Here is a 70,633-nt window from a genome sequence, read left to right as displayed (position 1 = left end):
AGGACAAGCAGAGCTTATCCATCTAAACCATAGATTTAAGGGCAGGTTTTTGAAAGGAAATGTAAGTGTACTGAAAGTCTTTCTACTAATATGAGCAGTTGGAGAGGAATTGCCTTAATATACTCTGTTTCCACTTCAAAGAAGAAGCTAGGCTCTTAAGCCTTTGTAGTATTTCTTGTACTGCAAGTGTAACATAGGAAGTAGAATTAATCTGTAGGATAGAATGCCAAATTTCTCTGCAACTTTGCTTTCAAACTACATTGATATTGATTGTTGTATGAAATTCATAGAAAAGTGTATTTCATATGTTTAGAATGTACTAACTCTCTAGTTCTGCTCACTTTTTGTATCCCTGGACAGCCTGTAGGTCGTGGCAAATATATCTTTGACATTGGATGTGAGCAGCATGGTGAATACATACAATCAGAGCAGGTAAAAGAAATAGTGAAAATTATACTGAACATCAGACAACTCAGTAAATCTAATCTATAAAATGCTTGACAGACACTGATGTTAAAGTAGTTCTAACCAACCAGAAAAGACTAGAAACTTGTGGATTAATGAGATCTCATTCTGCTTTTTGCTTTAGCTTCTCTACTCTGAAAGCTTTGACAAGTGCAAGGGGTCATTTTTGCATTAAGAGTCCTTTTGGCTTAAAATTTGGAAGAATTAGGGCCTTTCTAAAACGTTTGAAGTTTCAAAGCACAGAATAACGTCAATGTATTTGTCTGGACATTTAGCCAGTATTCCATTTTGTTCTCAATACCAGAAAACAAAGGAAAACAAAGAAAAAATATATGTCTGAATTCCTTGATGCTGTGCATAGCAATGGTAATTTCTAGCAGATTTGTGTTTTGTCTCATTGTTTGCCCTGGTTCTATTAGGGGAGCAGGAAGCAGCTGGAGTCAGGGCCTGGTTTTCCTTCTCCTTCATGCAGGAATGTTTTGAAATTATTCTGATTAATGTGGTGCAAAACAGCTATAGAAATAAGACAAATATCATAACATTACTGGTTTGATTTCAAGAAAGTGCTGAGTTTGAGCTTAGATTTTGCTACCTCTGTTGTCCAAACCATTCCTTCCCATTACACATCCTGAAATTTTGCCAATGCAACAATATTTATTGAGACAAAGGCAAAATAAAATCCTGACATTAGGGATAGATTTGCAGAACATGGAGGCTGTTTATCTCTTTTGGCTAAGTGCAAAAGATCCTCAAATTAAGTATCAGGTTCATATGAGTATCCAAAGTGATGTGTATTTAGTATCTTTGGTTCCATTGGGAATTGTTGGATATGCTGATTTTGGAATATTAGGCCATTCATATTGGAGTTTAAACATGAATTTAAGAACACACTTAAGTTCTTAAGAAGGCACTGGGCTTCTCAAAATCATTACTCTCAGGAACATGAACGTCTTCTCATGTACATGCTGTAGTGGCTGTGTAAAGCAAAGGACACTGCTCTTGCTAAAGTAAGATTAAATGTTGCCTCTGCTTTAGTTGAAGTAATTGCAGAAGAAGACTCATTCAAAAAACATAAATCAGCTATTATTACAGATAATGATTCCATTACTAAGAGTCCTTCATATTTGGGTAGAATCATAGAATCAGTCAGCTTGGAAGGGACCACAAGGATCATCTAGTTCCAACCCCTCTGCCGTGGGCAGCAACACTCTATCCTAGATCAGGCAAAAAGAAAATAAAGACTTGTTTTTTAAAGGGAGAGACAAAAGTCTACTCTGAAGAAAGCAAGCTGGCAAGAACTGATCATTAGTAATAGCCAACTGACCTCATCAATGTTTGAAATACAGTTCTCTTCCAAGACTTGCAGCTGCTGAAGTTCTTCCACCTGCAAAAACTGTAAAAGGCTCTTTTGAGCCCAGATAAAGAGGTTTTAGTGCATGAAACCATTACTTTAGTTACTTACCTAATATATGTAAAATGAGATGTTGGATTTCATGAGTTGCCTTCTAGGATAAAGGAGAGGAAGAAGAGGATGAACCCTCATTACTTGCTGAACCAAAGTGGAAAGCTTCAGAAATTACCAAATTAACATTCTGGACCCCCCATGGGGAAAACCCACCTTCTCCCAGGGAAGCCTCCCTGGTAACAGCAGCAGCAGCTGCTGCAGCAGAAGCAGTGGAAGAAAGAGCAGAAGCAGCAGTAACTGAAGAGGAGGAAAACCCACCGATTGCAGGTTTGTTCTACTGTGCAGCTGGAAAAGCCATGCTTTAACTATCCCTGGAAATGGTGTTTTCCAGGTTTAATAGCAAATGGTGTGGGAGGTTTGTTGTGTTTTTTTGCCTGTTTTGTTTTATTTTTGTTTTGTTGGGGTTTTATTTGTTTGGTTTATTTGGTTTTCTTTGGGTTGTTTTTCTGTTTGTGGTTGGGAGATTTTTGTGGTTTTTTTCCCCCTATAATTTACCACATATTGAGTGTTAGGAACTTTCAAGTCTGATCATAAACTACACAATATATGTATGTGTCTTTTTTTAACTCATGTAGCATAACGAGATACAAATGTCTTGGCAAGCCTGCTAATCATTTTAGACTATATCATTGTATAACAATACAAACTTGATTATAAACAGCTAGAGAAGATTTGGGGCATTTCTCAGACCGCAAACTTAAGTAAGACTGCAAACAGTACTGCATGAAAAAGAACCAGGCTGAGTGCAAATTTGTCAAATTGATTCTCTGTGGTATTTCTGATATCTCATATTTCAGCCTCTGATGAGTCTGCTGAGGGGAAGGATGAAGCATCTTCTCTTCATGAGGTATCCAGTGAAACTCTTAACCCAGGAAGGGATATAGAAGGGGCAGAGAAGGAAAGCAAAGAAGAAGAAGAAAATGAAGATCAGGAGCATCAAGGTGAGGAATGGAGTATGCACAATTAAAACAACAACAACAACAACAATAATAATAATAATAATTATATTTTAAATGCTGCCTGTCAATCAGCTGAAGTCCTGCTGCTACTGAGAGGTCCATTCATCAAACCAAAGAGACCATGGGGATATCTACCTTTCATAGGGGGAGCAGTCCTCTATAGATGCAAAGTGGTTTTGATAGTCAAGTTCCTGTACTGTAAGACAAGGAATTAGAAGTGACACTTGTGTGCAGCATTATCTATGCACGTACAGCTGACAGCCCTTGCAGAGCTGAGCTTGTATGTGATTGCATTTGCAAATATCTCTTTGTCATAAAAGTGTGAGAGAAGTTTTCAGACCCTGGGAGATACAGGGGCTTTTGAGCACTCTATTTTTCTCTCATAAATGGAGCTTTTATTCCCTCAGCTGAAGTTAAAGAGCAGGCAAAACCAACCTGAAGAAACAGATTTCAAATATTGTTATGCCTTGTGGTTTGAATAGTCTCTGATTTGTTTGTTTGCCCTACAAACCAAAGAGTTTGGGATTCAGGTGCTCAGGTTTCCGTCTTCACTTCAGAAGTCTCTTTTGACTGCCAGATTACCAAGAGGCAACAACAGGATGCATCTAGATTTCCTCATCTTTCACAGTATCACAGTTATCACAGTATCATCAGGGTTGGAAGAGACCTCACAGATCATCAAGTCCAACCCTTTACCACAGAGCTCAAGGCTAGACCATGGCACCAAGTGCCACGTCCAATCTTGCCTTGAACAGCCCCAGGGACGGCGACTCCACCACCTCCCCGGGCAGCCCATTCCAGTGTCCAATGACTCTCTCAGTGAAGAACTTTCTCCTCACCTCGAGCCTAAATCTCCCCTGGCGCAGCCTGAGGCTGTGTCCTCTCGTTCTGGCACTGGCCACCTGAGAGAAGAGATCAACCTCCTTCTGGCCACAACCACCCTTCAGGTAGTTGTAGACGGCAATAAGGTCACCCCTGAGCCTCCTCTTCTCCAGGCTAACCAATCCCAGCTCCCTCAGCCTCTCCTCGTAGGAAGAGAATGTGAATAGCTTTCACCCAGATGTGTTGTTTGTGTTTATTGTTAACATAGACAAGCTTGCATACTGATGTACAAAACATGAGGTAAAGGTATCCATTTGTAATCAGTCCATTTTACAATCAATCAAAGCGAAGCACTGTCTATAGGGATCAGATAAGGCTATTAAGCCATAGAAAAATGCCTGGAGGTATACTCTAAACATTTAGGTTAGCTCTTGGAATTGATGTAGTTTATTTGCTCTGAAGGTGTTCTCCTTCTTCAGCCAAACTAGCCAGCTAGCTGATCTGATTGTGTAGGACTGGTGTTTTACAGGATCCCTGGGACTGGATCATATCTAACTGAAATTTCAGCAGGTCTCCTGCACAGCTCAGCTTTAGATTTGGCAAACGTTCATTGATCACAGAATTATAGAACCATAGAATGGTCTGGAATGGAATGGACCTCCAAAGGTCATCTAGTTCAACCTCACCCCACAGTCAGCTGGGACATCCTTAACTAGATCAGGTTGCCCAGACCCCCATCAAGCCTCACCTTGAATATCTCCAGGGAAGGGGCCTCAACCCCCTTACTGGCAATCTGTTCCAGTGTTCTACCACCCTCATAGTAAAGAACTTGTTCCTAACATCCAGTCTAAATCTGCTCTTCTCTAATTTGAAGCCACTGTCCCTTGTCCTGTCACCACAGACCTTTGAAAACAGTCCCTTTCCAGTCTTCTTGTAGGCCTCCTTCAAGAACTGGAAGGCTGCTATTAGGCCTCTCTGGAGCCTCCTCTTCTCCAGGTTGAACACCCCCAGCTCTCTTAGCCTGTCCTTGTAGCAGAAGTGTTCCAAGCCCCTGATCATTTCTGTGACCCTCCTCTGGACCTGCTCCATTAGGTCCATGTCCTTCCTATATTGAGGGCTCCAGAGCTGGACACAGTACTCCAGGTGAGGTCTCACCAGAGCAGAGTAAAGTGGCAGAATCACCTCTCTGGACCTGCTGGCAATGCTGCTTTTTGATTCAGCCCAGGATGTGATTTGCCTTCTGGGCTGCAGGCACGCACTGACTCTTCATGTCCAGCTTCTCATCCATCAGCACCCCCAAGTCCTTTTCTGCAGGGCTGCTTTCTATCACCTCATCTGCAGTCTGTATTGATAGTGAGAATTGTTCTGGCCCAGGTGCAGAACTCTGCACTTGGTCTTGTTGAACCTCAGGCATGGCTTGTCTCAAAGCCTCTTGGACTCAACCACTTTGAACGTAATTCTCATCACTTTTTTGGCCTACCACAGTGAAACAATTTCAGTTGTTAACTGTGTTGAGGGTTTTTTTACAGAACAAGTGGATTAAAATACCTGTCAGAGACAGCCTAGGCATAGAGACTGATGCATGACAACATTGGAATGCGAGAGATGTTGTCAAAGTTCCTTCCAGCTCTGTTTCTATTATCAAAGAGTTGGATGATTTTATACAGGTTTTGGCAATAGGATTAATGAGAAAACATACTGTTCCCCTTCTCTTTAGCAAGAGTAATTTATAGTGGGATGAAATTATGTGAAGAAAATACGCATACTGTGAAGAGCAGATGTAACAAAATCTGTTTTCTTGCAACCTTATATTCTCTGTCCCATTGCCATTTTTTTTTTGACACCAGAATTCCATCCCTGTTGCTCCACATTTCTTAAGATATCATCTAAGTAGGAGATGTTCTTTAGCTATTAGAGCTTTACATATGGGCTGGCTGGCAGTCACAATGCATGCACCAAGTCTGTCTGGCAGCTGACAAACTGTGGAACAGTTAAATTCCAGTATTGGCTGTGAAAGGCAGTGGGGAAGTGCTGGGATACAAGGATTACTTACACTAAAATGCATCTCTATGTACTGTCTTCACCTCCACAGAAGCTACTAACTTAGAAGATTAGGAGGACGAATCAATGGAAGCAGAGTAGTTGGATACAACTGAAAAGAAAGAGCCTAAAAGGAGATTTCACAGTAAATCATTTATTATGGTAAACCTGCAATAGATGTATTCATTAAAAAGTGAGTTAAGATACTTTGGATAAAACATTTCTGTCACTACTCTGTCTGGAATATTTATTTCTGGAGCTTTCATGATTTCAGAGTGTACAGACTCACAGCAGCTTTCTTTACTCCATGCAGCAGATAGTCAGCTGCCAAATTCAGTGCATTCTGCCTTGGTGAAGTTGGGTCCTCACAAATTTGCATAAGCAAACTCAATTTCCTGCCGCTACTGCTAGTTCTTCTTTTGCTTGAGCCCTACACCAAGACTTAGGGTCCTGCTTATGAAGACAAAGGCAGCACTGCACTTCTCAGGTCTCTCTGTATCCCTGTCACTAGTCCACCAATTATAGGCCTACATTTTTCCAGCTTATATTTTCATTGCTCATGTAGCTGTAGAAGCTCTTCCCATTAAGTCTCCCTGTACCAATGTGAATTGGATTTTGCATTCCTACCACACTGGCACAGTGGTTTTAAACTCTTTGCAGTCTGTTTTTGCTTCTACTTCTGTATGCTGATACTTCCCCTCCCTGCCTTGTACTGCAGCCAAGTTTCTTGTTTACCATGTAGCCTTCCTTAAGCTGGTTAAAGGAGACTGTCAACTGATCAGGGTGAGGAAGTGGATCTCTAACAAACGGCCTTAACACCCTTGCTGATCCATAAGCTCTCAACCAGCATATTGTCCATAGTATAGAAACGCTCTGTGTGTTCTGGTGTGGGGACCCTGCTGATAGCCTATTTATGCTCAGCAGTGAGAGGTCTGCATGCCAGCTTCTGCAAGTCCTTGGACACAGAATGCCTGGACCTCTACACACCTCACTCAGGGGAGGAACCTGCCACCTGCAGCTCCATGAGAAACACAGACGTAATATGTCTCTGCCCAAGTCCTGTCTAGGCTGTCACCACTGACGTACCAAGGGTACTTTCTTCAGCTATAGTTCATCAACATTGGTTTTGCACTCCCACATTGACTGGAGGAGAACTTCTGCCTTTCTCCAGCACCCCCACAAACTGCCAAGAGCTCTGCTTGCTGTATTCCTATCTCCCAGCTGAACAAGAATCCCTACTTGACAAACATAAAACAGTCCAACACTCCCTAATCAGCAGACAGTTAACTACTGAACATGCAGCTCCTTTTAAATCAGCAAGAAGCCATCAAGAGAGAGCAGCTGCAGAAACCCCCTGGAAACTACCAGAATCAAATGGTATTTTATAAATAAGTTAAAAGCACAAAGCAAAGCAAAGCTGCACAAAGCAAGGCAAAGCTGCACAAAGGGTGAATAAATCTGCTCTGAAGCATCACTTTCCTGACATGTGAGCAATACCTTAACTATTATCAAATATATCTGACTACAATTGACTGTCTCATGCTGTGTGAATATTGATGGGCCTGAAGACTGAGGTAGAGAGAAAGTTATACTGAAATTTTAGTTTAGGAAGAAAAGAGGAAAAACCATTTTAGCAAGTTCCTCTTCTTGACAACTCACAGTTCCAGCAGAGATATGCCCAGTAGTTGGCAATGGAGTAACAGAAAGTAGAGGTAAGGAAATTAGTTGTATAGAGTTTATTACTGCTTCCTGCATTTTTTAACCCTGTCAGAAATCTGTGCTAGTTTGAAGCTAGCTAGAATGTTTTGGTGAGAAGAATTATGTTACAGGCTGTGAAAAGGAAACAATGGTGATGTCTGCTTCACTCATAGGCTTGCTGAGATGTGTAAGCACAAGAACATAAATATAGATAACAGAGTCGCTCTCTGTCTCTTGGGACTGCATGAACTTCTCTCTAACCTAACCTGCTGCCTGACTAATCCATCTGCTTTCTAACACCCCTGGCTGACACTCCAAGCTACCTCGAGCATAAGGCAAAGTCTGGGGTAAGGTAGAGGGGTGGGGAGAAGGTGGAAGTGTGGTTGAGAGCCCCTCCTGGGGACTCTGGTTTCTGGGAGGGGAGCTGTGTTTCTGTATTACTTTTAAAGTTGTCTATTTCTGTATACATTGCAAATATCTGCTTGTACATTGTGCTAAGCTGTCAATATAAAGCTTCATTCAATTTTCCAGAGCCGCTGAGTCTAGTCTGGGTGATTTTCCAAAGTGTGTGGGTGGGGGGAGTGGGTAACACCCAAAGCATCACAAAATCTCATAGTGAGAAAACTCCCATGCAGCCTTTCCTCTCTTGTCTAACGTAATTTTCTTTGCAATTTCTTGTCACGCCGACTGTGACTTTAGTGAGCATTTTGAGACGTGGTTGTGTTTTTGTTTTGTTTTAGTCTGTTTGCTTGCCTTTGGGGAAGTGCAGCAATTCAATTATTCATGTAGCTCAATCAAAGCAAAACCGGCTTGCTAACGCTGAGGGCTCTGCCGTTGCCTAATCTTCCTGAAGATTATGTATTTTACTGTAAGTTTGAGAAACATCCACACAGTATAGACCTCAACTCATTTCCATTTTGAAGTAATTCCCAGTTCAAGATGAGCTAATTCTTGGATGCTTTAAGGCATTGGCTGCCGCAGGGGAGCAGCCAATGCCGCACGCTTTATTGGAACGCGAGTGCCCTCCAGTGGTGAACCTGAAACAGACACATCCCGCCTGGAATGCCATCAGGAACTGCTAAGAACATCTGGAAGTCTCAGAAGTGCTCCCAAGAAGATTGCTCACTTCTTTCGGAAACCACCAATGCTTTTGCTGGAGGAGACTGCATTTTCTAGAAATAGCTTAAGGATAAGCTGGAAACTAGTTAGTAGTAGCTCCTTCACTCCTGTCTTAGAGAAGGAGGAACCTATGCTAAAACTGTGCAAGCACCGCTCAGCAGTAGCCAAAACACTGAGGTGTTATCAACACTCTTCCAACTACCACTACAACACAGATCACGACAAAAGATGCTATGGGGAGAACTAACTCCAGCTCAGACGAACCTAATACAACGTGAAAAATGGTGCAGTGTGTATCTGTGCTTCACATGTCTTAGAAAACCATCAGGAGATCCCATTGCATTCCCCCACAGAAAGGACTTCTTGCACAGTCCACAATGAAGCTGGTCACAAGAGTTCATTGCAGCTAAAGGAGGTATCTGGTTTTAAGTTCTTCTTACACCAAGAAGGTCCTGGAATGCATTTCATTTCCACCTGAAAATACAAAATTTTTACATACCTTCAGAGAGAGGTCCCTTTTGCATTCACAGAAGATAAGGCAACAAAGGCTTGTTTGACCTGTTACATAAACTAAGCCTTCCCTTCTTTCACCCACTTGATGCTAAGGAAATTTAGTCCATTTTCCAGAGCACTGTGATTTCTGTGTGCAAGGTGTAGGAAACAACCCTTCTGCGAGTCATCACTTCCTGCAAGTTTGAGGGACTGTAGGAGGGAAGTGTTCCACCATCAGGACTTTTTCTCTCCTAAGGAGTCTCCATATGTAGTGGAACCAGAGTGAGTATCATTGTTCTTTTCTACGTGGATTGTGCTGGAGGAGCTCCAGCAGCAACTGTGTTCAGTTTTGGGCTCCCAATTTTAAGAGGGACAGGCATCTGCTGAAGAGGGTCCAGCAGAGGGCTGCGAGGATGACTGGGGGACAGGAGGGCATGGCTGATGAGGAGAGGCTGAGGGACCTGGGGCTTTTTAGTCTGGAGAAAAGAAGACATAGAGGGGATTTGATACAAGTGTATAAGTATCTGAAGGCTGGCCAGGAGCTGGGGGAACAGGCTCTGCTCACTTGCTCCCTAGGCCCAGCAAAGAGGTTATCTGTAATTTGCTCCCTTGTGCTGAGAGCATCTCTCCAGGTGTGGCAAAGACACAAAGATCTCTGCACGAAGCACTGATGAGCCATATGGGCAAGTGAAGTGTGAAACTGCAGTGCAGATGCAGGTGTCTGTGCAATTCAGTGATTCACTAACACTTCCTTTTTCACAATAGCACAGTCTTTCATTTGTGCAAACCTTCACTGCTGTTCTGAGTTCAAAAAAATCACACCATTAACCAGGTTGGGAAAAACCTTCAAGATCATAAAGTCCAACCTATCACCTAACACCTTCTAATTAACTAAACCATGGCACTAAGTGCCTCATCCAGTTTCCTTTTAAACACCTTCAGGCATAGCGACTCCACCATCTCCCTGGGCAGCCCATTCCAATGCTATTCACTCTTTCTTTGAAGAACTTGTTCTTAACATTCAGCCTAAACCTGCCCTGGTACAGCTTGAGACTGTGTCCTCTTCTTCTGTCACTGGCTGCTTAAGAGATCAACCCCTGCCTGGCCACAACCTCTTTTCAGGTAGTTGTAGAGAGCACTAAGGTCTCCCCTGAGCCTCCTCTTCTTCTGGCTGATCACCCCCAGCTCCCTCAGCCACTCCTTGTAGGGCTGTGCTCCAGCCCACTCAACAGCCTTGGTGAGCTCCTCCCTAGCTCTGGACACATCCAAACACCTCAACATCTTTCTTAGAGGAGAAAGAGTCACAAACATTTCAGTTTTTAATCACTCATTAGTGAAAGCACTAAAAGATCAACACCAGACCCATGTATTCTTCTGAACTCACAATAAACAGCTGCATAGAGTCTTTTCCAAAATTTTCCTTTTCTTTTGGAGCATTTCAATAACACAGCTCCCAGGAGACAGTGGAAATACTACTCAGCTCCCCACTTGATGATTTTAAATTGTGCAAAGCGAATGGCAGTAACTACTGTTCTCAGTCATCACAGCTGCACAGAACCTTACATTAGCATTCAGTGTTGGCTCAAGGAAAGCTTTGGAAAAATCAGTAACAAGACATTAATGGAACTTTTATATCTTGTTATTCAGAAGAGCTGGACTCAAGTGTTTCTCCAAGCATTTCTGTCTAAAAGTAGTTTCAGGCATTATTATAACATTCTGCACTGCTATCCTTACAAAGGGTAGAGAAGGAGCACTCTTGTTTGAAAAAATGCTGCTCCTCCTTCTTATCTCTCCATCAGAGCAGATTTTATTTAGTCCTGTAAATATGAGGTTGTATTCCCACAAGGTGTCACCATAGATTAACTTCACTGTAGGGCTTTATCAAAATCATTCATATTTTTAGGTTTTAAGATATGAACAAAACATTTAGATTATCTAGGTAGTGCAAAAAGCACCCATTAAAGTGCATAACTTTGTAATGAAATCATAGAGCCATAGAATAACCCGGATTGGAAGGGACCTCTAAAGGTCATCTATTCCTGCAGTGGGTAGGGACATTCTCAGCTAGGTTCCCCAGAGCCCTGCTGAGCCTCACCTTGAATATCTCCAGGGCTGGGGCCTCAACCACCTCACTGGGCAACCTGCTCCAGTGCTCAACCACCCTCGTTGTAAAGAACTTTTTCCCTAACATCCAATCTAAATCTGCTCTTCTCAAATTTCAAAGCATTGCCTCTTGTCCTATCACACACAGCCCTTCGTAAACAGTAATGAAAATGGCATTGGAATAAAGCAAGAGCTAAGTTTTGAAACTGCATTAAAAAGAGAAGGAGATTTTAAAACATGGAAGGAAAAAAATCCTCTTTTGTTTCCTACAAAAACTATTTTGAAGCTTCTGAGGGCATTTTTGCTTGTGTTCAGTGGTTTCATGTTTTGAACACACGTTAGGAATTCTCTCTCCTAAGCACTAGATTTTACAGCTAAGAACCCTTGTAGGTTAAAGATACAATTTCAGCCCTGATACTAAAAAGTGCTCACATGAAAAGGCAAAAGCACCATCCTTTTGAATAAAAGAGCTTGAAATTGCCCTTTCATTATTGAGACTGAGGTACAGTTCCAATGGCTTGCTTATTTGGGCTGCTTGTTCTTTCTGTTCCATTCATTTGAGTGCTAGAAATAAACAACTATTTATAAGTTAGAGAAAGTAATTTGCAATTAAGCATTTGTCTGCACCTACTCAGTACTGTCTGGATTAGAAATCACCACAATAGAAGAAGAGCACAAGCCCTACGAGGAGAGGCTGAGGGAGCTGGGATTGGTTAGCCTGGAGAAGAGGAGGCTCAGGGGTGACCTTATCGCTGTCTACAACTACCTGAGGGGTGGTTGTGGCCAGGAGGAGGTTGCTCTCTTCTCTCAGGTGGCCAGTGCCAGAACAAGAAGACACAATCTCAAGCTACGCCAGGGGAGATTTAGGCTGGAGGTGAGGAGAAAGTTCTTCACTGAGAGAGTCATTGGACACTGGAATGGGCTGCCCGGGGAGGTGGTGGAGTTGCCATCCCTGGAGCTGTTCAAGGCAGGACTGGATGGGGCACTTGGTGCCATGGTCTAGCCTTGAGCTCTGTGGTAAAGGGTTGGACTTGATGATCTGTGAGGTCTCTTCCAACCTTGGTGATACTGTGATACTGTGATTTAAGTCTGTAGAACCTTTTCTCTCATGTTCCTGCAGCTGTGTCCTTCTGCCCTCTTCACCCCTGCTTCTAAGGTAGCCTAAATGCACTTATTTTGAGTTAGAACTCAATGGACAACGACAGGATTTGAGTGTTGCAAACTGCTTGCTACTAACATCACTTCTGCAGGCCAAAGGGAGGGCAAAGCAAAGAGAAGTGTTTCATTGGTATGTTGCACACAACAGCAGCAGTGTAGGAAAGCTGTTCAGAGGATGAAGGTGATGCTGTTCTTATAGGTTACGTCTAACAACAGACCTACCCTGACAATATTTCCGATGCCATTGGGTGCAGGGACCGATGGCATTTGGTATTTTATTTTGGTGCTTTAAAGACCACCCAGATTCTTGGTATTTGCAACAAGGTTTAGGATTGATATAGGAATATTGATATAGCATTTAAAAAAAAAAACCCAAACACGCAACCAACCCACATTATTTCTTAAAAGTTAGGGTAAATTTTCTCATGAAAGCACTTGAAATTTTGTTTCATTAATTCTTTAACAATGCTCAGTCTTTTAAGTGCTTTTGAATACTCCTGTTCCTGCAGGATTCTTCATGTCAGTTAGTGTCAGCTCCATACCCTGCTGGCAGGTATATCTCAAGACACACAAGTCTCACCTGCCTCTCCTAGCTGCCTCTGGCTTCATCTCCACAGAGATTTTCACCGTAGAATTACAGTGCTGCCAAAAAAGCCAGAGCTCAGGCATCTTCACCAGAGCTGGAATGTCAAAATGAAACATTTCAGGTGCAAGACAGAGATAAAAAAAATCTCAACACCTACAGATAAGGGTGCTTGTCAGACATCTCTCAGCCTTAAAGCCCCAAAGCCTGAACATTGTACGGCCCCACCATATGCTCTGATGGCTAACGGCATGCAGGCAGAGATATGTCAAGAAGGAGCAGGGAGATGAAGAGTGAAAATAAAAACATTTTCAGTCATGCCAAAAGAGAAAAAGAATCCTCCATTTTTTACTTTCATTTAAGAAACCTTGAGCTTTCTCAGGAGGTAGTTAGATATGAGAGTGTAACTGGAAAGGAAAACAGACTGTGGAAAGGCACATTCCTGTTTGTGCATAAAATTTCAGGGCTGTGTTCCCTTAAATCGCCCGGAGAAGAGCTACAGAGACCTTTCAGGTGACTCATCTGGCAGATATGTCACCATTTTATACAGAGCAAAACTGCTGTCCCATGAGTGCCATCTGAGGAAGCGTTCAGCAGTCAGAACTGCTCACATCATGGTTTTGTCAGCAGTACAACAACACAAGGCACCTTCTTTGTCCCAGCAATGGTAAAATGATCAGTTTGATTTTCTTCAAAACTGAGAAATTTAGTCCCTTTTGCAATGTGGATCACTTGGCAATCATTGAATGGAGACTTGTGTGACAGAAAATGGACCTTCTTTGTAGAAGAGATGAAAAATAGTCAATATTTGCTGTCATGGAACTGACAGAGTGAGCAGGAAACCCAGTGCTTTTAGGTAGAGGTGGTTTCCTCTTTAGGCACAAGATTACTTTTTTCAGTCCTGATTTCTCTGCTTGTCTGAAAATATCCAAGTACATGAAAAAAGGCAATCCTTACTGGATGCAGTTTAGTCCTGAAAATGCAGCAGTGTCTAGTTTAGTGCCTTTAGCAGTAGGATTTATGATCAGGTAGTTCTGTCCTTATCAAGCATTGCTGTTCTCAGGTTAAAAGGTGCTTCTTCCTTCACCACCAGAAGAGTTGTTTCTCACTTGTACATCAGTTCCTAGGTTCCTTCTTGTCAGCCACCAAAACAAAACCAACATTCAGGCACCAAATCTGAAAGTATTTTTCTGTGCTTTGAGGACTCAGAGGATAATTCCCACTTTCTGGAAGTCTTCTGGCTGAACCACTGGGCTGTGCTGAGCCACAACCTGCCTTTGGCTCACTTCTGATGACTGCAAAGGCAGATGTGGCCTTCTTAATCTTCCATGATACCATTTCTCCAGTTAAAAGCTGCATTTGCTCCATGAGTTAATGTCTGTACTGGTGGGTTGGCCATCTGCCATTTGTTCTCCTCTTTCATCTCTTCACAAAAACACATGCCCAGTGAAGGGATCTAGGAAAGAAGTTAACAGCAGTCACTAGCAGGGTCATTGCTTTGATATGAAGGAGGGGCTTTACTAGAGAAGAAAGCAGAAACTGAGACTATTCTGAGAGGAAAAATCAGGACGTTTTGCCATTTCTGAAATGAGCTAAAAATGAGACTGGTGGCCTGCGGGGTGTAAGCTGAACTTGTGTCATCACTTCACATTCCCACTTGGATTTGATGATCAAAATATGTTCACTCATTATGCATTGACAAGAGTAGTAAAAATATTTCTAGAGACTGAATTCTCTATGCAGTCAAATCTAAGCTATGCCAAAGCAGATGGTATGGAAAACTGGGCTGAAAAAAATCTGCCACTGGTGATAATACACAAATAAAGTAAACAAAACCTCTTGGTGACAAAGGCTCAAGCACAAGCCCCACTTGTGAAGCTGGCAAGACAACTCTTCTTCATTCTGTAGCTAAGCACAGTAGTTGTGAATTCACAGTGACTCAGAAAACATCCAGCTTCTTAAAGAGTGACTCACTGAGTGCAGCTACAGGTTATACTCACAGTACTATGCAGAGAGGGAAGGGTCCCAGCCCTGTTTCTAAAGGAAGGAGACCTCTCCAGATGGAGAGGTTTCCAAACGTGCTTCTTGTCTGTATGTGTTACTTGGCATTGACTTTCCAGGGGAGCTGGATGAAAAGCTTCAAAGATTTTGCTACCAGTCACAAACTGCCTACCAGGAGAAAATGCTTCTCTTGCCTTTCAGTGCCTTGATAAAAGTACATGAGATTCCTTTTGTAAGGAGAAAGCTAATGCCACTGCGTGCAGCTACACGCATGTCTCACCACTTAAGCAGGCTCCTTGTTAGAAGTACAGGATTGCAAAAAGAAAGTTTCCTGCTGAAAAAAATTCTTCTTACCTTTCTTACCACCCGGGCAAAGTTGCTGCTGTCTCTGGTGGGAAGCCCTGTCAGAGGTCGGGTGAGAGATGTCAAGGAGGAGCCATGGCCCACAATGAGGATGACACCTGATGCACCAGAAAAAAAAAGCAAAGAGTAAGAGAGATGCAGCATTGTCCATTTACTCATCAGCAGAGGGGTATGAGGCTCTCTGAGGGCTGCTCATCCCTGCACACCTCTTTGCTAATACATCAGGGTGTATTGTACTGGTCAGGAAAAGTCTGTATGTGCTGTAAGTGTGAGGAGCTGTAAGTGTGAGGAGCCATTTGCTAGGAAATGAGAAACTAAACTGGTTTTCAGAAATGTATATTGTTATCTTATGCTGAGCTATGTTCTGATGTAGAAAGGCCAAGTGAAGAGTGTACTCTTGCAGCTTAGTATTCTACTGCCTTCTGTTTCATTTTGCTTTTTCATTTCTATCCCATAGCATGCATGCATTTTTATTTAGTGCAGCTTGAGGTAAGGAGGGAAGACCTCATCACTGTCTACAGCTTCCTGAAAGGACATTGTGGAGACGTTGGTGCTGGTCTCTTCTCACAGGTAAATAGTGATAGAAGAGGAGGGAATGGCCTCAAGCTGTGACTGGGTAGGTTTAGACTGGACATTAGGGAAAAAATGTTCCCAGCAAGAGTGGTCAGGCATTGGAATGGACTGCCCAGGGAGATGGTTGAGTCACCAACCCTGGGCATGTTTAAAAGTTGTTTAGATGTGATGCTTGGGAATATGGTTTAGAGTGAACCTTGCAGAGTAGGGATATCAGTTGGATGTGCCTCCAACCTGGATGTCTCTGTGATTCTGTGGTTCTGTGAATGAGTCTATTGTAAGCCCTATGCAGTACCAACAACTCACATTAGATATATTCCTGTTGGCAAATCTGTGCCAGTTCCTGTTACTGCCAGTGTCTGACAGAATATGCAATGAGCTGAAACCTTTACCTTTGCTGGAGCAGGCAGCGATGATTTGTTTTATAACTGCACAGCTTCTGCTTACATATTCTTCATAACTTTCTGATGGCATCAGAGAAGAGAGCAAGAAGTTACCCCTGGCAATAAAACCACAAATGTTAACCTAAATGAATACTGGGACACTGTTAGCACTACTGAATGACTACACAAGAGAAAAGGCACTTGGTTAAAAGGACGTAGGTTTATCTGCTGACTTGGTTGACAGACTGCCTAAGCCTAAGAAAAGCTTTGGCTTTGAGCAATTCTGTTGGCAATGACACTGCCCAGCTATGTGCTGCAAACTTCCAGAGGCTTGCAACTCTAGCAATCCTGGCTCAGTTTAAATCAAGGTGAGACACTGATGATGTCAATGCTTTCAAGATTCGGTGCCTCACTGTTAGCCTCTTTAATAAAGCAATTCAAAATCACCAACAAATGAGACATATCCACATTAGCTAGACAAATGGAGAGCAAAGACTGTCACTCCTAGAGTTGAAACAAAATAGTGTTTCCAGAGACATTATTCACAATGTCACAGTCACTCCTAAGGATCTTAGTACTTCTTCTGCTGAGTCTAGGCTTTCTTCTTTTTTTTCTTACACAGCAGGTTTTTTCAGGCACTGAATAAATATCCTCCCTAAAAATAGAGCTAGACCTTCAAAGTACTGTGAATCAGGGCAGCCCCACAGTACCACTCCAGCTTAGGTTGATGGATGTTGTACACCCTGTGCAGACCCATACCAGCTGAGAGGAGCCTGTAAGGGTCTTGATGTGTGCTGGCTGGTAGTGCCAAAAGTAGGTGGCTAGTGTGCTAGTTTGAAGCAGGGTAGAATGTTTTGGTGAGAAAAAGTAGATAATTGGCTGTGAAAGGAAAACAATAGTGGTGTCAGCTCCCCTCACAGTCTCGCTGAGAGGTATGGGAACAAGAAGGGTAAACACTAAATAACACTTTCACCATTTTGTCTTCATTTTCTGGCTGGGCTCTGGCTGAGCTGCACCTCCCTAACCTCTCCTGCCTCTCAGCTTTGCTTCTTAACCTCTTGGCTGAACCTCTTTTCTCCCTTAGGACTGGGGTACGGTTGAGAGGGAGTTCCTGCTGGACTGTTAATCAGAGCTAATATTAATCCTGGCTAAATCAAACAAGTCTAGATTGGACTACTCAAAACTAGTCTGTTAAATTTTGGCAGAGCTGCATTTTGTTTAATGGGCTGTCCTGTTGGCACTTCAGCCACTTTGATATTAACCCTGCTGTTAGCCAACTATCCTGCAGCAGAACTGAGCATCCCCAGCACCAGCTCAGGTGGTATCCAGGCTAAATAGCAAAAAAAGCGCTCAGTCCTGGCTAAGGTCTTGGTGGCAGTGCTACAGGGCAACTGAGATGAGGACCAACAAGTGAAAATCCAAGGGAGAGCAGTGAACAGAGGTCCAGAAAGCACAGCCTATGGAGGAGAATGGGAATAATTCAGCTCAGAGGGAAAGCTGAAAGAGGACATGACAACAGTTTGCAAAATACTTATGTGAAGAGGCAAGGAAGGGTCTGTCCTCCATGCAAAAATGAAGAGGAATGAAATAAGCAGCTTATACCACAACTGGCAGTCTTTAACAGCAAGAACAGCAAAGGCAGAGTTTATCTTGCTTTGAGACAGGGACAGTGTCTACAACCTTGTGCTTCTGTGAGACTGATAGAGAAGAGGGAGAGAAGAGTTAATCTCATCCAACTTTAGCTGCCTACAACTTCATAGTCTGGCTAGGTCAGTGGAGAAAAACCCTTTCAGAGGGCAGTTTGTGCTATCTTAAGTGTTTGACATAGGCCATCTAAGATGGAAGACCACTGGTAGTTTTGGGATCCCCCTTCTTTGCAACATCAAGAAGGCTGCAAGAAGGCTGCTAGTTAACTTTCACAGCCTAGGCACTCAGCTATTAGATGTATGCAGCTGGCTGCAGTGAGTCTCAGCACATGAGCAGCAAAAGTTTTGACATCATTCACAATGCCTTTTAGTGACACTGGAAACAGCAGAGTTTGGGTCATGTCTGCTGCTGCCAGGGAGCAATCAGGGACTTAACTTATTTGAAGGTTATCATTTACAGTGGGTGGATATGGCAAAAACAGCCTATGGGACCTGAGGATTTTGAACCCTGCAGGTGATAAGAGGAAATTGGCATCATATCTGCAAGTTTACAGCTCAGCCTGGACTTGAGTGGACTGTGAGGGGCCTGAACCCTGTAGTTAGCATTGCTTCAGAGCTTCCCCTCTGAACTTCTAATTTGCAGTCTCTTTTGAGGCAAGTGATTTTGTAGTGGAAAAACTAGGGAAACCAATCTGTTGGTGGTAAAACACACCAGAAAAAAAGAAGTGGTCCAAGAAAATGAAGGAATGCATTCCTTCATACAATGTCACATGAAGACACTCACTTGGCTGTGAGAAATGCACTAAGATGTGAGAAGCTTCCTTCCCCCCTTTCCTCCATGTGTGGAAAATCACAGAAACACTTTTATTAGCCAATTTCCTGGGTCTGGCTGTGCACTGCAAGCACAGAGCAGCCTGGCTTGTGAGCAAGATGAGGAGCTAGCTTGAATTGGAGGTTTATCATTTCCTGCCCTGCTGTGGTTTGCAAGCTCTCAGAAAAGGCATCACTCCACCCACCCCTCCTTGCTCCCCCAGGTTGTGAGTGCCACAAAAAGTCCTTGCTGAGCACAGTATTGATCTTTGAGCAATGCAAAGCAACATGGCACCTTTCCTGACCTAATTTGGTATAAACATAAATTATAATGAAACACTGTTATCCTACCTGCCCCCAGACCTGGAAGGACAGTTATCTTATGTTGGGCTTACTCCTTTCTCTATCCAGTGTGGCTCTGCCCTGAGGTGTGCAGGGGCTCACTTTCCATTCCTATTGTACCTGTTGCTTTAGTGATAAGGACCAGGGACGTTTCAGGTGTGGAGCTGTACATTCTACCATGTCCCAGCCTGGGCTCACCCTCTGCCGTGGGACAGACCTCTTGTTGCTGCCCTGCAGACCCTGAGCAATGGACATGCTAACCTTTGCTAAAGTTACATTTGTTCATTACTTACAGGCAGCATTTAATTTACCCAACACATTATTCTTCCCCAGAGGGGTTTAAAAACCTGCCTGCTTGTGTTCCTGTGTGGCCTGCCCTAGGTGTTCCTGGTTTGGCAGGGGAGTTTGACTCCATGAGCTTTAGAGTTCCCTTCCAATCCCTTACATTCTATGATTCTGTGATTCACGTTTCTAAAGTGTGTTCCACCTAAACTAAAGGTGAAAGAAGACTCCTGATATCTGACTCTAATGCATATATTACAGTTATGCTTGTGCATAACAAACTACAGGCCTGAGCCAGCAGATCTGAAGGTGACAGCAAAACAGGGCTGGTCCCATATACAAGTACTGGATGTTTGAGCGTGTACAAGTGCATCTGTGTGCTATGTTCCAAGTGGGCACATGTGACTCTGTGTCAGAGCAGCAAACAGAGTTGACTCTTGGCACAAGACAGATAACAGCATTGGGAACAGGTCATGCAGGCTTGAATTTGATCAGAATTCCCTATTTTTTGCAGTGTTCATAATGGTTTATGGCAAAAGAAAAGGTGAAGACATACTGCAAGAGAAAAAAATACAAACCCAACATCTTTCACAATTAGATATGGAGCAATTACCTGTAACTTGTGTCTATCTTGTAAGAGGCTTCTGCCAGTTCTGTCACAGTCATGAAGTTAGGAATTACTCTGCTTGCTTCCCACTTGGTCCACTCAAACAAACCTGGTTCCACCCTAATTTTGATTTTATGATCCAATTTAAGCCCTGCAATAACAAGAAATGTTTGTTAAGAAATGTACATTCCACACAATGCAGTTGTTGTTGTCTGTAATGTTTCCATTAATGAAGAACTGCTCATTGTCAAACACAAAAGCATCATGTTGATTCAATGAAGCCAACATATTCTTGTCTGACTAATGTTAAGGCACTACAAGTTCTTACATCATTATTTCTGCAGCTCTCTTGTGATGATCTGCAAGGTACAAGAGAGAACAGGAGACCTCAGTAATGTTGTAATCTGAATGAGCATCAGACCTGAAATGTTTTAACCATTTTCATGTAGAGTTTTTCCTCAGTGGTCTTTCGGTGCAGATTTATTTCTTCCTGTGTTATGAGCTCGACAGAATCACCTTGTCTTCCCCACTTAAATATAGCAACAAAAAACCACAAAGTCATGCAGCTCCTTAGTTACTCATCTCGGAGACTTCACAGAAGTTTGATCAAGATATTTTCACCACAGCAGAAACACCTGACCAGTTTTTCTGCCTCACCCTGCAGTACATGCTGAGCTGTCTGTACGCAGCGGAGTGCAGGTGACGAGTAGATGTAGTTGACTATCACCTCTTGGTCCAGCAGAGCTTCCCCTGGATGGGAACAGCAAAGTGAGGTGAGTTGCTCTTACACAAATTGCAATAGATGAGGAAATACTGCAAAATATTTTCTCCAGAGACCAACTTAAAGGTTTACAGTTTCCTTGAGGAGTAGCTACATCACAACCTCTTTCTATTATTTTTTTTCACACAGTTGGCTGACCAAGCACATTAGAAAGTTCAATGCACTAGAAAGTGGCAGCAGCAAGTTTAAAGTGAGTATTGAAAAAGATGGTTACAGAAGACTCCAAATCTGTGAAGAGCAGTGAGGCATTTGGCTGTCTCCACATACCTGAATCATCAGAGACAAGCATTTGCCCCAGGCTTGTATTGCCCCAGTCAGGCACACTTGCTCAGGGAGTAAAACCCATTTCATTTGGTGAGTGAAATGCCATCCAGTCATCAGGTACCTTTGATGAGGTAGCCACACTCTGCTGACCATGAAGCTCCTTCTTTTGGCCAGATTCTTTGTTCCTCACTGCTCATTTACTAACAACTGCATGAGACATTAGTCCCTTGCAGAAAGGTAGTGGGGCACAGGTAATGTTGTAGCTTCTTTCTTTTACCTTTCTTTGGCAGAGACTGTCAGAATGGGACTCAAAGATGAGCAATCAGTCCTGCTCTCTATTTTACCATTTAACAAGACATTGCACTGGTTGCCCATAGAGAAGTGTTTACCACAATGAGTGCTGCTGGGAAGGTTTTTCCTGCTGCAAAGCCAGTCGGAGGTTTTGCAGGTGATTAAAGGCCCGTTTCTCAAGTCCTTTTGTTTGCAGCAGGATATTATCTAGCTTACCTGTAAGCCTTGACTGGAAAACACCACAGCAAGATAAAGGAGGATCACATTCAAAATGTTTTACGCTGTCTTTCCGCCTCGGCAGTGTAGGAGGGAAGTTCAGATCTGCTCTGTAGTATTTTCCTGAAACAAGGTGGGACATTTTGGCAGAGCACAAGGTAGACAGCAGCTAAACACACAGATGGCATTTCATTACAATGACTTCATTTCTTCTGAATGGTTGGTTGGCTGCTTCTAAAAACTCACACCAGAGCAATACCTCCATTAGCAAATGAAACAAGTAAAGGTCTGTTCTCTGCCCACAGGGGCAAGCAGTGAAGCAGTCTACCTGCCCAGAATCTAGTCTTTCTTTCCTCCACCTCACTTACATTGTCTGTCCACTGAGGACCAGCTATGGTCTGTGGTCTCCCCAGACCTTGCCTGTAAACCATATGGGTGAGGGGAAGATACCATCAGCCAAGGAGACAGGCAATAACTAAGCAATTAGGAGAATCATGGGGCAGTGCCTGAACTTAGATGACTGCATTGAACTCAGTAGTGTTTTAGTACTACAGACATAGTCAGTGTCTTACTGGTGAAAATAACATGATAACTGCTGTTACCTTAATGAGTTCACATTTCAAGGGCAAGACACTGGCTTGGGAAATCACCTGTCCTAACAAAGAGTGCCTCTTCTGCAAGAGCGGATTGGGGGAGGAGCAAGAAGACAGTAAATCACGAGATGTTCAGCTTTGTGGGGTTCAAAGGAAAGGAAAAAACACTCACTGATAGTCTTCTGCCATTGCCAAAATGACAAAACCACCTACATTTTCACTGAAGACAACAGAAATTGGTTAATTGATTGTGCAGCCAGAAGGTACCACTCTCATTATCTAGCATGAATTTCACACACTTAAATATAGGATACCTCCAGCATAATAAAGGAGACTTTTGGCCTAAAACCCTCCCTTTTGAACTCCCACCTTCTTGTCTTCCACTTTCACCCTGTGTCTTGGTTCTAGTTTAAATTCCCAGAGACTCAAATATATATCTGATAGATCCAATAGCAATTTATAGACTGTCCTTCCCTCTTCCCCCTTCTTTCCCAAAAGAAAGGAATTAGATGTAGAGACAGGAAAGGTCAGCACACCCAAATAAATAATCTCACTCCTATTTGGAAGTTAAAAGAAGAAAAGTTTAACAATAAATGAAAATGTATCTGAGGTAGGGAAGTTACAAAGGTATAGGGAAGGGAAAACAAGACACAAAATGTGTAAATACAACCAGATTTTGATGGCAATGGATTTGTCTGCCTTGTGGGAGACAGCCACGTGGCAAAACAAAGAGAACCAGAAACAGGAGGGTGATGCTGGTAAGCAGGGAGGCAGGGAGCACAAAGAGAGAGAACAAGAAGTCCCCCTGCTTTTATAGACCTTTAGACAGGAAGGGGGAGTGGGCTAACCATGAATCACCTGATGGTGTTCAGACCCACACCTGGGGAGGGGTCAACACCACCTAGGGTCAGGTTCAAGGTCACTCCCCCTGGAGAGTTAACCCTGACTGGCTAGGGCTGGGTGCTAGGTTGGACTGGATGATCTTGGAGGTCTCTTCCAACCTGTTGATTCTATGATTCTATTCTATGTTTCTGTACATCCTGACACATATTTCCCTGTTCTGTGTCAATTTTCTTCCCCTCAAAACATACTCTTTTTTTTGTTTGTTGGCTTGGTTTTGGTTTTTTGAGAGAGAGAGGGTCAAGAAATTCAGCTATTAATTTAGGTCAGTGCTCTCACCTCTTTTCCACCATACTCCACTATTGGTCTTCTTCTCCAGGTTTGATTTGTGATGCACTGTGACCCTGGTCAACAGATCATGACTTTGACTCAAGAGCAAAAAGGCAGAAAGATCTGATGACCACCACTTTGTGTAAGAAGCACTAGAGATCCTAAGGTTTGTACATTAGTCAGAGAGACACACATTTGGCAGCACCACAAGAGCTTTGCTTGTTCTGCAGAGTTTATCCAACATAAACATGAAGGACTCCAGGACGTTTTGAACCGATGATGTGCATATCAAAGCAGTGCTGCATCAGATTTGCAACGTTACTCACTCTTTTGTGCCCATGTTTGCATCTACATGTAGGAGACTGAATCTCTTACAGGTTACTGTGTTTGCTTTACCGTGGTTCTGATTTGCTAACATCCTGCCATTCACCTACCATCTGCAGTTAAACACTGTTGAAGCCAAGATTTGCCGAAGACCTGATCGACTCCTTCCCCATGGCGCATCACCAGCACGGCTCTTCGCAGGGTGCCCTGAGACAGCTGTGGGAAAAGGTGGTTTCATTACAATATCACATATAACCTGCATCCAAAAAGTCTGGATTCCTGGATGCTGCTTGATGGAGGAAGGGACAGACCTCTTCTGGGAGGTTTATAACAAGCACAGAGTTGGAGAGAAAGAAGCTGCCATAATAGAAGCCTTTCCTCACAGCAGTATTAAGCCTAACTGGCCATCTACTGAAGGCAAATAAAAGAGATCAATGACCTAAATGGGCTACAGATTAGGGTTTAGCTCTATACTTATATTAGTGAAAGGTAGTACTGATAACAGATCTTTTCATTCTAGTGTGGGAATGAATTATAGTTTTAATAGATATAATATGGCTGATGCAAGCAAAAGTGTGAAACTAAGTAAGATTTAAGTGCTAATGCTCTTTTCTACACCAAGATGGACACCAAGCATGCCCTTCTTTTCTTAATGAAAACACTACTCACATGTTTTCATAACTGTGTCGCCAAGTCAAATGAACACAGATCTCATCTGAGGCCACCTTTTTGCTCAGACAGCATGGAATTATAAAGAAGTTCTGAGTGGACTGGGGTTAGTGTACAATGCATGGTAGATTCAGATGAGAAGATAAGAAGGAAGAGGCCAAAGGCTTTAACATTTTTTCAGCAGTAATTCATGGTAGTGTTGTTGCTGTAGCACTGGGGTCAGCAATGTGTACCTTCAGCAGTAGAGATGGGAATACTTAAGGAGTATGAGATTAATATTCATTTACTCTGCTACAGAATATTGCATTTCTGCCATGAAACAGACATCAACCACCACAGAATCAGAGTTTTAAGTGAAGGCTTTGTAGTGTTGCTCTTCAGCTCGAGAAGAACCCAGAGGCTGAAGAAACTCTGACTGTAGACTCCTACATCTGTTAAATGTTTTCCTCAAGCCAGGAAGTGGCTGTGGCACAGATCTGAGCTAGATAAGAGAGGCCAAGAGCAACCAAGAGCCAGTGGAAAGACACATGACTCATGGTGAAAATTCTGTTTTACAGTCATATGCACAGCATCCTGGGGGGGGGAAAGTCGAGGATGGAAGTTTCCTCAAGGTGCCCTCAAATGGCTCTGATGTTAGCATGAATGAATCCCAGGTTATTCCCAAGGACAGTGAGAAGAGAGGCTGTGGAGCCAGCAAGCCCAAAGAGTTTATGCATCATGTCAGTGTGCTAAAAGGACTGTCTTAGCATCCCTGACAGTCAGACCCAACAAGGCAGTGCAGGTGCAAATGTGTTGTAGGCAACACAGAGTCCTTACTTGCTTTGCCCTTCCTACCAGAATAACAGTGGGAAAACTGGGGAAAAAAATCATATATGTTGAGTTTGAAACTGGGACAAAAATGTAATCTCATCAGTGCTGGTAAACTTTCCAGCTAGCTGTTCTCTTGCTGCAGTTCTGTGCAGTTATTTGCATTAGCTGTGTATCTAAAAATACAAAACAAGACAAAACATTTAAATGTGCTAAGATCTGAGAACATGGAAATCATCAAGGTGACATCCATAGATACTGGACATAAAAGTAGCAATGAACAATGAACCTAATTCTGCTCTTGTTATTGTAGTATGAACCCATATGAAAGTTACAAGAAATGGGCCTGCCTGAGGCCACTCATCAGACTTATCACCATACCTCTGCCCAACTTGCCCTGAGCATTGTAACAGACAAGCAACTCAATATGAGCAAGCAGTGTGCCCATGTGGAAAAGAAATCCTATGGCATCCTGCCTTGTATTAGAAATGCTGTGTCCAGCAGGGATAGGGAGATGATTGTCCCCTTGAACTCACCTCTGGTGAGGCCACACCTCGATTACAGTGTTTAGTTTTGGGCATCTCATTACATGAAGGATATGGAGTTGCTGGAGTGAGAGCAGAGGGCAACAAAAACTGGTGAAGGGCCTGGAGAATAAACCTTATGAAGAGTGACTGAAGGAGCTTAGCCTGTTTAGTTTGAAGAAGAGGAGGCTTGAAGGAAGACCCCATCACTGTCTACAGCTACCTGAAAGGATGTTGTGGAGAGGTTGGTGCTGGTCCCTTCTCACAGTTAAATAGTGCTAGAACAAGAGGGAATGGCCTCAAGCTGTGACTGGGTAGGTTTAGACTGGACATTAGGAAACATTTTTTTCCCAGCAAGAGTGGTCAGGCTTTGGAGTTGGCTGCCCAGGGAGGTGGTTGAGTCACCAACACTGGATGTGTTTAAAAGTCATTTGGATGTGGTGCTTGGGGATATAGTATAGGGTGAAGTTTGTAGAGTAGGGTTAACAGTTGGACTTGGTCTTTTCCAACTGGACCATTTCTGTGATTCTGTTATTCTGTGCACAGAAGAACCATCTGCTGTGCTATTATGACAGCAACAAAAAGAGTTTTATGAAAGGAGGCAAGAAATAATACACACCTTATATGTTGCAAAATATTTATGAGATATACCACACTGCATGAGCCTGTGAGTGTGTACTACAGCGTAACATGAAAATGTGAGGGAGAAAAAGGAAGGCACTATTACAGGTATTAAATGTTTTTAACTAATGGTATGCTGTGGCAGCATTAGATTTAACACTCTAGCTTAATTTGAAAATTTGAATAAAGAATTGTACTGGATGCAGAAGAACAACAATAAGATAAACCTATATAACTTGATTTGTTTGCTGGACTAGCATATAATCTGCCATATAAACTATTTTCCTTCTTCTTCACCCTTCTGCCTCCTGCTTTGACTGCTTCTTAATTACTTTGCACTGGCTGATTTTTGCACTAACCTTGGTTGAGTAAACAACAGTTGCTGCCTTCCCACTTTTATCACTGGGGCAGAGGAGTAGAAAGGGGCTGTTAGCCCCTTCTGGGCTTCGCCCAGGGGGGTTGAGGAACAATTCAGGGGGATCCCAGTGAAGGTCCTTGTGTCATTTCTAAATTATAAATAACTGTAAATATATTTTGCACATAGGCATTGTATCATATGTTTGTAAATTTTAGCTTGCTGTAAACATACAGCTTCCTTTGCTTCTAAGCCATCTGAGCTACTCTGGTAGTTTTATCTGTGGGTAATTTCAACCTGCCTCATTTCACCTGCATAAGCCCAAGGCAAAGATAAGAAATGGAAGAAACCAGTTACCTGCAGAGGGAGTACATTGGTTAGGCTTCTTGACATACTAGAACTAGGGACTTTTCCATTCAGTTTTTCATTAGGCTCATTTTTGGTTTGGGTTAAGCATCTTCGAGTCGTTGCAAGAACATATTCCCTGTAGGAAAAGCAGAAGCAATGCACACACAAACATGTGGGTGCACCCACGAAGAGAAGGGGTTTGTAAGTCATAGTATTGTATACAGAGAGGTGTAAGTCAGGATTCATCTTTTGCTCAGCATTTTTTGCACATTTGCTATCCACTTCATTGCTTTGTTCTTGATTTAAAATATGTCCAGTAAAATGAGGTTAAAATGTTAGGAAGAGATCGCATGTGTTGGGTGTAACCTTGCTAATGTGTGATCTTTGAGCAGGAAATACTACCTGGGTGCCTCCTCTCTGTCCCTGAGGACTCGGGAAGAGTTGTGCACTACAACTCCCTGCTAAGAATAATCAGCTTTAATCTACAAGCAGCATCAGCTGCTCTGTCAGCTGCAGGGCAAAGTGCAGGAAACCAGACAGACGCCTGCTCAAGGTGGTGGAGTAACCTTTGCGTGGCTTCATTTCAAGTTAATGTTTCAAACGCTTGGGATGAGAAAAAAGCAGAAAGAAGAAAGCAGTGAGCCAGGCTGAAGACTCAGCCTGCTTGGCAGTATGAGGTCTTTTAAAATTCATTAGGATGGTCAGGTTGTCCAGGAGTGAACAGAGGTCAGCCCTTGAGCAGCTGAACTAATGAACCCTAGATGTCTGTGGGTGTGTGTCCTAACCTTCTTTCAGACATCTCAGCTTCCCAGCCAGACTCCCAGGGCCCTCCTCTGCTCTGCCCGTATCACCTCCAGCTCCTGCCTGGCAAGCACAAATGCTGCTGTGGTTCCCAAGCAGAAATAAACAGCTGAAATAAAGCAACACCCATGAAGCCTCAGCTCACCTGTGCTTCACCCATGTGTCTGACTCACTGGCCCTCTCAGTGTAGTTTTCTGGAAGAAAACCCCTGCAGCCAGTCCGATGCGAGGTCCCAATCACCCAGCCTTCGCACACATCACACTGCTGCGATGGGTCAACGTAGATGAAGTCCCCAGTATTGATCATGAGTTCATCAATGTGCTGGGGCTTGTACTGGAAGAGGGCCCTCAGCGTCTGGGGGGAACATGCAGCACGGTCAGGCTGCTGCCCAGAGCCCACTGCTGCACATGCCACAGCGGTTCAGGAGGTGCTTGCTCAAGCCTCTGTTGGACACAGTGACTGAAGCATTTTTCCATGCTGTGGCATGTTTTTTAATGGCACTTTGACAGAAAAAAATAAGACATTACCACATTTGCAGTATGTGTTAAAATAGGCATTTGGGTTTCACAAAAATACTTTTTTCCTGTAACTAGCACAGACTCACTTGAAGCAATCATAGCAGGGGTGTCAGCAGCTACTTTTGCAACTACTTGCAGCTCTCCTGAATCCAACCATGGCAAAGAGATCTGCTGATCTGACTGAAAAATACTGATCACCTTGTCATTTAAATTTGGAAGTAAGAACTGGAAAATGCTGTCTGATTTTAACTAAGAGTCTTTCAAGCAGAAAATTATCAGTGAGAACCGTGTCCTGCTCACTGATACTTAACTTGTGCAGCTTTCATCGAGGCTGGAATAGCCAAGAAAACTCATTTTGATGATTGGAATTTTACTACAAAGCTGTGATCTGAGAGATCCTAGCAAATATTCAAGCATCATCATTTCCTGTCTCTTATTTTCTTATGCCATGGTAAGATTAGCTTTTTTTCTGATGGAGTTTGGAATTACAAATTGGTGACGTGTAGATCAAACAGCCTCCCATAAAGGTGTCTTCTGGTATATGAGAGCACGCCTTCAATGCAAAGAGATACTAAAATCAGCCATGGTTTTGAAAACAATGTGCTGTGCATGCATGGATTTTATCCTTAAGAAAAAAAAATAAAGAAGAAAGGCAAGATGACTGTAACAAAGAGCCTGACCACAGGCATAGGAAGTGAAATAAAGCTGATAACAGTACCTGGTAATGCACAAAACGCATGTCCCGCGAGTAGAGAGCAGCTACCCACTGGCAGGTCTCCCCCGGGTTAATGCATTTGGCCAACTGTTCCAAAGTTTTCTGATGATGAGGATAAAACTTATGAGCTAAGGTAAGGTGGAGCTGCTTTAGGCAGGGCTTCACGTGGCAATCTATGAATGAAACAACCACAGCACGACATAGCAATGAAGGTCATTGGAAGTTCCTTTTCTTGTTTTATCTTACATGCTTTGCATGATGCAGGAAATGTCCCAGTAATTAGTAGTAGAGTAGGTCATAGTTTTTGCTGATAAGGGTTTTGCAGAATGTCATGGTGTTATTGTGCCAAAATAATTCACAAATCTGGACTGGATTTGCTTCCTGTCTCCAGCTGGGAGAGAAAAATGAACAGGGCTTGAATTCCTTGCCTAGTCTGAGATGTACTGAATCTCCCAGATAAATCTATGCTGGGGCTGTGTCCCTTCCCTCTCCACTGGTGATGCAGTTTCCCTTAGATGTCACTGAGTGGAGATTAGCATTTATATGAGAGATGCAGCCAGGCTATCAGGCTGGACCAATGCACTATGAGGATGGAAGTCTGGGAATAGGACGCATTATATTCCTTCTCATCTTTGATATTCCAACTGATGGCCTAGCGTGTTGCACAGGAAACCATTTCATCTTCCAGACAAAAGCTCTGTGTCTTCAAAATCTAAACCAGGCTCCTCCACCCTCATTGTTTTCAAATTTGTAGGAGGAAAAGGTACTTGCTGACAGTAAAACATCACCTAAGCTCCTCAAAAGACACAGGAGACATTTTCAGTGCCATGCCTAAGCATCTGTGCTACAACCCACCTATTTTCTCTCTGATGTTGATCCTACCTGCCAGGGTTGAAGCCTCTGATGAGAAAGCCATGGCGAATTCTTTGAGGATATTTGCATGGCTGTCATCAACAAAGAAGCCAAGGTAGCTGGTGGATGAATGTAGGGCTAGAGAAATAGATGGTGGGAAGCACTGTGAGAAGCTGTCACTGACTCGCTTTAAGGTGTCATACAATATTTCCACTTTCTGGTCTTCACACTGAAAGAAAAGAGAGGAGGAGCAGGCTTCACTCACCAGTTCAGTGACCATATTGTCACCTGTGTTAAAACAGTAGCACCAGAAAACAAGGGGGGTGTTAGACTTTCTGAGAAAGACAAGACACATAACAAATTTGTTTGAAATTCCTGGTAGTAAAATCAGTAATATTGGGCAGTTTGATCAGCACAACCTCCTGTGCTATAACAGAAGACAGAGCCTTCTACCACCAAGTGCATCTAGCCTAGGTAGGAAAAAGCCAGGAGATTTTACCATCTAACCTGTCTAAAGTGAGCCAGGGACCATGACTTCACGTTTCAGTTCAAAGTTAAGAGGTTGCATTATTGTTACCATACAGTCCTTAACTGAATAAACGTCAAGATCTCAGAATCTGAGCACCGTACCCAGCAGAATTCATAAGGTATTTTTGTCATTATGACCCTTAGTGCTCTAATCACAGCAAATTAAAGGACTGTGCAGAGCCATGCTTCCATCAGAAAAAAAAGTAATTAACCAGTTTAAGAAGACAAAGAACAAAGAAGGAATTTGTTCTGTCCAGCCATTTCTGTGCTGGTTTTCTCTCCACCAGAGCTATTTGCTCCACTTAGCCTTTGCCCCGGATCAAGCTGCTGAAGGAGAAAATCAGAAAAGAAGCAAAGAGCTCCTTTTGCTTATACTACTTTCTCTCAGGCTACAGGGAAGAGGGATGTACCAAGGGAGCATTTGGCAGATGAGTTTGTGGGGGAACAGGTGGTGTGGTGGCACTGGGGGACAGGGCTGTGGTGACATACTGCACCAGGGCAAGGACCATGCAACGGGCTCCTCTGAGGCTGACATGTCTGGGAGCTGCAAAAGACATGGGGTGTCAAGATAGAGGAGAGGGTCAGGTCTGCAGGAGGAGGTGGGAGCCAGGTCAGTGAGTCTCGCATTCGCCTGTGAGGCACCCAGGTCAGATCTTGCTGACAGCTGAGGAGCAGAAAATAGCACTTTAGGATGCGTTTGCCCCTAGAAATATGCTACCTGAAACAGGGCTGAGGTGTGTGAGGTGAAGGTTGCAATTCAGTCATCTCTTCCAGGGGCAGGCCTTTAAACCTGATACCTTCCAACATCACAGCAGTCGTTACTAATTGATGACTTTTGTTCTGTGTCATGGTGATTAATGGCCATGAGGTACTTTGCTATTCAATGTTTTGCAACAAAATACTTCCATTTTCACTGTCTATACTTAGCAGCAAGGTTTAGCATGAAAGTATGATTGATTAACATCATCATGTCTCTAGTTCATGCACTATCAGCATGTGAAAAACAGATATCAGTTGGCTCCAGAGTTTCTGCAGACTGTTGCTGGTCTTTGATGATAGTGGCATATTCACCTGTGCAGGAATCCATCTCCATCTGCTGTGGAGAGTAGGCCAGCTAGGAGGATAGTAATATCTCCAGAACCAGAAAACAGCCCCAGGAGACCAAAGCAGGAGCCTAACTTCCATATTAAATTACTGACAAAGTGGCTTAAATGCACTGCCAAACTCCAGCTCAATTCCCTTTGCTCTTTCTCTATCCCTGTGTATTCTGCTTCTTTTTTTTCCCCCCTAATGTCCATGCTTTGTTAGAAAAGGTAAAGCCTGGGAAGTGCCACCATTGCAATGACCTTCTGTCTGGGACACTGTCAGGGAGGCAGAGGTTTTCCTGAGTTTCACACAGGCATAACACCAAAGTTGATTACATCCTGTGAGGTAGTAGTTGTCATCACCACACAGTTGGGTGAAGGCAGCCACTGCTGATCTGGGCAGGAAGGTTTGATACCTTAGATCTACGCAGCAGCGGCCAGCAGTGCCTTCTGATGTCAGGTCTATATGCAACCTTCTCTGGATAGGGTTGCTCTAAATTTATGCTAAACACATGTTACCCAGCTACCTTGAAGCATCCCAGTGGCCACAGCACCCAATTTTTAGGCATGCTGCGGGCAAAGACGGAGCTAAAGTAGGAGGTGGGAAGAAAGCGCCCAGTGCCAACACAAGAGCTGAACACTAAATATTAAGCAAGCATGTCTAGACCTGAGCCATGTCAGTTTGATCACCAGGGAGAAGTTCTGGCAAAAGACAGTGGCAGGTAGCCTAGTTTCACCAGCAGTTGATACTTGATCTTTGCACGTTGTGGTGGTTTGGCCCTGGCTAGGGGCCAAATGCCCACCAAGGCACTCTGTCACTCCCCTTCTTAGATGGACAGGAGAGAGGCAAAATATAACAAGAAGCCTGTGAGTCAAGATAGAAGGAATTTAATGGGGCAGAAGTGAAAGCAAAGGCTGAGCATGGAAACAAGAGCAGATCAAGATATTATTCTGTACTTCCCGTAAGCAGATGGTATCTGACCGCTTCAATACACTTAGTAGTTGCTCTGGAGGACAAATGCCATCAACAAATGCCTCCCATACCTCTTTCTTTCACTGAGCTTTTATACCTGAGCTGACATCATATGCACAGAATACACCTTTGGTCACTTTGGGTCAGCTAGCCCAGCCACGTCCCCTCTCAAGATCTTTCCCATGCCTCAGCCTGCTGTTGAGGGGTGGAGTGCTGGAACAGCAGAGCCTTGGTGCTGTATGAGCACTGCTCAGCAGTAGCCAAAACACTGATCTGTTATCAACACCCAGCTACCAGGAGCCAAAACACCAGTGTGTTATCAGCACCCGGCTACAGCCCTGCAAAAACACAGCACTGTGGAAGATACAGAGGGGAACTAACTCCGTGTCTGCCAAATGTAGCCCACGACTCTTTGTGCCTTACCGTGAAGAAATCACAGAGAGTGATGTGTGGAAAAATCTCGTGGGCTCTGTTTCTCCCACACTGGCGCTTGCTCTCCTTCCAAAACTCTTGCAGGTGGTTGTGGAAAGGGCCAGTGGGACACAGGTAAAGGGCATACTCCTGAGGGATGGGATCATCCAAAGAAGGATCATTGCAGTGGGAGTGCAGCCTGAAATCAAGAGCATACCATAGAGCGTAAGTGTGCACACCACTTACTCTGGCTTCCTGTGGTAAGAGGCATCTGTAGTAGAGACCAGCAAAAGGAAAGACAAGGTTGTTACTTTCTTACAACTGAAAAACTAGCTAATGGGGAATGGTTTGGGTTTTTTTTCCTGCTCCCCTCCGCTTTTTATACTTATTTTAGTGTATTTTAAATTTTATTATGTCCCTTCTCTTCTTTCTGACTCCGAAATGGAAAGATGACACAAAACCCCCTATTTTTAGAGTTTTTCAAGTAATTTCCTCCCACCTTTTTCATGGCTGGAAACAGAGGACTGGAGGAGGAAAAATAAACAACAGGTAGAAAAGGCTGAAGGAAGACAAATGAAAACTAACTGCAGGTTTAAAGAAATACTCAAAAATAATTATCCTTTTTATCAAGCCCTAATAAAAGTAAACCAAATTAATTGGAAAATGCAAAAAGCAGAGATCAGAAATCCCTGTGTCAGGTGATGATATCTTTCACCTTGTTCTTCACATGCTGCATGTTTGGCTTTGCAGCTGCTGGGTTGGGAGAGATTGGAAGTTGGACTGGAGAGCATGGTAACATCCCTGACCAAAAAATACGTTGGAAGATTGTGGCGTTGCAAATGTCTGCTCTGGCTTTTCACAAACAAACAAACAGGAGAAAAAAAGAAATCAAATCAAGAAAAAAAAAAGAACAGTACAGAAAAAAAAGTCTAAGGATAGTGAAAGGAAAGACTGGATTTAATTTGAAGGTGGACTGAAGCAAAAAACTCAATTATCAGCACATGAATAACATATGAGTATTCTGTGTGGGAGTCTTGGTACAGAGTTAAAAACTAACAAGTTATTTTGACTCTAATGGTACTTCCTTCAGACCATCATCCCTTCAGCTTTTTTATAAAGAGCTGTTTCAAGAGCAGGAAGCAGCCTGTTTGCCATTTAACCCCACACTGCTGCTGCACATGTTTGTACCTGCAACCATGTCTGTTTTCTTCCTCCCTCTTTCAGGACAGAGAGTCCAGGCTCCCCCCTTGGACCTTGTGCTCATTGCCTATGGGTGCACCTAAGGAAGTTTACCTCATGGGTGCCTCTGAGTGCTTTCCCAGATGTGCCTCACTGCATGCCTGCAATCCTGACTGGGAGCCAGTGAGCTCCTTGCACAAGCAGTGGACAGACCTTGGTGGCCATGGTTGTAAATAAGCAGGAGGCTTGAAATGGAGAAACATATGCCCAGAGCAGCTGCTCCCATGAATTGGCTAACATCACTGTGGTAGAAGCAGCTGCTTCTGCCCAAGACTGCCCTTTCCTTCCCCTTTTTTTTTTCTCCCCCAGACCTCCTGCAAATCACTTTGCTTTCTAGGATAAGTACAAATACAGTTACTTCTTTCTCTGTGTGAACTAAAATAAAAACAAAGCTAAAAAAATCCCAAACTCAGGTGCAATTTTTTTTTAAGGGCAGCTATTTTCAACTTCTCTGACAGAATCAGCACACGAACAAGGATTTTTAGCAAGGTTAGTGTCAAGTACATGTCAGAAATCATAGCTATTTACCATTTTGTAGCATCTTCTACTGTCTTCTGTCCAGTAGCAGCCAAGGCCTTTTGCCTAGAGAGAAAAAAAAATCATCAATCAGAACAACAGAAAGAAAACTCCTATGAAGTAAAGAATGGACTGTGGTCACAGTGTCTGTTTTCCAGCAGAGAGAGGACCTTTGACAGCTAGGGTATTCCTGGAAAACACTCATGTCTTGAAGCCTTGCAGATAGTTTTTTCCACCACGTGTTTTTAATTCCTTGACAACTGGTAATCCATCTTCCCCACAGAATTATCTCATTTGTATTCTGGGAATGCTGCCTTAACACTCTTACTGGCTCTATGGATTTCCTTAGGGTTGGGTGAACTATCCATGCATGCATTGTAAGAGCAGAGTTTGCTAGAATGATGTTCTGGGTTCAAGATGCCAGGCCTAATCCCATACATACAAACAAATGAAAACATATTTATACTGGGGTTTAACAATCTAGATTGAGGATCTCTGACAAGCCAGCAGAGAATCAGATCTAAGCAATCAATCGGTTCAGTCCAAAATGAGGGTCAATATACTACATGACTTAGAATCATAGAATGGTTTAGGTTGGAAGGGACCTCAAAGATCATTCAGATCCAATTCCTCACCATAGGCAGGGACACCTCCCACTAGAACAGCTTGCTCAAGGCCTCATCCAACATAGCCTTGAATACCTCCAGGGAGGGAGCATCCACAATGTCCCTGGGCAACCTGTGCCAGTGTCTCACCACCCTCACCGGAAAAAAAAACCCTTTTCTAACATCTAGTTTGAATCTCTCCTCTTCCAGTTTAAACCCATTACCCTTCATTCTGTCATTACAAGACCTTGTAAATAGTCCCTCCCCAGCCTTCCTGGAGGCCCCCTTCAGACACTGGGAGGCTTCTGTAAGGTCTCCTCGAAGCCTTCTCCTCTCCAAGCTGAAGGTCCCCAACTCTTGTAGTCTGTCCTCATAGCAGAGCTTACAAAATGTCAACTAAGTGCTTGGCATGAGCAGGTTTTTGTGATTTAAATGTTATGTGACATTATTTAACTAGCACCTATGAACCCCATTTCCAGCCCTATAAACCACCTGGAAGCTTCTCAGATTAGACAGAGAGAGTAGAGACAGTGGGCATGGAGGAAAATCTGCTACATTATTTGATATCTGCTCATCTCTTCCCTTCTCTCTTGAGGCCACTCTCACTGGCCACTGGGTCCTGAGAGCACTGATAGTCTCCTCACATTTCTGTCCTCCATCCATTCTTGTGACACTTGAGCATGCACCAGCAGTGCAATGAGAGGATTAAGCAGCAGAGGACTCTGATCCCTCCTTGGTACTTCCTTCTAGCCTTCCGTCTTCTCTCTAGTGCAAGTATTTATGCATGACCTCAATAAAAACATACTAAGTGTGCTGATGTGTATATGGAATCCATGCCTGATGGTTTAGTGGAGCTCAACATAGGCAAAAGCTAATGTGAATCTTTCCATTCAAACTTTACCTTCTACCTTTCTTCTCCATAAAGTAAATCAGCTACCATAGTCAAATCAAAGCAGAACCACAAGCTACCTGGTCACACTAACCTGTGTCCTCTGTGACTGAATATTGCACATCATCTTCATACACTTCTGCTGGCTCCCCCTTTTCCATCACATCAACCAAGAGCAACTTGTGTTTTTGTCGTTCTCCACATGCAGCCCTTCCTGTCATATGCTACTGAAATGTCACTACCTGCCTCACTTGGCCAGAGATGCCAGATGCTGCCAATCACTTGCACACCTGAGAATGAGTGTTTTGCCGCTTCATGCCATGCTGCTACTTCCACCCAAAGAGAAGCTCTGTGCAAACAGACCTGCAGTCAAATGGATTTTGACTTCAGCCTTCCCTCTTAATCTTAAGGTCTGCAAAATCACAAACATGCTAAGACAAATGAGACCTGAGACCATGAACTACCATGCTGTTGAGTACTATCTCCTTGCTTTCCTGCCCTTCTCCAAATGTCTGTTTCATCACATATGATGTCTGTAAGATGCTTTCCAGGAGGCTTTGTGTGCGCTCAGCATCAGGAGAGCATTAGGCTGTGGCTGGACATCTTATACTTCCATGATGAGCAGTGAGGATTGAAAGATAATGCACAGAATAAATTCCCTACATAAAAGTTTCTCTCAGAGAATGAGTAGGAATAAGCCATTCAAAGTCTGTACTAAAGGTAGTGTCTTTACAACATGAATAAACCAGCTCTTCCCTGGAGCAGAAACTGCTGACAGCTCAGCTCTGTGCAAACACCAGGGGAGGCCCATTTTGTTGATATGATGCTGGGCTTCAGCCTCACATATTAGCATTTTGTTCTTTGGGGAAATGTTGCTTTGGCAGGCTGGTTCTAGGTTATACAGGGTTTTGTAGTATTTCCACCTGGCCTCATTTTTCTCAAGTCAGCACATCTCAACAACTTTTCAGCAATTTTGATTATGGGAACTACAGAGACAGCTAAAAGACCTGTTTAAAATGCAATCAAAATAGTGGCAGTCTTGAAGTCAACATAAATAAATAAACAATAAAGTGGCTTGACAGTTTGTACTTTTATTTATGTTTGCTTGCATAGTATTTCTGCCACTACTTCTGGATTTTGACCTGGGAAGCACAAAGGCATCTCAGTAACAGTAGAAAGTGTCTCAGAGTGAATCACAGAAGCATAGAATCAACCAGGTTGGAAGAGACGTCCAAGATTGTGGCTTTGAAGACTATCACATACAGGACAGTAATTAGCCATTGCTTTGATTGGTGGTAAAACTTATAGTATTGATGGAGAAATGGTGAGCCAAGCTTTCACCTGCACAGCTGAAATTCCACTGTGCATAAGTGGGAACAAGGGTTCCACAGTTTCCTTGTAAGTTGTGTCTATCTTAACATGGCTTGTATGAAGCTGATCAGCTAAACACAGCTGTCCACAGAAGAGCAGCACAGCACTTAGGAATGGTGGCTTTTCAATTTGCTTCATTTTCAGTCACAAGGGAGAGATATTGCTTTCCTCTCTAACATATTTTTACAATTAGTTCTTTGACACTTAAAGCGTTTTTCTTTTCCTAATTATTAACAATTTAAACTGAAGCACCCATACTTGCCCTTCAGAAACACAAAGATCTTCCTCAAAGACTCCCCTGTCCAACCAGAGCAATGTTCTGGGGAGAAGAGACTAAGAAGTTTCATTTTCGTTAACTAGATGAGCTGCAGGTAACCTCTCATCCGTTGGAGCTGCCAAAAACAGTGCCTTGTTCTTTGCTTTTGGGAACAAAGCTCTAATTCAAGATAGGAGCCAAAATTGACAGACTTTTGTGGCACCTTGTAAAGGAAAGCATACCCTTAAAACATTTTCCAGTGACAAAATCCTGCAGGAACTCTTTGCCAGGCCTGAGAAAAAAACTTTGTGTAGAAGTTATACCCACAATTAACTCCATGATAATAACAAAGATAAGCAGACAAAAGGAAAGGGGATATATCTCTAGAGCAACCTACGGACATCCACTTCTTAGCTCCTTGTGAAGGCTGTCAATCTGGGCGTGTGGAAGGCCATGTGTCTTCAGATGTGCACAGTACGCAGAAAAATCTGTACACTGCTGCTTGGGTTTGCAGTTTAAGCAAGGCAGAGCTCTCAATTCAAAGCAAGCCACATCTGACCTCTGTGTAGGAAGGCTTCCAGCTGTCAGGACTGTATGAGAAATAACCCTTCTATCCGAAATGCCTCTTTGGGCTGCCGAGGCAGCCAAACACGTTACTCACGCGGTATGAGCTGGGAATCCTTTGGCGAGGAGAGACTCGAGGAGTAGAGAGGTGCTTTTGCTCCTGTGCTTGTTGGACACCTTTGCATACAGCTGTGTCTCAGACACAGCCATCTCCTTTGCGTGTACCCTGACTGTGCGCTGAGGGCTAACAGATGCTGGGAGGTGGGAGGAGGGTGCGAGGGAGGGAGTAAGAAAATGAGAGAGAGAGAGAGAGAGAGCGAGAGGCAGCTAAAATAAAAGAGCTCTCAAACCTCCTGTGGTCTTTTGTGACAAAAGCTGACATCCTGTTTTCGTAGCATCTGCATCTCTGAATTTTCATTTTAGTGTGGTCAACAAACCCCCAAAGCTACTAAAAAGCCCCAGGTCCCTCAGCCTCTCCTCATCAGCCATGCCCTCCATCCCCTAATCATCCTCGTAGCCTTCCACTGGACCCTCTCCAGCAGTTCCCTGTCCCTCTTAAATTGAGGAGCCCAAAACTGAACACAGTATTCAAGATGAGGTCTCAGCAGGGCAGAGTAGAGGGGGAGGAGAACCTCCCTTGATCTGCTGGACACACTCTTCCTAATACACCCCAGGATCCCACTGGCCTTCTTGGCCACGAGGGCACACTGCTGTCCCATGGATAACTTGTTATCCACCAGGACCCCCAGGTCCCTCTCCACAGGGCTGCTCTCCAGCAGATCTACCTCCCAGCCTGTACTGCTGCAGTTTATTATTCCTCCCCAGGTGCAGGACTCTGCACTTGTCCTTGTTGAACTTCATCTGGTTCCTCTGTGCCCAGCTCTCCAGTCTGTCCAGGTCTCTCTGGATGGCCACACAGCCTTCAGCTGTATCAGCCAAGCCTCCCAGCTTGGTGTCATCAGCAAACTCGCTGAGCAGACACTCTGTGCCCTCATCAATGTCATTGACGAAGACAAGGAGATGGACGCAGGAAGTTGTAGTTTTTGTTATTCAGTGCCATGCTGCTGCTCTCTCTTTTTAATTGGCTGCCAGGCTAACTCATTCTGGAGTTTTGCTGTGCAGTCAAAGCCTGTTTGGGCCCAATGGGAGACAATAGGTGGGTGAGAAAGGAGCACTGGTGTTTGGTGGTTTCATTTGGTTGGGGGAAAGGGTTTGGGGGAATTCTCACGTATCCTGTACCAGTATTATGTTAAGGACTCATATGTTCTGTATTTCCCTGTAGATCTTTAAATACAATTTCCGCATTTCCTCTCCAGTTCAACCAGATCTTTATGTTACATCCTTCGGGAGTCAACTTCATTTTTGTCTGCTCTTTGAACTAAGACAGTGAGGAATGGTGAGGAAATCCTGCTCGCTCTCTAGACCTCTGCAGAGTTGACACAGAGGGAACTAAAAGCCTGTTTTTCAGCTGGCGCATGTCCCCAGCTAAAGGAATGCCTGTGGTGTAAATGTTCCTCTCCCTATCATCCAGATGCCCTGAAGAATGTAGAGGGACACCTAGAGCTATGCCTAGTGCATGGCCACTAAGGGCAAGGACAGCCTCTGGGTCTCCTAGGAAAAGACCTCAAATAGGATCATGGAGTCCAACATTCAACTTAAGACCACCATGGCTATTAAAACATGTCCCAAAGTGCCATGTCCACATGTTTCTTGATTGCTTATAGGGAAGGTGCCTCCACCACCTCCCTGGGTGAGGTGTGCTACTCTTGAGCATTTCACCACCCTGAGCATACATTTTCACTCTCTAAATCCCGGGGTACGAAGAGGATAATAAAACATGAGATATTGCTCACAAAGTGCCTCTAAAATACTACACAATATTTAGTTATAAAAGCATGGTTTGCTTTTCAAAGTACCTCTTTCAGTGTGCTCTTTGCTTCAGGCACACAGCAAAAGCTAAACCAAGTACAGGAAGAGCAAGGTGAGCCTGTGTGCCTTGTGTGCTGAAGAGATGAAGCACCGGAGGCTTCTGCCATCTGCAACCACAGCTCTGGGCAGACTTCTCAGCTGCACAAGTTTTGGGCTTTTGCTGAGCAGTTGCAGAAAGGTTTGCAAATACTAGAGTATTGCCTGAGGCTCTCAGGCTAATTAAAAAGCATGCTGACTTTTTATCTTCCTCTTTCCATGGCCATGCCATCCGGAGCTACCTGATATCCCTCACCAGGTTGAATTACACAGGCTGCTGCCATAACGCTGTATGCAGCAGATGACTGAACAGGCAGCCACAAGCAGCTTGGTGAAAACATTTCCAGAGCAGACTGGCTTAGCAGCCTCGCAATTTCCTTTTGGTTTCTTTTGATAATGAAGAAAGAAAACAGTTTTGCTTTTAACTATGACTTCTCAGGAAGAGGTGAGTGAAACTTTGGGAGCATGTGATGTCCTCTGAATAAATGACACATCAGTGTTTAGCTTGAGCGTGGTGTACTCCACAGTGCTGTTTTGTTTCCTGATGGACAGCTTCTGCACTGGTCAGAAAGCTATTTATTTACTTAAATATATAAAGAATTGTACGTGGACAGCTGCTTCCTTCTCTGCCTTACAGCCAGCAGATCCCATCAAAATTTGATTGCTGTTCATTGAAATGTATATGAGATGTTATTAAATGAAAGAGTGGGAACCTTAATGTAAGGTTTTAAAAGGTGGAAAGGTATTCCAAGTGACTTAAAGAGATAGCCACAGACAAAGCACACATTCTTTACCTAAAATGTGCCACTGTAAGTCCCATTTTCTGAAACTAACTCTGCAAGCATGCAGCTTTTACATCTTACCACTGTCTTTAACAAACCTGGACTTGTTTCACATCACTGCAACCATCTCATTCCTTTTGCCAGTGACGGTGTGCAGAACCAGAGTCAGGAATCAGCATTTCAGATCTATTTACCCTGAATTCTAGGCTAGCACATTTGAAATAGCTTTTTGCTCTGTAGAAAATTATTAAAGGTTTTCCAGAGCAAAATTCAGTTGTCTCTGACTGAGGATCCCGTGAGGTGCTGTGCAGGTGTCATACAGCTTTTACTCTTCTTTCTCTTGTTTTTCATGACATTTAAAGAGCAGGGGATGGATTCACAACTCCAGTGTCAGTTTTTAAAAGTAGCTACAGGGCTTAGACAAGTATGAACAAAGATTAACTTCTTTAGTTTGCTGGTAAATTAATTCTAAGTACTCTTCTCATGAACTTCAAGTGCATAATGTAATGTGTCCAGCTTTGGAGTCCTCAGAACAGGAAAGACATAGACCAGATCCTTGGAGTAGGCCCAAAAGAGGATCACGAAGATGATCAGAGGGATGGAAAACCTCTCCTACAAAGAAAAGTAGAGAGTTTTGGGGCTCTTCAGCCTGGAGAGGGCTCAGGCAAGACCCTATTGTGGCTTTTCAGTACTTAAAGGGTTCTTATAAGAAATGTGGGGACAGACTTTTTAGCAGAGCATGTTGCAACAAGACAAGGTGTAACTATTTTAAACTAAAAGAGAGGAGATTCAGACCAGGTGTAAGGAAAAAAGCATTACAATGAGCATGGTGAAAAACTAGAACCAGATTGAGCAGAGAGGTGGTAGATGCCCCATATCTGGAAACATTTAAGGTCAGACTGTAGGGGGCTATAAGCAACCTGATCTAATTGATGTCCCTGCTGTCTGCAGAGTGGGGTTGGACTAGATGACCTTTAAAAGTCTCCTCCAACCCCAATCTTTTATGATTCTATGGCAACATTTTACAAGGTGATTATATTTTTTTTTTCTTCCTTTCTTCTTTTTTTTTTTCTTCCTGATGATTCAGGTACAAGAGACAAATCCCACTACTGGAAGTCTTGAGATCATCTCTATTACAGAAGTTGAACCACCAGTACCAGAAGTTCAGTTTTCCTTCAAAAGGTTTTTCTTCATACCACAAGTAAAAGTAGACCCCAGTGCAGATGGATCTGGTAGGGATACTGCACAGCTTTCTGGCCTTTGTCATTTAAATCTCTAATGTAGGTCTTTAGCCTTGAAAAACTACACTTGCCCACTCAGTCAGAGAAAGCCATCACTTGGAGCAGAAAAAACAACCTCATTCCTTCAGCCATGGGATTTGCCAGCATAGTAAAGGGTGATGACATTTTGTGTTAGCTTGTGGTGCTTGCTCTTGCATACACAAGCATTTTTCACAGCCAGAATATCCCCACAATTCAGCCACACAGCAAATATTTGCCCACACTTCTCAAACACATTTTTTGAAGGGTTCATTTGAAATTTCACCACCTTGGAAACTGGTCCATTTGTAAAATTGAGTGTACAGTACAGCAGCCTTGGAAGAACAGCATGCACGTTTGCTGCTTCTCAGAGGTTTGATGGCAAAAATAACCACTAACTTCAACAGAAGCAGGCTGAGCATCGAGGATAAAGATGAAGCAATTACATTTTCTAGTCAATTAGATGCTACAGTTGTCTAAGATTTTTGCTACTCCTGAGTAGTTTGTATAGGCTAGGATTTACTTTTGTGTTTACAAGACACTCCTTATCCACGGCTGATTATAAGTACCTGTCAACTTCAAATTCAAAGCTTGAAAAATGAAGAGCTTCAGAAACTGAAATTGAAGACAAGGTTCTGCTTGCTTGTGTGTGTACTCAGGACCAAGCTGTGTGTGCTGTTTTCCCATAGTTTGCCCTCTGTATATCAGCATACATTGGAAACAAACAAACTCTTCATTATTTTCAGTGGAATCCATTGGTGTCTTTCAGACTGAAAACATCACTGAGTTGTGGTCAGCTACAGAGGTGATTGGTGACCAGAACTGATCCAGCTCATGAAATGTACTCAGTAGTTACTACTGATTTATATTTTTACTCTAGATTCATCCTTTTCCCTAGAAAATTCACAACTCAGCCTTGAGCCGCTTTGATTCTTTCCTTGCCATTACAGAATAACTTAAACCAGATCACCTTTCCCCACATCTTTCAAGACCAATTTGAGGGTCCTGTTTTTTACAAATTTAGCTTTCTGCAACTTCCATTTAACCTTGGTCCAGTCCCACAAGGGCCGGTGACTTTCCTCCTCATCTTGAACACCTGTTTCCCAGCTAGCCCTGCCTTTTTCCAATAGCCCTGCTCCTGTTCTTTAGGTTCCACTTACTTGTTTCCTTGCCTCTCTTGCCTCAGCTTTGGAGTAATGCATCTTCGTGGGACTTATCTCCCTGGTGCATGAGGTGGAGCTCTGTGGCCTCTGGCCTCACCCCAGGATTTCCCTTGTCCCAGACAGTGCTCAGAGCAGCTGTCATGGTTTAAACCCAGTCAGCAACGGAGCGCCGTGCAGCTGCATGCTCACTCCTCCCCTCTCCAGGTGGCATGTGGAGAACTGGGGAAAAAAGCAAAACTTGTGAATTGATATAACAACAGTTTAATAACTGAAATAAAACAGAACAACAATTCTAATTATTATCTCAACAAAAAGAAAGCTTTGAGAGAGAAACAAAACCCAAGGTAAGATGAGTGATGTGCAAAGCAATTGCTCACCATCTGTTGATTGATGCTCAGACTGACCCCATGCAGCAATCCCATTCTCCTGGCCAACTCCCCCAGAACTTTTACACTGATCACGATGATCTGTGGTATGGAAAAGCCCTTTGGCTAGTTTGGTTCAGCTGTCCTGGCCATGCTGCCTCCCAGCTTCTTGTGCACCTGCTCACTGGCACAGCATGAGAAACTGAAAAATTCTTCACTTTGGACAAGCAGGGCTTAGCTCAAACATCAGTGTGCTAGCAACACTGCTCTCATGCTGAACCCAAAGCACAACACTGCACCAGCTGCTAGGGAGAAAACTGACTCTGTCCCAGCCAAAACCAGGAAAGCAGAGTCAAGCTGAGGCTGCAGCTGGAGGGTGCACTGGCACTGCAGACTTGGTACCAGCAAGAGTCAGGAGGCATCAGAGAGGCATGGTCATAAAGAGGAGATTCAAATTAGTTTGCTCACTGCTACTTCCACTGAAAAGATTTATTAGTCCACTTGAGCTATGAAGTCTTCAGATACACCTGTACCCTGTACACAGGTTTGACAAAAAACAGAATGGGTCCAGATGTCATTTTTATTCCTGGACTTGCATTTTCAGGAGAAGTGCTCATACACTTCTAAAGCTCACTCTGTAATGCAGCCCACAAAAGCAAACAGAAAAACCATCCAACTTTGAGAGCTTATATTCTCAATTGCACTGAGGACAGGACAGGTGATTTGTATGAGCTTGATTCAGATACTTCTGGGGCAAAAGCTACACATGTATCTGAGGCCATCAGTGAGCCCCACTTCAGCCTTCTCAGCCCCTGAGCTGGGGCATCCAAATCCCTTTGAGTTATGTCAGTTCACAAAGTGTGTGCAGAGATTGCTGCTGCCATCCATTTTAATGTTAGATAAATCTTTTAGTTTCATGTTAGATAAACCTGTCAGTTTAATGCTAGAGAAATCTTTCCCGTTGCAAATTATGACTGCTTTAACTTCACATCAGCTGTTCTCTCTGTTTCACTTCTAGGAGATATTGAACCACCTTCCGTGTGCCATGTTTTCATGTCCCTAAAATACTTTCCATATCTCTGTGGCTTATTCCTTGCAGTAATCCTAGCAGTGGCTATTGGCCTAGGTGGTGAGTACAATTAGTTATTCATTAAGTTCTCGCTTAGCCATTCAAATGCTGAATTTTTCATGAGCCTTTTACTTTAGGCTGGAATGAAACTGCTACTGTGGCTTGTTTGCTGAAGTAAAAAATTCCTGTAGGTGTGATGGCTTTAGATTTTATTTACATGTAGGGATAAAATAGATCTGGCACTCATGAGAAGATTAGTGTAATGTTTGCAACACTGGGGAGTCTGCAGCTTCAGGAAGCCTTCCTCTAGTAAAACTACACCAATTCCTCTTGGGTGGTGAACTAAGAGTTTGGAAATTGGAGGGGGGCGGGGGGAGAGTGGGACTTCAGAAAGCATGTATCATATTTTGGTGCCATAATTCACTACTCTAAGTTTGGTTTCAAAGAATTAAGGAACTTCCCACTATCACAAACAACTTCCACAAAGGGAAGAAAAGTGCAGAATGAATTTAGTAGTGACTGTAAAGTGTGACCTGCTCAGGCCTAGGTGCCAAATATGTTGGTGCTAGAACAGTGCCTTCACACCTGCGAGAGGGGTAAGCTTGCGTGAGGTTGAGGCATTCCTTCAGGAAGAAAGTTCACTGGACATATTTTTTGCTGATAAGGGACTGAGGAATCAGGCAGAAACTCACCCTGGGGTGAAATATAAACCGGGTTGAAGGAGCTAGGAAGGTGTCAACCTAAACAGCAAGGCTGACTCCTCCTGAAAGTCATTACTAATCGATGAGTTTAGCAGCACCGTGTTGCAACCTCCAGGTTGTATTTCAGAAGTTCCTAGATTATAGGACTTGTCTTTTCCTTGTCAAGACTGAAATATGTCCAGATAATTGAAGTCCAAATGTGTTTTCATCACCTTGTTTCCTTTCATTCTCCTTAGTCCAATACAACTGCCTTGGGAAGTTTCGCTGCCGATCATCCTTTAAATGCATTCAGAAATCAGCCAGGTGCAATGGTGTCTTCAACTGTAAAGAAGGAGAGGATGAGTACAGATGTGGTAAATTTGAATTTGATTATAAATCCCTCCTACTTCCTCCTGTAGCATCTGGCATGTTATCAGGAAATGTATGTTGTAAAGAGCTGAGTGAGACAACAAAGTCTGATGGATTATCTAAACCACCGCTTCAAAGGAGCAGTCTCTCTGAGGTATTGATTTACAGTTTATGAGAAATCCAACTTCTCTTCAGATAAATGTGATGGTGCTAAATGTTGCTACTGTCAGATCAGGCATTGGTCTCCATTAGAAGTGTAGGTGCTTCTTGACTGCTACTACTTCCTCTACCGTGGTCTAGTTGATTGGCTGGGGCTGGGTGCAAGGTTGGTCTGGATGATCTTGGAGGTCTCTTCCAACCTGATTGATTCTATGATAGCTTCAAGGAACACCACACTGCATTATGGTATGTACAGACAGCACTCTTTCTATTCCCTGGCACATGGTTGCACTGGGTTGGTTTGGAAGATCCAAAAGCCTGTTACTATCTTAAAGGATATGGAAACAGGAGAGATCACCACTGCTTTTCATGTGTTGAGTACTATGGAGTTTGCTGCTTTGTGTGTGTGAAATGTGCGCCCCCATTTCACCATTTTCTAGAATCATAGAGTGGTCTGGGTTTGAAGGGACCTCCAATGTCCCCAGAACTAAAATAAACACAGAAAAAGTCTGTCAAAGGATCCAAGTGATGGAAAAGACAAGTAGTAAAAACTTGGTGGGCCAAGAAACGTGAATGTTACAGTAGTGCACTGACACTGTTTTGTATCTGCTGTGTACCTGGTGGCTCTTCTTCACAACTCAGGCTTTTCTTCTCCTGAATCTCAGTCAGGCTGAGTGGCAAGAAAGCAGTGCTACAAGTCTTCACTTCTGGATCCTGGCGAACAGTTTGCTCTGATGACTGGAAAGCAGAATATGGAAACACTACCTGCAAACATCTGGGTTTCTCAAGGTATGAACATAAATCAATGAAACTTTATTTGGCATTTTGAACAAACTGAGATTTTCAGTCTCTCTGTTGAAATCTTCTTTAGCCTGTGCTTTAAAAGAAAAAAAGGAAATTAGTAGTAGACCCTTGTGAATGAGATGGTTGAGGAGATTTGGGATGTGGGAAACAGAACCACAGAATCATAGAATGCATCAGATGAGAAGGGACCCCTGAAGGTCATCTTGTCCAGCTGCCCTTCACTGAGCAGGGACATCTCCAACTAGATCAGGCTGCTCAGGGACCAATCAAGTTTTACCTTGAATGTCTCCAGGGTTGAGACCTCCACCACATCAGCAGGCAACTTGTTCCAGTATTTCACTACCCTCGCTGTGAAGAACTTCCTCCTTACATCTAACCTGAATCTACTCTGCTCCAGTTTCAAACCATTACCCCTTGTCCTATCACTACAAGCCCTTCTAACCATCCCCTCCATAGCTTTCCTGCAGGTCCCCTTCAGATACTGAAATGCCTCTATAAGGTCTCTCTGGATAGTCCTGAATACTTGTGCACTGCAAAAAACATTTATTGCTGCTATAAATCCTGAATGATGTTCTGGTTAAATCTTCTGGTTAAATCTAAATAAAGAGGCAATGAGCTTCAAGAAATGTGCCAATCAGGCCCCCCCAAAAAAAGCTTTATTGGAATATCAGAATTCAAGTTTACTTTGTCTGCCAGTTAAATGCCTCTCAGCTTGTGTGACTTGCACATATGATTATGAGCACATTACAAGAAGCACTTCTTGGGGAGGATAGGATTACTTTATCAAGGGTTGGAATCCGCTTGTTGTGGTTGCTACACTGGATTGGTGTTGGCAGAGCCACTGAATTATTTAAGCAGATTACAGAAACAGGGTCTGAGGAAGCTGTGTTTATGGTTTATTTGCAGTTATGTGAGTTCAGGTTACCTGCCTGTGGCTGCAGTAGAAAAACAGTTTCAAAGACATTTCGTATCGCTCAGCCATTGGTTATCAGCTGATCAAGTGACATCCCTGCACAACGCAACAAACCTCAGGTATGCTGAGTTTGTTCACCATGACAAAAGGACAGCAATCAGTGGAAGGAGAATTGCTAACAGTTTGAGGTTGTTGTCTATTTTTTCAGGCACATAGTGCTTCATAATTTGTTGATGTCGTTATGCATTATAGACCAAGGTTCAGTAGCAGCCTCACCTGAATATGAACTAAGAGCTTGTTCCAAGACCCATTAAAATCAACAGGGACTTTTAAATGACCTATTTGTCCCATGATCTCTTTTTGTTGCAAATGGATAGACACCAGGCACTTATCTTTTCCCGTTGTGAAGCAGCTTGTTTCAGTTTACAGATCCCTAGATATTTCCCAGTGGGATTATGAACCTTTTATAGTCTATTTCTTCCTCCTGATCACTCCTAATTTCTCTTAGTTACCTTTCACTGAAAGGTAAGCAATGGATCCAAGGAGACTACAGATCACACGCTGAAAATTGCAGAGAAGAGTGAAGCACTCTTCAGCAGGGCAGCATATGGTCTGCAGGGTCCCAGTGGTGCCTGAGCTCCTAACTGAAGTATTTCAGCTAAATGGCCTTAGTAGAACAGACGAGTATGTAACTTTGTACCTCTTTCAGGATATGAGTTACTTACCTGCACGTAGGAAGATGAGGTAACATTGAAAAAGAAAATCCTCTGTATTTGTGAATTGGAGCTAACACTGCACTGTCTTTTTTGTCTTAGAGAAGAATGCACTTCTGGCAATGTGATCATCTTAAAATGTTTGGGTAAGAATCAGGCAAAGTGAGAATAAAGTCAAAACCTCTCCTTCACTCTATAGCAAGAGCTGGGAGGAATTGTATCCTTAGGCATACTACACTGCCAATTATCACCTCAAAGACAAAATGTATCTCTTATACCAGATTTAAAAGAATTTCAGAAGGTGAGAAAAGGCTGGGAGGATGTATCTGAAGCATCAAGTAGCAGGACTGTTTTGGTGAAATCACAGTAAAATGCAGATGTTTAAGGACTGTGAGTTGAGTCTGTGGACTGATGCTGTAATTTCAGCTCTGCTATCTCAGCAGGGAAAGGGAAATTTTGTCTAATCATTTGACCTTCTATGCCACACTCCTCCATGTCAGCTAGTTATCAGAGCAAGATATGGAAAAACATGTTAAAAATCAACAGCAAAATAATCACCAGGGGACAGGAGATGCTTCAGCCTGCCTGTACGGACCCCTGGGACCCTGTGAATTTGAGGAGGACAGAACAGTGGGGTTTACAGCTCAGCCAAGCACTACATCTACAGGGAAGAAGATATGGACCCCACAGCCCCCATACCAGCTGCCAGGCATCATGCTGCAGGGATGGGAGGGAGGAGAAGAAACATCTGGGGACAGCCACAGCTCGAGATGCAGGCCATGGAGGGTGGTTCTGCTGCAGAGAACCCCTAGCTACAGCAAGGCTGGGAGTAGAGGGGCCCAAGGTGACAAAAAGATGCCTGTGTTTCACCTGTGGACTGTAACCTTTGCTTTTTCCCAGTGTGTGGGACACGGGCCAGCTACGGGCCACGGATCGTGGGGGGCAATGCATCCTCACCCCGGCAGTGGCCCTGGCAGGTCAGCCTGCAGTTTCACGGGCACCACCTCTGTGGAGGGTCTGTCATCACCCCACGCTGGATCATCACAGCCGCCCACTGTGTCTATGAGTAAGTTCCTAAGCTGCCTTGCTCAAGAATCCCACTCACCCCACCTGCAACAGGTCTGTGTGCAGGGCCGCTGGAGGGGAGGACAAATGCACCAGGCTTCTCTTAAACACAACCTGCAGGAGTTGCTGGGTGGTCCTTGTTTCATAGCCTTGCTGTGTAACATTTCAATCACCTCTCTCCCTTCTTACACAAGTGCAAGCCTTTCTGAAAAAAAACCAAACCAACCAAGCACGAACCTCCAAGAAATGGCTCAAATCGGAGCCCCCAGGTTTCAGATAATCTGGACACTCCTGGGAAACCACAGCTTCCTGGAAAGCCACCTTAAACCAACGCTTAGCTTGTGGCTTTGAGGTATTCCTGCCTCCAATTTCTGTAACCTCGCATGTGAGCTAACAGCTCAGAGGGAATTTGCAGCTTGGCTCCTGGGGCACTCTGGAGCTGCAAAATAAGTTATGCAACCTTTTTCACGTTGGCAGGATCAATGGGGAGTAGTTAGTGAGTCATGCTGTGCCTGCCTCATTGCTAACTGCTGCTTTTCATGCTGTTAGAAATTGGCTTTGACTTGTAAATAGGTGGTAAGCAATTATTTAGAGGCCTTTTCTTTGTGTGCTGTAAACATAGTTCCTTCTGTTATTTCTTATGAGTCGTTTGGGTTTGCAGTCGTGTTGGTTGCTAGTAGTGTAAGATTGCTGTTCTGACTCTTATAAACCCTGGCCACTTTCACACTGAATGGCAGGGCTGGAGGGGCCGTCTGAAGATCATCCAATCCAACCTCTCTGGCAAAGAAGGTTTTCCTAGAGCAAGTTGCACAGGATAGTGGCCAGACAGGTTTGGAACATCTCCAGACAAGGAGGCTCCACAACCTCTCTGGGCAGCCTGTTCCAGGGCTTTGTCAGCCTCAAAGTAACAAAGTTTTTTCTCCTGTTCAGGCGTTACTTTGTGTGTTACAGTTTGTGCTCTTTCACCAAAGACATTTAGACAGCTAAAATAGGATCTGTCTGACCATTTGTAGGCATCCACCACATGGCTGTTTCTGAGCAAGTCCTGGAGGATGCTTTTATAACCAGTAGAGATGGGACAGACAATTTACCTCTGCCTCTCACAACTTGAGTGTGCTGAAAGGCTGACAGGGATAAAAGCTGACAGCACAATCCATAGCCCTGGAGCCCTTCCCCAGCACTGCTGCTAGCCTGGTGGGGTGAAGCCAAGAGAAGAGGATCTGCTCATGTGCTGAAGGCTGAAAGACATGGCTGTTCACGAACTGGGGACAGAAGGACCTCCTAGAAGGAAAGCTTCTCCGTTGAGAATAGCTTGCCACAAGCGTGGCTGACTAGCTGCATGGATGAGCAGAGGTGTGCCATGCAGCAGCAGCTGTGCTGTGGGGTCACATAGGTGGAAAGACAGCTAAGCCAGTGCAAAGTTCTGCTGTGTTTCTAGAAAGCTGCACAGATACCGTATCAGTGAGCCACTGTGCTGCTGGCATTAGTCACTCTCCCTGTGTTATTGAAGTAAGACACAAAGCACAGCCAACACCAACAGACAGGTAAGCAGCTACAGCAGGCTGTAGCTATTTGCCTGCAGAATTTTATGCGATCCATAAGCTCAGGAGATAATTTTTTAAAACCTAAGGCTTTTGTTGAAGGTTTTTCACCCTTTCCTACCTCTCTGTTTCAGCCTGTACTTGCCGAGCTCATGGAGTGTGCAGGTTGGTTTTGTGACTCAGCAAGACACCCAAGTTCACCCATATTCAGTGGAAAAAATTATATACCATCGAAATTACAAGCCCAAGACAATGGGAAATGATATAGCACTGATTAAACTGGCAGCTCCACTTGCTCTTAATGGTAATGCTTTCTGTTAGCTTTCACTTGGCTTTCTCACTTTCCTAGCTAAGAGAGGGAAGAGGCTTTCCTTATACAGACCAGGAAATTTCTATTGGCACTCTATGCCTGACCCAGGATGCTTAGGTGGATTCCCACCACCTCTAAAAGCAATTAGAGATGTGCAGCACAGATGTAGCCAGCCTGCTGTTGTGATGGCAATGCAGCAATCCCGCTTCAGACTACACCCAGCAGGAACCACACAGCCTCAGTATCACAAACCCCTCTGTGCTCTAGATCCAGGCACAGAAAGAAACAACCTCATCCCAAGGCTCTGCAAAATGTTCCCACTCCTTTCTGGTATGGCCTTATTGAAGGCATTTAATAGCAGGCAAACATTAGCTTTATTATTTCTAAATGTTTTTGCTATCTAAAATAAATGCCCCACCTTGCTTTACTTGGAGGTCACAGAGATTTTTATCCTCTCCTTTCTGTGAGTATAGGGAGCTGAAAATCAAGCTTAAATTTCAAAGAGGGTAAGAAAAAGGCAATTCAAATGCAGTGATGATTTTAAATTAAAAGTGGTTTTATTTTCTCGACAGGATTCTACCTACAGCTGACACAGTTAGTGAATTGAAATAATACATAATGGTATTTTATGAATTTAAGTGATCATCTGCCAGTACATCATAGTCACTGTGAGCTCTCTGCAAAGTGGAGCTGGCTTTCTCTGACATCTGGATTGCCTGTTCCTAGATCAATTCTCTTAAAATGCTTTAATTTTCCCTTTGAATTTAAATTAAGCTTGGTCTTGTTTGGGTTTATATCTCAGCTAATGCTGTTTTCTTTTGCTTGGGAATAAGTTAGGGAAACTGTAATGGCTCCACATCAGAGTGAGATACCTGTTATGCCCTGGGGGACTAAGGGCAGCCTGGAGGGGCTTGGAGACCCTTTGCTGGTGGCTTGATGCTTGGGGCTGGGATCATTGCACGATGGAGAACTGAACCACTGAGAGTTGCTCAGAGATACCTTGCATTTTATCTCCCTTTGGTCATGGCCAGCTCATCTTGGCATATCACAGTTTGTCCCTGCAGGCATCGAACACTGATTATACTGCACAGCTTTCAGTTCCCCAGAGTGCAAAGGCACTGAAACTCCATGAGCCAATGGGCAGGAAGCAGAGAGCATCCCAGACATCTTGTTGCCCATTTGGAAGAGCACAGAGATGTGCATGCATCATTACAGAATCACAGAATATAGCTGGCTGGAAGACATTTCAAAGATCATCCAGTCCAACCCTCAACCCAGCACTGAGAGGTCAACACTGAACCGTGGCTCCTCCTGGATAAGTTCCTGTGTGGCCTGCCCTAGGTGATCCTGCTTTAGCAGGGGGTTTGGACTAGATAATCTCTAGAGGTCACTTCCAACCCCTAACATTCTATGGTTCTGTGTAGTTGTGTCATGGTTAGCCACAGCCATTTCTCTGCCCAAGCAGCATGACACAGGGGCTCTGATCTGTTCATCAGATGTGTGCCTAGTGCATTTCTTGCCTTCTCATTCTTCAGTTTCTCTACTAACAAACACCTTTTTATCTGTTGCTTCATGCTTTAATTAGTCTTGGTGTAGGTGTTGTCTCAAACTGATAGTATTGGCCTTAAGACAAGGACCTGCAGAACTTCCCATCTGCTTATGTGGGGAGTGTGTGGTGCTCACAACAGCTTCAGTGCAAGCCAAATTCTCAGATTTTACTGAGACATACAATTTACTGCTAAATTTTAAAAGGAATTCTCTGTTTCTGTCTCTGTGTCTCTCTCTCTTTTTTTTTAATAGGTCACATAGAGCCAATTTGTCTACCTAATTTTGGCGAGCAGTTCCCAGAAGGGAAAATGTGTTGGGTGTCAGGATGGGGAGCAACTGTGGAAGGAGGTATTTTAAATTATTTCTTTTTGATGACACTGTATGAAAATACCTCACATAGAGTAAATACAGGATTTGGTTGAAACGTTGTTCAAAATTAATTTTTCTGGGGTATCTGAGGAGTGAGGGAAAGAAAACCTATTCCTACATTTTATGCTTACTGTGAGCAGCATCAGAGCTGCACAAACCCTTACCACAAGGAATGAATGGGCACACTCTGTGGAAAAGCTTAAAAAATAACATGTAGACAGCAAGACTGATCACAATGTTGTCCCTGGGCTCAAACAGCCTGTGTCCTTCACAGATACAAGCATAGGAAGAATAGCATGAGTCCAAGAATTGTCCATCCATTTGCTGTTACTTATAGGCCACCTAATATACTGTTCTTGCTCTCTGAGCATTAAATGAGATGAATGGAGAGTGGTAAAAAACAATGACCTAAGAATTCAAGCATTTTCACACAAAGTCATTCACTATATATTATTGATTAACATGACTTGTGTGTTGTGGCCAAAAAAAAAAACCAAAACAGAAAAAGAATTCCCTTTTCTTTATGATATCAAAGGCCATTAAGGCCAGGCTGGATGGGGTCCTGGGAAGCCTGGTCTAGTTTGAAGTGTCCTTGCCCATGGCAGTGCAGTTGGGTTGCAACTGGATGATCCTTGAGGTCCCTTCCAGCCCTGACAGTTCTATGATTCTATGATTATTGGGTTGGTTTTTTTTTTTTCAGAGCAAGCATGTATGCATTTTCAGGCAAGATGGGTGATGTAGAAATTGGCTCTGTGTATAATATCACAAAGAAAAAGCAATTATTTTTTTGGCCACTACGCAGAGGTCATGTTAATCAATAATATATACTGAATCATTTCCATGTGAAAATACGTGAGTTCTTAGGTCATTGAGGTTTTATCACTCTTCATTCATCTCCTTTAATGTTCAGAGAACAAGAACAGTATGTTACATAGCCTCTAGATAATAGCACAAGGTGTGTGGGGGGGGAAGGTATGAAAGCAACATTTAGCCCATACAGTCAGCTATAAATTGACAATAGAGAGTGTGTAAATAGTGTCATAAGTAGAAATTATCCACTCAGAAGCTGAATGAAATAAAATCAATATTTATAAAAGAAATCAAATGTGTACAGATGATTTGTTGAGTTAACAGAACAGGTGATGAATTCAGAATGAATTCTGGCACTGCGCTGAAGACAGCATCCAACCAGCTTTTGAGTTCTTTACTGCCATTGATTGTCTGAAGGAGAAACACCTGGAGTACAGTTTTATATTACATACTGTGACAATCCACAGCTCTGTAGAGTTGTTAATTACTGGATTCTCTGATGGGACACCTGGTTGCCATTTTTCTAACCATATTTATTTCACCCTTGCTTGCCAGTTCTTCACACACCAAAACATCTTCTGTTTGTAATTGGAGATTAGCTTCAAGGATAGCAGGGAGGGTTTCTTGTTGGTTTGGTTTGGGGTTTTTTTGGTGTGCATTTTTGTTTTGTTTTTATGTTTATTTCATGTTATATTTTCAACAGGTGATACATCTGAAACCATGAATTATGCAGGAGTTCCTCTGATTTCTAATGCAATTTGCAATCACAGAGATGTCTATGGTGGGATCATAACTCCTTCGATGCTCTGTGCTGGTTTCCTAAAGGGAGGGGTAGACACCTGCCAGGTATGGAAGTTTTCAAACTGCTACTGTTCTCATTAAGATCAGCAATGGAAAAACGTGAGTGATAAGTTATCAGAAGGCACTCCCAGGTTTTTCTTGGGCAAACATTTGGGTTTGTGCCATTTACTGTGTTTACCATGAATACTGATCACTGCCTGTGCACATTCATATGCTACAATTCCCTTCTCACATGTCTTCTGTGGACCATATCTGCTACTTGTGAAGCCAAATTTACTTAAGACATTTTTTCGTTTCTTGCATGTACTCCAGCATGATGCTGTCCTTTGTTTGCCCTGGCTGTGGCCTCTGCACTGCACTGAATTGCACTGCACTGTGAGCAGCACTGGAGCTCTGCAATGTGGAGAAACCATGTGGTGTGAAGCAAGCCAAGTGTATATCAACAGGGAATCAGTAGAAGTGTGTGATTTTGGAAAGAATAGAGAAAGGCAGGGGAAGGAAGAAAGGGAGAAGTGTTTGAGTAACTCAGAGGATTGGTAATGTAGAGAGAGGGATTCATAGCAGCAATTGATCTTTCACAACACTGAGTGGTGATTATTCACAATCAATGTCAGAGCCATGAAGGTGCCTACCTTGAGCCAGGCGTCATCCCTGTGCTCACTGATGTAGACTTAGCTAGCCATCATGGATGAAAAGCAAGGCCTGGGAAGGAAGATGTTTCCAGATTTTCTCAGCCCTGATTGTGCATGGGACATGACAAAGCAAAGCTGTTAGGTGCATAGATCTCCACTTAAGCACAATGCCCCCAGCAAGGTGCCTGGCACTATCCCATCATTTTGATTGGAAGAGCTGTCCAGAGGCAGCAACCTCAGAATATGACTCCAAGTGACAAAGTAATCCCTGCTCACCAAAGGGAGAGGCTTCTTCCAAGGATTGTTCCAAATTCTTTTTTTTCTTTTCCTTGCTGTTGTGCTGGCTCTGGTATCAGGAAACTGCCTCAGCAAAAGAAATTGGCAGTTTTTTCAGTGCTTAGGTGTGAGTCCATTGAGTCAAATCTGCTTAGCAACATGTCTGGGAAGGGCCAGAAAAGCAACATGCATGACTGCATGCAGCAGCAAGCAGCGAAGGAGGTGGGTGCAAGTTTTCTGTTGCAACCCTGGGCTCAAGTGAAGTATGACAACTAGGAGACAAGCAGCTGTGAGAGACAGCAGATTAGCAATGCCCTGTCTGCAGGACAGGTACACTCCTCAGCACTTCTACAGCATTTAGCAGCAGGCTTCAGTATTACTTCTCTTTAACTGTACTGCTGACTGGGGTAAGGAGAATACAATCTAATGCACGTCTGAGAAATCTCTAACTTCTGCTGTAACAGGACCCAGAGCAGAGCAGAAACAGGAGACTTTGAATTGCTTGACTATGCTTCTTCCCATATCCCCCAAAGAGGCATTCCCTCCTGTTTTGGGGGCACTGACATTTGTTTCCATTCTTTGTCCTCCAGGGAGATAGTGGGGGTCCTTTAGCATGTGAAGATATGAGTATCTGGAAGTTGGTGGGGACCACCAGCTTTGGAGTGGGCTGTGCAGAAAAGAATAAGCCTGGCGTCTACAGCAGAACCACCTCCTTCCTGGACTGGATACATGAACAGATGGAGGTCTGAGTTTGCTCTGTCTCTGCATCTCCAGTTGATGCTTTGCTCTCCCTGTGCCACACAGGGTTTAGCTCACATTTGCCACATCTGAGTTGTGTTGTATGGACGTATGTGACCCAGAGGATTTCAGGGATGGTCCAAGGGCACAGTGGGCAGATCAGGGTGTGGAGGTCTTAGTGAGATATGGCAAACACCAGGGGAGGGGTGAGGAAGGGAGTAGAGCGTGAGAATGACCAGAGAGGGCACCTGGAGACACAGAATGGGAGGTGTGAAAGGGGTGAATAAGGAGAAAGGAGGTGAAGGAAGAGTTGCTAGGGGACTTTATGTGAAACTGTGAGACTGCTACAGAAAATTCTGGGGACTGGAAGCTGAGTGAGTCAAAGAAACGGGAGGTGGCAGGAGACCAAAGGAACGCTGCAGCCACCTTCGTCTGTCCTGAGGGTGACCCATTCTTGATAGACCAGGTACTCTTCTGTCAGCACCACTCCAGCACTGGCAAATAGGTGCTGAGTTCAGCCATCCAGGCAGGAAGAGCCATTGTGCTTCAGATGGACTCCCAGGCAGGGATCTATTGCCTAAAGAGAGACATCTAGAGCCTTTTAGAAACCTCAGGCTGTCCAGTCTGCCTCACAGGTGTCCCTGTAGAAGCACAAGGATAAGCAGCTGACCCTGGGTAGTATCCATTATCCCCATGAGGAATATCCTGTGACAGCTCCGTGCTCAGTATGCACATCTCTTTACAATCCTGTCTCAGCTCATGCAAGGCTGAGCACCAGAGGACCAAAGCAGTGAGAGAAGCTGATGGCATTTGCCCAGGTTCACAGTGCAATTCTCAGGTAATGGGAATTGTTTCACATCCATTTAGTCGAGGTGGTGTGTTTTTGTGAAGAACTTCATCTGGCTACAGCAGCCCCTGGTTCCTTTGGTGACCCCAGAACTGCAAGGACAAAGAGAAGTTGCTCCCTTTCGGAGCTGAATAGGTGGCAACAGCAGTGTTGAAATAGATGCACAACTTTTTCTTCCCAGAGAGAAGAGCTGCAGACCTGAGGAGAGAGGCAGTGTGGTGGGCTTCTGAAAACCCACATCATGCTCCATCCCCACAGAAGGACCCACTACACTCTTCTGGACACCTGCTCTGAGCTTTGTACCTTCACAGACTACTTTTTATCATCTCTTTTGGTATTGGTAACTGTACTTAATGAACACTGTTTAACATTCAGACTCCTTTGGATAGAGGTAGTTGGATGCTGGGTATGCAGATTTACTGTCATATACACATTTCACAAGCAGGAATAACACTAAGACTGATAATGCAGGATTCTATTGCAATAAAGTTTTGTAGGCACCATGACAACAAAGTTTTGGGGGTACTAGAGCAACTTCATATCAGGTTGCTATCTACAGCCTTCGTATTTACCTTCCAAGGACCAAACCTCAAAAAGACTTTGTTCCTGAAAATATCCATATGTAAGATCCATTCTCTGTTGCATAGAGAGCAGCATATTTCTTTCAAGGCATAAAGCAAGCAGCTGTCAATTTCAGCATGCACTTGGCTAGTATGTTCAATTCTTGTTAGCAAAAATCTCTGGGTTCAAATCTTTTATCACATAGCTATAAACAAGTCCTTACAAGCTGAATTCTTCAGTGTTTTCTTACTCTAAATGGCTCTGGAATGAACAATACACAAGTTGTAAGTTTATTGAAAATTCTGGGATTACTGAAGTCTCAAAGTGAAGAGGAGATTCTTTACTGCCTTTCAATAGGCTAGAGAGTCAAAATCATTGCTCTGTCTCTGCTGCACTGTGCAGTGCAATAGCCAGTGAACTATTCCAAGCTGACATCACGTAGTACAGTTCACTTGGTCATTCCTGCTCAGTCTCCTTCCCTGTATTGTCTACCTTTCTCTGCAGACAGCTCTAGTTTAACTGATCCTGGCTAGGAGTTCCATGGTAAACTCCTTGCAAGTATTTAAGATCTTTATCCTAGATGCTGATGAAACATCTACCTTATGAGCTCAGACCACTGGTTTAAAATGCTTATGTTTCAGCCATAGTATCCCTCGGAAACACAACCTTCTGGTATGCACACACTGTGAAGAAAACTTCCATCAACTTGACATAGAATCTAAGAAAGTGAATCCAATGTAGAACTTCTCAAGAAATGTCTAGCATGTGAAGAAAAGTCCCTTTCTGTTCATCAGCTGTCATCCTGATAGGTAGGTCTGGAAACCGAGACAAAGCTGGTGAGGTCTGATGAACCAGAGGTGACTTTTAATCAATATGAAGTTTGCCCAGGCACTCTGAAAAATGGCATATGCATAAACTCTCCTTTGGCCAATCTGAAATTCATTTTTATTCACTTGAGTTATATAAATAAAAAGGCAATATCCATAAAGGTACAGAGAAGAGCATGAAAACAAATGCCTGGTGTCTGACAAAGCCAAGATGTTTTCTGAGAAGTAACAGGCTTTTAACATGCTGCCCCAGGAAGAAATTCCTGCATAGAGGCAGAGATGCCACTAAGCTCTGCTGGTAAGGACTGTCTTACTGGTAAGATTAGTGTAAGTCTGTAAATGCAAACACCAGAATTGCACATTAAACTTAATAATAACAATAATAATAAATTGTTAAAAAGGGCTCATCCATTTTTTTTTTTTTTTGGAGTCTTCAACCTCCAAACAAAGCAGGTTGAAGTCTTATATTCTAAGTGCTGCACTGTAAATCTTCTTGTTCTGGTGACAAAGGTAGTTTGGTCCCTGAAAGGTGCACACACTCTGCTGAGTCTCTGTCAGCGTAGTACCCTCTTAAGACATGCAAATCAAATTGCTTTCCCTAAGAAACCAGCTCTGTGAGAAGCAGTATCACACTTGTGGGTAGCAGCAGCCTGAGATTACATAAAGCGTAGTAAAAAGTGAGCTTGCTTTGGCTGTTTAACTTTAGGGAAGGTATAAGGAAGTGTTTGTTATCTGAACTAAAAGAGCAAGCTTGATCATTGCCTTTAATCTCTGCTTTTATGTATTCTACGTGAACAGAGGCTTTTAAGTTTGTTTTGCTGCTTCTGTCACAGCTTTTCGTGCTGGTGGAGCTCCTGTTCCAGTAGAAGAGAGCAGATTGTGTCCCCAGCATCAGCACTTGTTGGATGGTTAGGATTTTGAACAGTCTGATTCAAAATCTGCAGGTCAGAGGTAAAAATGCCTCAAGCACTCACATTAAACTTCTCTGAGACTGCCAGCACACATCTATGTGTCCCCAGTAGCCAGGTCTGGGCATGATCACACAGTGAAAACAAGCTTGGCAAAACATAACCTGAGAAGGTAAGCTCAAAGCAAATACTTCAGTCCTCTAGGAGAGGACTAGTAAATGGAGAGAAGCTGCAGCAAGTGGAATGCCACCCTGTGCATCCATTTTTCAAGGCCTCTTTCCTGCTGTGCCTGGTGGAGGGCAGGTTGGTGGGGCTCCAGTGGCTGGGTGACTGCTTATGGCTTTCCTAAGAAAGGATTTGCTTAACTCTTGCTGAATGAAATTCAAGTGGCTTCCAAGACCAACAGTGGGAATCAGGCCTTCTCCTTTGACATATGATCTTAGAACACCTCTGGTCCCTCTGAAGCAGTGAGGGGTTGAAAATGAAAAGGAAAGAGCAAAGAGTAAGACTGCCTTGAAGCACTACAGCATAAAGCACTTGAGGATAAAATAATTTGTACTTAGAAATAAAATCACAGGTAAACTAGAACTATTTTCTACAGATTTCCCACTCTTTGAAGTATGTTTTGTAGAGAAGGTCAATCTTTTTATTACAATTGGTGTGACTACCATGTACAATTTATTTGGGCCCTCATACCTTTAGCAGCATTATCTCCACCAGAAACACATTTGAAGTGCTTATGATAATCTGAAGTCCACAGCAGATGGCAGCATGCGTCCGAATTTTGCCTACATCCTCCAAGTGGTAGGATGAGAGGAAACGTCTTCAAGGTGCACCACGGGAGGTTTAGACTGGACATTAAGAAACATTTCCGCAGGAAAAAGGTTATTAAACCTTGGAAGAGGGTGATCGAGGCAGTGGAGGAAGCAAAAGACGTGTAGATATGGCACTTAGGAGCATGGTTTAGTGGTGGACTTGGCTGTGCTAGGTGAACAGTTGGACTCAATGATCTTAAAGGTCTTTTCTAACCTAAACAATTCTGTGATTCTATTTAAGGTTTTCTTCACCTCCTTCTCCTCTTTCTCCCTGAGCCAGGGTTAAGGCATGGACATGTCAGTGGGAGACTGTAGTCAGGCTCCATGTCTCTGCCTCTCTGTGGCTCTGCATTCCCATGTACACTCCTACCACAATAATTCCTGCTTTTTATTGTGCCTCCTCTGCAATACTGCTAGATCCTTTCCATCTCTCAAGACCTCTTTCTTGCTTCTGAAGCCCTTTGCTTTCTCCACTCCTCCCCTGGCTGTCCCTTATGTCCCCTGCCCTTGACATTTGGCTAGGCAGGAGGACCTGTCAGCCAGTCAGCACAGCAGCTGGTGCCAAACCAAGGCTGGAAGCCTCCCTGCTTTTCATTTAGTGGGGACAGTCATTCAGATTTCATTCTTCCTCCCAGCTGCAAATCTGCACATAACTTGTCCGAAGTTGGTGTGACTATTTCAGCAGTTTCTCCTCTGGTTTCTCAACTACCTAAGGACTGGGGAGCCGGGCAGGGGAAAGGCAGAGCTGCTGCCCTCTTGCGAAAAACAGGGAAACTACCACAAGTCCAAGGCCTGGGAGAGCTTCAAGCTTGCATTCTATTCCAAGAGCATTCCTCTCCTCCCCAACCCTTCACACCCCTGGGCTGAAGCCTCTGGTAGTGACGGTCCTGTGGACTCAAGACAGTGCCATCCTTGAGCATCCCGGTGCTTTTCCTGACAGCCTCATACAGGTGCCGCTCACAGCAGAGTCCGGGCCCCTGCTCCCAGGATGGGGGGCCACAGTGTTTGGGCACCAAGGACTCCTCCTTCCTAGGGCAACTGCATCCTGACTGGCTGCCTCATCATTCAGCCTCTGGGAACTGAGTCCCTGGGAGGTTCGTCTTCTCGGATGAAGCAGAGGAAAGAACAATGCCTCAATACCTTGGTGATACTGTGATACTGTGTGTAATAAAGCAGACAGGCTTGCAAATAAAGATAAGCCAGCAAACCTACAGAACAGCAATTTAAAACAGCTTGGGAAAATTAAGGACCTTTATGATTGTGGTTAATTTCCAGGATCTTGTAACTCTTCAAATTTCACAGCCATGCTCAGCTGAGCACCTCCAAAAGGTTGTGCTTGGTGGAGGTTGGACTCCACAGAGAAAATCAAGCCCAGGCTTGCAGCTACAGAGACAGAGCACATCTCCCTGCCTCAGGTGGTGCCTGTGGTAGAGCCCTTGCCTTCGTTAGAAGGGCTGAGAGCCATTGTCCTCTCTGCCAGCAGCAGGCAGAGCAAACTGGAAGTACCTCAGTTTCTGTGTTGCCAAAAGCAAAGTATTTCCTGGCAGCCTTGCCTGCTGTCTGATGCCAGATATACTGCGTGTGGGCTACCCCGGGACTGATGGTTCCCTTCTTTCTGAATCTGAGGGATGCAGAATCATTTTAAACAGAGCTAAGGACCGTCTTGCACAATGCAGCAAACATGATTTTTTCCTTTACAAGTAGAGATGCCTCATTATTTATGCAAGGTTTTTTGTGTGTGTGCTCACCCACCTTTCTGCATGGACACATGGTGTTGTGGAGTCTCCCTCTCTGAAGATATTCAAAACCCACCTGGATGCCTTCCTGTATGATCTGGTCTAGGTGATCTGCTCTGGCAGGGGGTTTGGACTGGATGATCTTTTGAGGTCCCTTCCAGTCACTAATATTCTATGATTCTATGATACTGTGAATCTGTGATTTTGTTCCTGGCAGCCCTCTGAGCTGAGTGAGACCCCAGGAGTGTCACTGTGATACCCATCCTTATGGAGACCTGTGTGTCATAGGGGATTTGTCTCTCATTGAAATTGTATAAATCATTCATATACACACATGCTGAAGTCTGAAGAGCAGGGCCAGACCCAGACTATCCCAGGAGAAGCTCACACTCACCTGGAGCTCAGAGAGAACTCCTATTTACCTAGGACTATATATCTACCAGACACTGTCAAAGAAAGGAGGGACAACAACAAGCCTCTCTGCAAGTCCATTCACATTTGCCTCAGCGTTGATGTGCCTCACTAAAGAGGGAACCTCACAGCGTGCCTTTTGTCTTTTCCTCTTCCCCTCCCCCCCCCCCCCCCCCCCCCCCATCCCAGCACTTGCAGCCCCTGTTTATTTTGTCTCTGGGCTGAGAATCCTTTAAAGGTTCCCCATCACCTACACAATTTAAGCAGCAGATAAAAATCATTGCTGTACACACACATAGAAGCATTGATTTGGTGATTCACCATGTTGAGGATAACTTGTTTAGCAACTGGCAGAACATGAACTCAGTGATAAACAAAACCTAGGGTAAAGCTGGTGAGAATGCCCAACTTGATGGTGGAACCTCCCTACCATACAGACTTGACACTGAACTGGGCATCTTTGTCAGCTTTTGCCCAGCATCAGTGGCCTGCCTGTTCATGGGACACCAAATGTGCTATCAATGTATTAATCAAGAGTGACTAAAAGAAATAAAACAGCCCCAAAGCTGCTCCTCAGCAAATGTAAATCAGAGTATTTGGACAAACACAGCCATTTCAGAAGAAAGACCTCAAAAGTCCTCACAGTTGCAATCATCACGAGATATCACACAGTAGTCAAGGTTAGCTATGGCATGGGAAGAAAATCTCTGACTGAAAATTTCTGACCAGCCTGTTGGCTCCCATAACTGGGCAGGGAATGATCTCATCAAGGTTTGTATAAAGCTACACTTAGGAATGGCAAACAAAGCATTTACTAAATACCAGTTGTTCTGAATAGTTACCAACACAAACATCAGGAGCTGTATAGGTGGCAGCAAATTAATTAACTTATTGACAGAACTTTTTCTTACTACTAATGAAACCTCATTAAGTAAAAGTGTTTTAGAGGGGCAAAGGGTTAAGCCCCAAAACCTTCAGGTAAGGACACCTGGCCAGGATTGCCAACTTCTCAGGCTTAGTTCTGACTCATATGGTTCCCCTCTCAGTTTCTACCTTTGCAGGTGGCCCTCCTTAGTGCAAACAATTAAATGTGCATTAAGTGAAAGTGGCTGAAGCTATTGCCTAATGAGAAGGATATTTGGCACGAAGGTAAGGGCACCTGGCTTGTGGGGAAATCAGGCCCATTCTGATAGGGGCCTCATGTCCTCCACATTTCTAAAGCTCTCCTTTGTTATCAAGGAGATGAACAAAAAGGTTTTGAACTTCTTGAAACAAACTCCAGCTAGTCTTTGTAGAACAGAGTAACAGTAGGTTCCAGCAGCCAGAAACTCCTCATCCTCTTTATATGTAATTAAATATTGCTGGCACTCCCACTGACAATGAGCATTGCCACTGCAAAGCTCTTGGCTGCAGAGTGCTGTGCTCCTGTGCTCTGCACCAGTAACTGGCTCAGGATGTGACACAGGGAGGTCTCTATGGATGTGAGACAGGGACATTTGCCACTAAGGAAGTGGTTTTGGTGGGGTGGGGCTGGTGAAAGTGCTGGTCTGCTTTCATTGCCTGCCTGGCATGACCATTGCTGTAATGGCTGGGTAGAAGCCTGTTCCTCCTGTTTTCCCTTTGAGAGAAAAGCAGGCTTAGATCTCTGGATGGTGAACTGAGGAATGTCATGGACTCAGCCTGGACATCATTGAGCTTGCATGAAGTACATAAATGGCAAAGCCTGTCCTCAGTGCATGAGTTGCTTTACAGGTGTTGTTGCTGAAAAAGGCCACCCAGAAGCCTTGAAGCCTGTTACAACAGTCGTAGAATCTCACCAGCATTTCTTGTTTAGCCTGGGTGTGGTTGATGTGCCTTTGCCTGTAAGCAAGGTATAGCTGAGTGCTGTAATGTAGGTACCACAGGTCCTGAAATCCAACAAGAGGAAGTTGGGGATGGTTGGAGTTCTGTGCACCACTGATTTTTCAGCATTATTCATACTGCCTACAATGATCTTGTCCTCCAGCCCATAGTGTGGATTACCCCCACCATCCATATCCTGTGGTGCAGAACTCTCCAAAAGCCTTCTGTGCAGCTACACCTGAGTCAGGCTGTCAGAACACAGCTATCTGTTTTCTGATTGTTGGGGTGGCCAAATGTCACCAGAGGTAACAGAATGTTCAGGATGGTCTGGTACTGTGTCTCAGTACTTACCGTCACCCTTTGAGAGGAGCCTATGATGTTACAGGGCAGCGATGCCTGATGGGATGTTTCATTGCCCTTTTGGTTAAACATAACCATAGATGCAGCCTCTTTCTTTATAAAACCCACAGAACATATCCAATTCCCCCACCAAAACCTGTCCTGGAGTGACATTTGTCAGTGCTGACATCAGCATAACCTCAGCTCTCTCCCTTCCTCAGCTTCTCTGCACACCAGCATCCAGCTGTCTGAAACAGTGCCCAGCATGCTGCCTGTTTCCTTCTTCTCCCTTTATTCTTGTTTGCAGTTCCTTCATCATTAGTTCCCACAGGACTATCAATAGTGTATTTGTCTGACAATTCTCCACAGTCCACTGAATAGAGACTTTTTAATTAGGCTTTAGAATTTTTCCATTAGCAGAGAGACATCGAGAATTCAGGTCTCACTTCTGAAAAGCAAAAGGTAATAAGAGGGGGAAGCTGCTTGATTTAATGCAACATTAACATTTTCCTCCCTCTATTCATGGGCATGAATCAATTGTTGTCTGGCTGCTGTGGACAGAAATGTGTCCACAGTAGCAATGTGACCAGAATTTCCTTTATTGTGCTATAAATGAGATATTTAATACAGTGATCCAATGCAAGAGCTCTCTTGGGATACTAAATTGTCTGTGTGACACAGACAGAAAATGTGAACGATGTCATTTATCATCAGAATTTGATTTCTGTCCTATTTACACCAAAATCTCCATGTATTGTCACTACTGAAGGGTTTTTCTGGTATTATCTCTCACTTTACCACATAGATTTGAGATAGGGCCTTATATAAAAGCGGAAAAGATTGAACTGGTACCACCTTCTAGACAAGGATGTGAGAGCAAAGCTATGCTGTCTCCAGCCCTGGACACCAGCCTTGTGGTCACAAGAAGAGGGCAAGCGTTTTCCTCTAGTATTCTCCCAGCTGTGGTAGTTTTGGCTTTTTTAAAGTCCAGGTGGAGTTTCCCTTCCAGGAATGGTTGCAAATGGCTTTTTCATTGAGCTGAAAGAGAAGTCTCTTTCCTGTCATCTGTCCTGTCCCAAAATACCTTCAGATCAAGAACTGTCATGGTGATGTTTTGCCAATGCATACCTTGCAGGCATCAGGTTTCTACTTCAATCTACTCATCCCAAACAAAAATTCATTTGGGAAAAAAGCCCAGCTGACTTGAACAGTGTTTTAATCCTGCTGTCTATATCCTTGCACCTCAGCTATAGTCCAGTGTTTTCCATCATGTTTGGGCAGGTTACAGCGGGTAAGCAAGCTGCAGCAAGGGCATCCTCAGGTGCCATTTCAGCTGCCATTGTATCCTTCATCCCAGCTGGGGACTGCCAACATTCTTCCCTGGTCCTGAGCTAAAGACCTTTGTGACTTCTGCAATGCTCTCATCTACAGTGATATACATATAAAAAACACAATAAAGAAAAATGCTCTTATTTGGATTTCACAGTTTCAAGAGGAGGAGAATTATTTTTCTTTTCTGATTCTTGCCAAAATTTTTAGTTAAGTTCATACACTTACCCTCTTTAAATCCTTAAAAGAAAGATATTACAGGAATTTTGTACCTGGCCTTATTTCTTTAGAAAGTTCTACTTTTTTCTTTTTACTTTCTGATCTTTTTACTTTTTTTTTTTTTAATTTTTCATTATTTTAATTCATTTGAAGCATTTAACCACATAGGAAAACAGTTTTTACCTGAAATAGCTCTCCCATTAATCCTCATATACTCTTGCTAACATTAGAGCTTAATATTTCTTCCTATATTTTTAACTGCATTGAATTGGCAGAGAAGAAACACTTCCTGACTTTCTCCACTCAGTGTCATCAATCAAAAGGGCAATGACTGACATTTGCAGCAATTGTCTGCCATCACTCCAGGCAATTTTTGCTAGCAGCTCAGCTTAGCCAGCCCAGGTCACTTCCTGCCTTCTCGTTTTTTGTAGCAGACCCTGCCACACTACCTCCCTCTGAGCCTTCCCCAGCCCTCACCATTGTTTGGAGACAGCAGTTTACTCAGAAGCTTTTTGCTACTTGCTTTTCAAATGGCTAGGTAAAAACTTCTCTGGAATGACCTTTTCCTCCCACATCGTGTCTCAAGCTGGCTTATTATTTCCTAGGTTTCCTGCTTCTCCTATTTCAGGGTTTTCTCACTGGTGTTTCTCTCTGCAACTGTTTGTGCCAGAAGTAACCTTACAGCCCTCTGTCTGCACTGCCTGGTTTTCAAATTTTGATCATCACACTGTGCCCACGGCAGCAAAAGTAAACTATGGAGGTTTTTTTGCCTGTCACCATAGGGGAGAGGAAACAACCCCAAACCCCTTCCTCCTTCATAAGCAGAGCTAAATCTGAGTCTGGTAATCAGAACCATCCATGGGGCTGAGTTTGCTTTGGGATTTGATGAGTTTCAGAAGCAGCTGAGAAATTCCACCCATCACAGCACCTGCCATTCTCCAAACAGACATTTTTACCAGGTTCAGTATAAAAACCAAACTAGATTATCTTGGTTTTGAGCTCAGATTTTTCACTAAACTCATGCATTCAGGAGAGTTTGAGAAGATACTCCTTAAAAAACAAAACCAAAAACCCCACATCAAAAGATGCAATGATTAAACAATATGATTGGACAGAATAAGTTTAATTTATACCTAACCCAGTTCCTTATGCCATGCATGGCCAGTTACAGGTGCTTCCAGGAAGACTTCAAGGAGTAGAGACAACACAGTTGTATGCCATCTTCTCATTTACCACACCTACCTCACTGTGTCCATGGAATCACAGAATGCTCAGGGCTGGAAGAATCTTTAAAGGCCATTTAGTCCAATCTCTCCCTGCAGTGCATAGGGACATCTTTAACTGAAACAGGTTGTGCAGAGCCCCATCCAGCTTGGCTTTGACTATTTCCAGGGATGGGGCATTCACCACCTCTCTGGGCAAACCCAGAGTGTTTCACTACTCACACTGCAAAAAAAGAATTGCTCCTTGTATCTAGTCCAAATCTGCTCTCCTTTGGTTTAGAAACACTACTCCTTGTTCTGTCACCATGGGTCCTGCTCAAATGTTTGTCCCCATCTTTCTTACTGACCTCTGTTAAGTACTGGAAAGCTGTTATAAAGTCTCCCCAGAGCCTTCTCTTCTCCAGGCTGCACAACACCAACACTCTTAGCTTATCCTCATAGGAGAGGTGTTCCACCTCTGATAATTTTTGTGGTGCTCCTCTGGGCTGCATCAAAATAAGTGTCACCAGCAGGACAAGGAGGTGATTCTCCCCCCCCTACTTTTGTGACACCTTCTTTCTATTTCCCCTCTCCACCTCTACTCCACTTTTGTGAGACCCTGCCTAGAGTACTGCATCCAGTGCCCTCAGCACAAGAAGGACATTGAGTTGTTGGAACAGGTCCAGAGAAGGGCCACGAAGGTGATCAAAGGGCTGGGAACAGGCTGTAAGAGTTGGTGCTGTTTAGCCTGGAGAAGAGAAGGCTCCAGGAAGACCTTGCAGTAGGCTTATGGTATCTGAAAAGAGGTTTACAAGAAAGATGGGGGAGGGACTTTTTATGAGAGCTTGTAGTGATAGGATGAGAGGGAATGGATTTAAGCTTGAGGAGGGTAAATTTAGATTGGATATTAAAAAGAAATTCTTTACAGTTAGGGTGATGAGATACTGAAACAGGTTGCTCAAGGACTTTATAGATGCCCCCTCCCTGGAGATGTTCAGGGCAGGTTGGTGTAGTGGGATGGAAAGTGTCCCTGCCTAAGAAGGGGGGATTTGAACTAGATGATTTTTAAGGTCCCTTCCAACCCAAATCATTCTATGATGCTGTGTTTCTACATTTCTATCATCTCCATCTAGACATCAAGCCATTGACCACTACCCTCTGGACCTGACCATCCAACCAGTTCTTCACTTAGGCAACTTGTGACAAGAGAACATGGCCTGAAGCTGTGCCAGGGGATATTTAGGTTGGGTGTTAGGAAGCAATTCCTCAGGGAAAGGGTAATTAGACACTGGAATGTCCAGAGAGGTGATGGAGTCACCATCCCTGGGCGTGTTTAAGGAAAGATTTGATGTGGCACTCAGTGCCATGGTCTAGCTGATGCAATGGCATTGGTTATAGGCTGGACTTGATCTCAGAGGTCTGTCACAGCCTCTGTAATTCTATATTTCTGTGTAATTCATTATCCACCAACGTTTGCCCATCAAATCCATATGTCTGCAGTTTGGACAGAAGGATGTTGTAGGAGATTGTGTTTTATTGAGTGTGTTATGCATGTTCTATTCTGAGAAATTATGAGCAACATTAGCTAAAGTCCAGTCAGCCACATGCACTGATGCTGTCTTAGAATAGACTTCCAACCTCCATTGGAGGTCTTAGAGATTTCCTGATATATATATATATATATATATATATATATATATATAGAGAGAGAGAGAGAGAGAGAGAGAGAGAGAGAGAGAGAGAGAGAGAGAGAGAGAGAGAGAGAGAGAGTTTGGGCATTTAACAACCCCAAACAATTTTTCTTCAGTGAATTAATGCAATTCCTTTTCAGATCTCTCTGAAGTTCCAGCATCTACATCCAGGTCCTGCAGGAAGGAGGTCCACAGCCAACCTGTATCTTACCCACATGTTTGGTGAAGAGCATCTTCCTTCACATACTTCTAACCTGTGACTCAGACATTTACAGTAGATGAGAAAACGGGCCCTGCCTCCAGTGACCTGGATGGAACTCAAAGTTCTGGTTTCAGTGTTCATTCCTGAGGTGGATGCTGTCCACACTGCTGTCCCCATTGTGGGGCTGATGGTAGGCTGGAGGTTGAGCACGTAGCATAGCACGTAGCATGAAGAAGTACACGGGCTGTGGGTTTGTAAGATGACATAACAATGTGAATCTGTGAGATTCTCTGTCCCTTGCCTAATTATTAAACTGCAGTTTGCTTTTCTGATGGTTGCTAAGCATTGAGCTGATGTTTTCACAAAACTGTCTGTTATTCTCCACATGCTTGTGTCACGCTTGCATCATGCTCATGCCTACACAAGTGACTGCAATCAGCTCAGGGCCCAGCACTTTATCTGAAAAGGTAGGGTTGCTCCTTTCCACAGAGTGTATCACTTTGTATTTACAGACATTAAACATCAGCTGCCATCCTACTCTGCAGCCATTCCATCCGGAAACCCTCTGAGCAATTGGCTCACATCTTCACTACCACAGGAATATTGTGTTGTAAACAAATTTTACCCTCTTGCTTCTCTTCCAAATGACTTTTGAGCCTGTAAAGCCACAAAGGTCCCAGCAGAACACTGTGTAGAAGCTTCCTTGTGATCTCTCCCACAATGAAAACCATCCACTGGCTCCTGCCCTCTGTTTGTTACACTGCATTACGTCCAGGAGAAAATTTGACTGTGACAGCTTTATTTCTAAGATCTTTACACTTCTTAGAATCTTTTTTCATGGCTCATTGTTCCTCTGAGCCAGAGATCTTTTCTCAGCATCTCTTCTAATTACACTTTCTCCTTTTTAGCTAGGGGCAACCACAACACCACAAAGTGAAGCAGATATGGGAGCAGCAGGGATGACAGTGGTATCAAAATTGTGTTTGTCACTTTGTGCTGAGTTCCTAATAACTACTAAAACTCAGTGTTCCTTTTTGACACTTTGACTATTCCATTGGCATATCCACAGAGATGCAAAACCCTGAGAGTGGCAGTAGCTAATTTGCAGCCCATCTTTGTATTTATGTAATTAGGTTACTTTTCCTCCATGCCCTTTACTTTGCACTTACCCACTCT

The 70,633-nt window shown here is 43.6% G+C and overlaps 3 protein-coding genes across 4 annotated transcripts in view; 2 read left to right on the top strand and 1 right to left on the bottom strand.

Moving 5' to 3' along the window:
* The window catches only part of RSPH1 (radial spoke head component 1), an 8,514-nt gene extending 2,531 nt beyond the window's left edge, over positions 1–5,983 (top strand). Inside the window, exons 5-9 of one of the 2 annotated variants that reach the window (XM_064152578.1) lie at positions 1–61; positions 361–432; positions 1,975–2,197; positions 2,728–2,871; positions 5,804–5,983. The exon at positions 1–61 is cut by the window's left edge and continues 75 nt beyond it. In XM_064152578.1, coding sequence (XP_064008648.1) covers positions 1–61; positions 361–432; positions 1,975–2,197; positions 2,728–2,871; positions 5,804–5,826 — 523 coding nt within the window. In that variant the 3' untranslated portion in view covers positions 5,827–5,983. The remainder of the gene's footprint in view (positions 62–360; positions 433–1,974; positions 2,198–2,727; positions 2,872–5,803) is intronic. The other variant, XM_064152579.1, reaches the window with a different exon arrangement.
* Positions 5,984–13,820: 7,837 nt separating this feature from the next.
* UBASH3A (ubiquitin associated and SH3 domain containing A) lies at positions 13,821–38,407 on the bottom strand. The gene is made up of 14 exons (XM_064152169.1): positions 38,295–38,407; positions 34,525–34,578; positions 32,770–32,956; positions 29,791–29,989; positions 28,912–29,081; positions 27,821–28,029; positions 26,884–27,010; positions 23,661–23,766; positions 21,464–21,586; positions 20,569–20,661; positions 19,918–20,062; positions 16,234–16,340; positions 15,260–15,366; positions 13,821–14,360 (listed from the first exon to the last, which is right to left on the bottom strand). The coding sequence occupies exons 1-14, from the start codon at positions 38,405–38,407 to the stop codon at positions 14,223–14,225; spliced, it is 1,878 nt and encodes a 625-aa protein (XP_064008239.1). The 3' UTR covers positions 13,821–14,222.
* Positions 38,408–40,589: 2,182 nt separating this feature from the next.
* On the top strand, positions 40,590–58,126 carry TMPRSS3 (transmembrane serine protease 3). Its single transcript, XM_064152168.1, has 13 exons — positions 40,590–40,607; positions 42,032–42,176; positions 44,750–44,860; positions 45,738–45,854; positions 46,674–46,797; positions 47,719–47,844; positions 48,541–48,584; positions 49,339–49,504; positions 51,179–51,348; positions 53,155–53,250; positions 54,785–54,927; positions 56,381–56,533; positions 57,557–58,126. Exons 1-13 carry the CDS (start codon positions 40,590–40,592, stop codon positions 57,575–57,577), a joined length of 1,434 nt encoding a protein of 477 aa, XP_064008238.1. The 3' UTR covers positions 57,578–58,126.
* Positions 58,127–70,633: the final 12,507 nt, after the last annotated feature.

Source organism: Pogoniulus pusillus, chromosome 12 (assembly GCF_015220805.1).
Source record: "Pogoniulus pusillus isolate bPogPus1 chromosome 12, bPogPus1.pri, whole genome shotgun sequence".
Taxonomy (NCBI): Eukaryota; Metazoa; Chordata; class Aves; order Piciformes; family Lybiidae; genus Pogoniulus; species Pogoniulus pusillus.
The sequence above is the reverse complement of the archived record's forward strand: the minus strand, read 5'-3'. Positions and strand labels throughout refer to the sequence as shown.

Excerpts from the sequence above, each read along its gene's own strand:
- UBASH3A (XM_064152169.1), bottom strand. The coding sequence starts at position 38,407 with ATGGCTGTGTCTGAGACACAGCTGTATGCAAAGGTGTCCAACAAGCAC. Across the intron at positions 29,990-32,769 it reads CTCTCTGTGATTTCTTCACG|TGTGAAGACCAGAAAGTGGA; the intron begins GTAAGGCACAAA and ends CTTTTCTTTCAG. Across the intron at positions 15,367-16,233 it reads CGCTGCCTGCTCCAGCAAAG|GTGTCATCCTCATTGTGGGC; the intron begins GTAAAGGTTTCA and ends CTGGTGCATCAG.
- TMPRSS3 (XM_064152168.1), top strand. Across the intron at positions 42,177-44,749 it reads CCCCAGTGCAGATGGATCTG|GAGATATTGAACCACCTTCC; the intron begins GTAGGGATACTG and ends TTTCACTTCTAG. Across the intron at positions 51,349-53,154 it reads AGCTCCACTTGCTCTTAATG|GTCACATAGAGCCAATTTGT; the intron begins GTAATGCTTTCT and ends TTTTTTTAATAG.